Source organism: Lygodium microphyllum, chromosome 24 (assembly GCF_053477565.2).
Source record: "Lygodium microphyllum isolate KBCC chromosome 24, Lygodium_microphyllum_v1.1.10, whole genome shotgun sequence".
Classification (NCBI taxonomy): Eukaryota; Viridiplantae; Streptophyta; class Polypodiopsida; order Schizaeales; family Lygodiaceae; genus Lygodium; species Lygodium microphyllum.
Window position 1 is genome coordinate 92,351,027 of NC_141158.1, and position 72,089 is coordinate 92,423,115.

At 39.7% G+C, this 72,089-nt stretch overlaps 1 protein-coding gene and 1 pseudogene across 2 annotated transcripts; one reads left to right on the top strand and one right to left on the bottom strand.

Moving 5' to 3' along the window:
- Positions 1 to 11,091: 11,091 nt before the first annotated feature.
- Positions 11,092 to 12,959, top strand: LOC148015364 (putative carboxylesterase 18 pseudogene; annotated as a pseudogene).
- An 11,805-nt stretch (positions 12,960 to 24,764) lies between these two features.
- LOC148015365 (beta-1,6-galactosyltransferase GALT31A-like) lies at positions 24,765 to 36,442 on the bottom strand. Of its 2 annotated transcripts, none has more exons than XM_087664923.1 (11): positions 35,444 to 36,442; positions 28,379 to 28,481; positions 28,209 to 28,273; positions 26,765 to 26,964; positions 26,615 to 26,678; positions 26,414 to 26,486; positions 26,210 to 26,330; positions 26,007 to 26,094; positions 25,744 to 25,869; positions 25,530 to 25,639; positions 24,765 to 25,415 (listed from the first exon to the last, which is right to left on the bottom strand). In XM_087664923.1, exons 1-11 carry the CDS (start codon positions 35,533 to 35,535, stop codon positions 25,267 to 25,269), a joined length of 1,191 nt encoding a protein of 396 aa, XP_087521049.1. In that variant the 5' UTR covers positions 35,536 to 36,442; the 3' UTR covers positions 24,765 to 25,266. The 2 variants fall into 2 exon arrangements, with proteins under 2 accessions (XP_087521049.1, XP_087521048.1); XM_087664922.1 differs by having other exon boundaries at positions 28,209 to 28,276.
- Between the last annotated feature and the right edge of the window lie 35,647 nt (positions 36,443 to 72,089).

The following is a 72,089-nucleotide window of genomic DNA, read 5'->3' on the forward strand; positions in this document are numbered from 1 at the left end:
TGGTTTGGCTGAGCGGATGAATAGAACCATCCAGGAGTGTGTACATAGTATGCTTAGCCATGCAGGCCTATCACAGAGCTTTTGGGCTGAGGCAGTTAGTACAATGTGCATGTCATAAATAGATCACCTTCTAGTGGTTTGGATTTTCAGGTTGCAGAGGAGGTATGGATTGGAAAACCTCCCTCTTATGCACATCTCCGTGTCTTTGGATGTGAGGCATTTTGCCATGTGCCCAGGGACAAGAGAAGTAAGCTGGATCCTAAGAGTGTCAAATGTGTTTTCCTTAGTTATGGGGATGCAGGCGAGATGGGTTACCGTCTCTGGGATCCGCAGGCACGGAAAGTCATCCGCAGTCATGATGTAGTCTTTCGTGAAGACAAGATGCATCAGCAGCCTAAGAGAGTTGTTGAGATCCGCACGGTTATATTTCAGGAGGAGCCAAGAGCTCCTGCATAGCCAGTTGGACAGCCTACAGCTGCAGCAGATGCTCATGGTCAGGGTGTTGGACAGGCAACTGGGCAGGCAGCAGAGCCTGCTGTGAGATGGTCTACCAGAGACAGACGTCTACCTGATAGATTTCAACCCTCGATGCATTATGTCTTGGTTACAGATGCAAGAGAGCCTTTCACTTATGATGAGGCTATGCGCAGGGGTGATAATCACTCCTGGGAGAGGGTTATGCAGTCTGAGATAGACTCCTTGCATAAGAATGAGACTTGGGATTTGGTTTCCTTGCCTAAGGGCAAGAAGGCTTTGCCATGCAAGTGGGTGTATAAGTTGAAAAGTACCCTTGGATACCCCAAGCCGGCATACAAGGCTAGATTGGTAGCAAAGGGTTTTAAGCAGGAGCATGGTGTGGACTTTGATGAGGTCTTTTCTCCTATGATTAAGATGACCACCCTGTGCTTAGTCTTGGCTTTGGTTGCTCATCTTGACTTGGATTTATACCAGATGGATATCAAGACGGCTTTCTTACATGGGGACTTGCATGATGAGATTTATATGGAGCAGCCTAAGGGCTTTGCAGAACCTGGCAAGGAGCACCTAGTGTGCAAATTGAAGAAAAGTCTTTATGGCTTGAAACAGGCACCTAGGGAGTGGTATCATAAGTTTGATGCCTTTATGCAGTCACATGGCTATAGCAGGAGTGCTATGGATCTGTGTCTTTACACGAAGAAAGCCCGTGATGATTCTTTATTGATTTTAGTACTCTATGTGGATGATATGCTAATAGCAGGAAAAGCTCATGATGAGCTAGATGCTCTTAAGGCTCAGCTCAAGAAGAGCTTTGAGATAACAGATCTGGGACATGCCACTCACATACTTGGTATGCGCATTAGATGCGACAGGCATCAGGGACTCCTCTACTTGTCACAGAGGGAGTACATTCATAAAGTCCTTGAGTGCTTCCGCATGCAGGACGTAAAGCCTATTGGCTATCCATTGCCTTCTTATGTGAAGGTATCACAAGTTGATTGTCCGCAGACAGATGACCAGAGGGCTGAGATGGCCAAGATTCCCTATGCATCCGCAATGGGCAATCTTATGTATGCCATGATAGCCACTCGTCCATATATTACCTTTGCAGTTGGTGTTGTGGCACGCTATATGGCTACACCTGGCAAGAAGCATTGGGATGCTGTGAAGGGTACCATGAGGTACCTGAAGGGCACTACAGATATGTGCATATGCTATGGCAACTAGGATACAGGAGTCGTGGGGCACACTGACTCTGATTATGTAGGACATGCAGATAGTAGGAAGTCCACTTCTGGCTATGTATTCACATATGCTAGAGGTGCTGTTTCTTGGATGTCCAAGGTGCAAAAATGCACGGCCCTTTCTACTACAGAGGCCGAGTATGTTGCAGCCACTGAGACTTGCAAGGAGGCCATTTGGTTGGGTCGTTTGGTTGCTGACCTTAGTATTGATGCTATCCCTACACTGCATTCGGATTCTATGAGTGCTATTCAGTTAGCCAAGAATCCGGTCTTCCATGCGAAGACGAAACACATTGAGGTGAGGTATCACTTCATACGTGGGGTCGTTGAGGACAAGTCTGTTGATCTTGTCAAGATCTTGACTGACCAGAATCTTGTAGATCTACTCATGAAAAGCCTCTCTACAGAGCGCTTTGCCTTTCTCAGGAGGTTGATGGGTGTGGGATGAGATGATGTCTTTCATCATCCTGTTGTACATGTGTACATGTTGTATTGTCTTTTTCTTTTTCTTTTCACTCCTCACTAGGGCAGATTCGCCTTTAAGTGGGAGGTTGTTGGGGGTAAAGGCGCCTCCGCCTAGCCGCCCGTGTATTACTACACTGACAGTCACCGCCACTGCACACTGTAGGTGGCGGGCGCCCCTCACCGTCACTTTATTCTTTATTCTTTTAGTGACAGTTTGAATAAAGGAAGGCCCGGTCACACATTGTGACTGTTGGAGTTCCCATTTCTTGTCTCTCTCTTTCTTGCTCTTGCTTTCCCGCCATAGCTCTCGAGTACAAGCTTCGATCCTTCTCACATTTCAAATTCCAACTCTCCATCTCTGAGTTCTTCAAATTCATAAATCAAAAAAATCCATGACACACCATTCTCAAACCACTTTTGAACGGGCACACAAAATCATCAACAAATTTCTCTTTGAAATTCTCAAAAGTTTCAAATCCAATTTTCTCAAAACAACTCACATTGTCAAAGCAAAACATCTCATCACCCACAATGACAATCCATATACTCATCCCATCCTCCCATAGGGAAAACATGACAAAGCTAGGGTTTTGAAATAAGGTTTGAACCCTTTCTATATTGCCAATATCAAACTCATCCACAAACATTGCAAAAATCTCAGAAAAATAAATCTCTTCAAAACATCCATCCAAACAACGAGACTTCAAAGAGTCAAATTTTTCTATTTCTTTATCACAAACATTCTCAAAAGACTTTTCACAAATAGGTACTTTAGGCAACACATTAAGGTCATTATCCTCATCCAAACACCCAACTATCCAATTTTCTTCAACCTCACAACTTTCTTCACACTTTTTACCCTTAGTGTTAGATCTCTCTTCCCTCAACTTTTCAATCCTTTCCAAAGCCTTATTCAATTTTTTTCTCTCATCCTCATTAGTTTCACACTTAGGGTCATCAAAACCCTAATCAGAATCTTCACAAATATCATCACAAACTTCAAGAGAACTCAAGGAAACCACAAGACTATCAGATGAAGTTTTCTCTTCGACATTGTTGCCTAAACCAACCAAACAATTATCTACACAACTATCAAGAAGTAAGAGATTAGGTCTACTCAAAACAACATCATCAACATCACAAACAAAAGCCTCTCTAGGGCTTCTCAAACCATCACCAAACAACTCACAAGACTCAACAGAGTCAGCAACACCAACACCAAAATCACAACAAAGGTCAGAACCCAAAACCTCAATACTCTCTTGATCATCAAACTCACAACAAATCTCAACAAACTCATCAGGCAACAAATTCGAACCCTCAACTTCATCTTGAAAACTTATAGTTTCTAAGCCCTCCCCCTCATGGTCTTCTAACCATCCTCTATTCTCTCTTCATCTTTCAAGCAATCAAATCCATCCATACTATCACCAAGGCAAACAAACTCACTCTCTAAATTGTCTTTACTCTCTTCAACACTGCCATGACTATCAGAATTTTCATCACACCTTCCCTCATCAGAAATATCAAAACTTTCTTGACTCTCATCCTCTCCGAAAGAACATGAAAACTCTTGGTCCTTAAAACAATATGGTCTCTCATTTTCTTCTTTATAACTCAAATCTATCTCTAGCTCAAGCTCCAAAGTATCATCAGTCGATGGCTCTTTAGTTGAATCACTAATCATTGAACTAGAAGTATCTGTGGTCAATGGGTATGAATTCACACTCCTAGACTCTTCACTCCAATCAGTCAAACAAGTATTTTTCTCCTCAACCATCCTAGGGAGTTTCTCCTCACAAACTTCAATTGATTTCTCACAAGTCAACTCATCTCTCCTAAATAGAGAATATAGTATACCTCTCTCAGGATAGGCATAACTAACTTTCTTCTCCTCAAAAACTTTTCTCTCAACTCGCCTTGAACTCAACCTTTCCCTTGGTTCATAAAACCCTAACTCTTTTTTTCTTTTGGTCTTCCTCTCTTGATATTGAGCTATCTTCACCGCTTCCTCAAAAGTCTTAGGGTTTTTTACCTCTAATTTCACTCTCCAATCTTCTAATTTCAACCCATTTACAAAATACATTATCTTCAACATAACTGGGGCTATCTCACCTTCTAACAATGTTAAACTCCATTGATTCCACAATCTTTCAAACTCCCTAGCAAAATCCTCAACACACTGATCATCTTTTTGAACACAAGTTTCTATTTTCACCCAAATCTCACTTTGACTTTCTCTTTTTTTTAAACCTAGATAGAAAAGCATTTTTAGTAGTCTCATAGTCCAATTTCTGTCTCTTAAATTTTAGGCTTCTCTCAAAGTCAAGAAACCAATTTCATGCTTCTTCCTGCAATTGATACCTAAGACTCTGGAGGATTGGTCACTCTCCCTATCAAACAACACAGCTCTATTTTTTCTAAAAATCTTTCGGGATCTTCAGTATGATTACCATGGAACTCAGAAAATTCATTAGCCATTTTCAACAAACACAAGAAATCAAAACTAAGCCACATACAAGTAAAACACCAAAACAAAGTCATTTTCAGCACTCCTAAGTGGGGGCACCAAAAAAGAGATATTATGCGAGCGGTGATTGAGAGCAAGCCTCACTCACAACCCGATAACGAGACGTTAAGGAGTGCCGGTTGGAGTAATTGACTTTGTCATATACACAACACAACACAAAAATTCAAATATTCGACAATACACCACAAGTCACACACAAAAACAAGACAACACACAATGCCTCTTGTAGCTCAAAACAACCAAAAACCCAAATTCGGGTAGAGCATCACACAACCACAACACAATGAAAACACCAACAATTCAAAAATAAACCAAGTGAAATATATTCTCATACCTTAATAACCTTGAGCCAACACTCCATGCCACAAATCCAAATTCTTCAACTTCCAAATTGGCATGACAAGAGCTCACTCTAGCATGCGACCCTCCACTCTCCTCTCTCACAAAATACAATTGTAATCAAGGGGAAAGGCCCTTAACACTTCAATCTCCTCTCCTTATATAGTTTTCTATCCACACTCACATACATTAGGCTTTTTGCTTTCAGCTTTTGGCTTTTGCTTTTCTACTGCTTTTCATTATTTTTGTTTTTTCTGCCCTATGCTTGTTTGCAACTTGTTTGGATCATAACTTCGTCATTTGAACTCCAAATATAGTCATTCAAATACTCAAAATGATCGGAATCTGGTCGACAAGCCAACGCGGACAAAATTACGAAAATCCATAAAAAATGGGCAAAAATACTACTTTTCGTAAATCACATAATTTTTCTCCATCTTTTATCTTGGACGATTTATTCCCTTCTCCTTGGCCTATTGTTCTTGTAATTGCACACACTTTCAGCACACATATCCTCTTTTTCTTTAAGAAATACTTGTTGACGATGTAAAACTTACGACCTTTTCCTTTGATCCTTGAGTCTTCAAAATAAATATTCTCTAGATATGAACCTTTTTTTTTTTGCAGTGTGCCCTAGTAGGAATATGGTTTTTTGAAATGAACTCCGTGCCCAATCATTCATGATTTGGAAAAATATGTAATGTTGGAATTCATGCTATGCAACCACTCAAGCAATGCTACACACAAAAATAATGTATGCATTGAAGAAATTGTGCCTAGTCTATCTACATGTGATCGTGCGTCATGCAAAATGCAAACAAAAGTTCATTGATTATTTTAATCCTTAGCCTCTCCTCTCAACTCTTAGCAAGAAAATATCAATCTCCACTCTACCCACCCATAATCTCACAATCACTCAAGAAATGATGGCCCTCAAGATGTTGACCAGATATGAACACCCCATGTTACGATTGGCGGCATCCTTCACGACCCTCTAACTCACCTAACCACCTTACCCTCAACCAAAGGTTCCTAATTTTGTGATGAACATCCCAAATATCGTGTGTGCAAGAAATGTGCGTGCTCAATGACAGGTGCTCTCTCATGTGCGCGTGCAACTAAGATTTACTGCATATAGCTACAGTGAGCCTCATGCCGTGCAAGTGCTCAATGATTGTGCAAAAAGTGCTTTAAACCCAACCCATGGTATGGAAGTATTTGATAAGAACAGGAGATGACCCCTGAGTGCAGTGCATCAACAAGTGTAACGTGAAGTACTCGTGAACCCATAGTCCCCGTGATGTGCAAGAGTCTCAACAAGAAAACAAACCTTGCTCCACAATGTTCGGTAGCTAATAGCAAACTCCAGCTTCAACCTATCCAAAAAAAATACCAAGCTCGACCAAGGCTATCAAGTTTCACACTCAACAAATAAAAAAAATGACAAAAACAAATCCTAAGCTAGACAAACACAAGAAATCCAACTAGGAAACAACAAAACAAACTGTCACGCAAACAACTAAGCTAGCAAAAATCAAATCTAACTATAATTTGACTAGGGCTTTTTAGTTTCAAAAAAACACTTGACACCGTGAAGTGGATGAGATCGAGAGTTATTTAGATGCACTATATGTTTCTGCTTCAGAAGCGTATTGACGAATATATGACTATGCATTGCACAATGAGAAGCCTAATATACATCAATTGCAAGTACACTTGCCTGGTGAGAATTGTGTGGTGTTTCGAGATACAGATAATATATCAGATGTTATGCAAAATGAAGATGTTAAGAAAACAACCACTCTTACTGAGTGGTTTACATGCAATCGTCTCCATCCAGAGGCTCGAGCTATTCGCTATCAAGACTTCCCAGTGTACTAGGTGTGGAATGCACAGTGAAATGTGTGGCCAAAGAGAGCATGGAAATACATGTGGTCGAAAATACTTTGTGCCGCCTACATATGGTGAGTGTTATTACTTGTGAATGCTCTTAATAGTGTCTCGTGAATGTACTTCTTTTGAGGATTTGTGTAATGTTGGCAATGTGATGTACAATACTTTTAAGGAAGCTTGCATTGCAAAGGGCATGTTAGAGGGTGATGATGAGTGTGCAATGTGCTTGGAGGCATCAAACAAGGCTTTATTGCATCTTCAGGACCTTTTGTGGCAGCATGGGTGAAGATTGTCCGACTTTGATGGATTGCCAAAGCCTCATCGAACAGATTCTCAGTTGTGTGCTAACCCTATTTTAGAAGATGAATATGCATATGATATACTAGAGCAACATAGAGTTTATCTTTCTATGGAGGCAATGTTGAATGACGGACAGAGAGTTGCATATACTGCAATTATGGATGCTATTGATACAAACTCTGGGGATGTTTTTTTTATAATGGTCCCGGTGGGTTTGGGAAGACATTTCTTTATAAGTGCTTGCTTGCTAGGCTACGCAGTGATCGTCATATAGCATTGGCAACGGCATCATCTGGCATTGATGTTTTGCTTCTACAGGGTGGTCGTACAGCTCACTCGAGGTTTAAAATTCCATTAGATCTGAGTAATTGATCCACCTATAATGTTCCTGTTCAGAGCGGTCTTGCTCAACTATTGAGATGGTTGAGTCTTATTTTGTGGGATGAGGCTCCCATAATGCATAGGTATGCATTTAAGGCAGTTGATAGAACTTTAAGAGATATTATGAGTTGTGATGAACCATTTAGTGGAAATGTCACTTTACTTGGAGGTGATTTTAGACAAATCCTTACTGTCATGATGAAGGACTCCCGTGAAGATATTGTTAATGAGACACTATGTTACTCTCATTTATGGCAGTGTGTTAAGGTACTAAGGTTGTCTGGGAATATACGGACGTCAACCGTTGGTAATGTAATCGATAATGGATTTATTGGTTAGATTCAAGGGATAGGGGATGGAGTGGGTATTACAGAGAATTGTGATAAGTTATATATTCCATCTGGCATGGTATTAAAAGAACACTCTATTGAAACCTTGGTTGATAGTGTGTACAGTGAAGTATCCATTGTGACAAACTTGGAGCATATTTCAATGAGCGTGCTATACTTGTAGTGGGGAATACGGAGGTGGCCTCTTTGAATCATCATGCATTGCAATTGATGCATGGAGAGGTTATACAGTACTATAGTGCAGATTCGATTGCAGAGACACGTGGTAGCTCATTTTTGTACTATGTAGAGTATCTAAATACACTAGATCTTGGAGGTGGGTTTCCTCCCCATCTATTGCCGCTAAAGATGAATGCACCTATTATTATGCTTAGGAACTTAAATCCGGGAAAAGATTTATATAATGGTACACGGTTGATATGTAAGGCATTCAATAGAAAGGTGATAGATGCTGAGATAATAACATGAACAAATATAGGGGAACAAGTTTTCATTCCTAGGATCACTTTTATTCCTAGCACTTTGCAATTTCCATTTACTATGAGACGGAGGCAGTTTCCTATTTGATTGGTGTTTGCTATGACCATCAATAAGTCACAGGGCTAGACTTTGTCTATTGTTGGTCTTTATTTGAAGACAGCGATATTTACACATGGACAATTGTATATTGCATTTTCAAGGGTGAAATCCTCAAGTGGTGTGAGAGTCTTACTGGATGAAAATGGGAGCATTATGAATGTCACAACAAACATTGTATACAAGGATGTGCTTTAGAAGATGCAATAAGGTGTATTGCTTTTTTGCAAGGATGCATGCAAATTTGTGTTTTTTGGAGGGTACAATGGTATGCTTGATTTTTTGCAGGGATGTATCCATTACAATTTGATAGCTTCGTAGTCATTGCTTGGCTCATATGTGAAATGACCTTTATGCCACGTTCAGTTGGTATATACTTTGTAATAACTAATTATTTCCCGAACCTGCATTATGTTTAAGTGTTTACTCCACTTCTGTAGATGCGTACTCCATGTTGGGGCTATTATCCAGCTTCTGAGTATCAGAAGGAACTACAATGTATCTTGCGCACAGTAACAACGCATGATATTATAAGAAGAATGCTTGCAAGGGTCATTGAGCATTTATATAATGATGTCAATATAGAGATTTTACTCCCATTTTTTATTGAGGTGGTGCATTGTAGATATACTCTGTGTTTTCGAGTGCATATGGGTGAAGCTGAACAGGATAAGAGATTTCGATGATCTCACACTGATAGAATACCAAGGGGGTGACCAACGTATGAATTTAAAGACCTCGATTGCTTTGTGATGCTACATCAAGCTATGGCAATGCCTACTGAGTGGTTTGCAGGTGTTAGGCCAAGTATTGTTATTCTAAAGTTAAGTAATCTTTGTCAATTATTAGATGTGTTTATGTTTACATTGTGGCTTTCTAAAATTTTAGGTGCAAGAAAGAGAGGAAAGACTATCATGTCCCCTATAGCATCGCCAAGGCGAGGAGTGGCAACGGGACTTGCTTCACCTAACCATGTTGTGTTGGAGACTGGAAAATTTCCCCGTGTTTTCTCGGAGAAAAGAAAGCTTTGTTTTGGTTAGGCTCCCTATGAAATTTTTGGTTTTTTTGTTCACATTGGCGCAATCTCTAGAATAAACTTTGCTTTTAGGCTCTACTTCATCTATGTGTATTATTAATACTAAGAGTTTTTTTGTAATGCTTGTATACACTTAAACTTTGTAATTGTGACATCCAAGGATAATATAGAGGTTCTTCTAACTATTGCGCAAAGCAAGTATGGATACAAGTTTACAAGTTTGGTGCATGGTCATTGCACATATATATGAGTGTCTGTACACCTACGTACAAATGTATTTTTAGCCTTTTATACATGCATATAAGAGAGAGAGGGAGAGAGAGAGAGTGTGTGTGTGTGTGTGAAAGGGGGGGAGAGACATAAAAAGGGTGAGAGATGGAGGGGTTGGGGGTAAAGGAGAGGGGTAAGAAAGGGGAGGGAGGGGGAGAGGTGAAGAAGGGATTGAAAGGAAGACACAGAGGTTGTAGAGGAAGAAGAGAGATGAAAAGGGAGGAGGGAGGAAACGAGGAGAAGATATGAGAGAGAGAGAGAGAGAGAGAGAGAGAGAGAGAGAGAGAGAGAGAGAAAGAGAAAGAGAGGTAACAAATATATGAGAGGAGTCACAAAAAGAGAATGGGGGTGAAAAGGGGTAGAGAGAGAGAGAGAGGGAGAGAGCCAAAAAAAAAGAGTAAGAGAGATTCAAGATAGAGAGAATATAAAATATGCATTTCTTATGTCTTTTGTTTGTGGTTAGGTACAATGTTATTTCTTATTGTAAAATGCAAAGCAAGTCTGGGTAAAGTTTATAGGTCTAGTGCATAATAAAAGGCGTTGTATACATATATGAGTCTCTATACACCTAAATGCAAGTACATGCCTATCCTTTTGTGAATGCATATGAGAGAGAGAGAGAGAGAGAGAGAGAGAGAGAGAGAGAGAGTAAAAATAGAGGGGAGAGATGCAAAAGTGGTGTGAGGGGTTACAAATAGAGGAGAGGGATAAATAAGGGGAGGAAGGGAGAGGTGGAAAGGAGGGGAGAGAGGAAGTGATGGGTGTTGTAGAGAGAGGAGAGAAATAAAAAAGGGAGAGGGAGAGAGAAGGGATGTGAGAGAGAGAGAGAGAAAGAGGTAAGAAATATGTGAAACATTTCACAAAGAGGAGAGGTGTGAAAAGGGTGGGGAGAGAGAGAGATTGGCAAATAAATAGTGAGATAGATTCAAAAAAGAGAAAATACTGAGCACACATGTGACCTCTTATGCTTGAGGACACAAAAGAAGAATATGTGTTCATGCTATGGTTGTGCAATTGTACAAATGTTACAACTATATAGATGTTATAGTTGTGCAATGGAAGTGAATTATATAATGTTTTTACACTCAAGGATGACAAAGTTACTATGCGATAAAGCCCTGTTACCCCGCTTTGCAACGGGATAGCGTTCCCGCACAAGGAACGCTAGTCAGCATATAATCAACAATCAAACATCAAGAGACACGTATTTATTGAGGATCCAAGGTCTCCTTTCTTCTTCGATACATGCTCTTTGCTTTGCTCAAGTTACACACACATACACACCCACACTCACTCTCACACACACACACACTCTCTCTCTCTCTGCGTCTGAGTTTCAGTGTGTGTTTGTTTGCAGAGAAGATGGAGGAGTTCGGCGAATACGCGGCAGAGTCGGGGCCGCCCATACCTGCGCGGATCAAGTTCCTGGGCCTGGTCGCCACCACCGTCAACAGCTGGGCGCGCCGCAGCGATGGCACCTTGAATCGCCGCATCAGCAACCTCTTGGAGATCAAGGTCCCGCCTGCATCATCTAACAAGCGTGATGACGATGGAGTCTCTTCCAAGGACCTTCCCATCGATTCCCAACCGCACCCTGACGTCTGGGCCCGCATCTACTCGCCTCCCCCACAACATCATCCCGATCATATGAATCATGATGGCGATGGCAGCACGGTCAATAACCCCAAGGGTACGGCCGCCATGCCTGTCATCTTCCACTACCATGGCGGTGGCTTCGCCCACTTCTCACCCGATTGCCGTGTCTTTGACGCCTTCTGCCGCCGCCTCTGCCTCGCCTGCCATGCTGCCGTTGTCTCTGTCCACTACCGCCGGTCCCCTGAGCACAAGTATCCTGCTGCCTACGACGACTCCTTCTCGGCCCTCACTTGGCTTAGGTCACCGGCTGCTCGGGAGCACCTGCCCCCTTCTGCCAACATCTCCAAATGCATCCTCTTGGGCGACAGTGCAGGGGGCAACATCGTGCACCACGTCGGCTGCAGAGCTGCTGAGGCAGCGGGTGACCTGCATCCGGTTGGGGTCTTGGGGCATGCCCTTCTGTTCCCTTTCTTTGGAGGGGAGGGGCAGACGGCCTCGGAAGTGCGCCTTGCAAACGCGCCTATTGCAAGGCCTAGTGGCTTAGAGTGGTGCTGGAAGGCCTTCCTCCCTCCTGGTGCTGACCGAGATCACCCTGCGTGCAATGTGGTTGGGCCCAACGCACCTCCCATGTCTGGGATGCAGCTTCCCCCCACACTTGTGTTGATTGCGGAGTATGATCCTCTCAAGGACAGACAAATTGAGTATGTGCGGGGATTGAAGAAAGCAGGGAAAGATGTCCAGTTGCTGTACTACAAGGGTGCAGTGCACTCTTTCCACCTATTTGACAATTCCGAGCGAACTTCTGACTTGTTATCAGACTTGCAGTCATGGATTAGCCAGAGATGCGCCTAACTACTGCTATGTATCAAACTGTAGGAGAAATTAAAGTAATGCATTCAAGTAAGGATTCGCTGCTTCTGATTCAGGTCGATGGCCATGTGGTAAACCAGAGGCAACTGGCCAGATGAATTGCTGTTCCATTGTTGTCTATCAGCATAACTGACGCTTGATTGAGGAAAGCAGGGAAGGATGTCCAATTGCTGTACAACAAGGGTGGAGTGCACACTTTCACCTCTCTGACAATTGCCAGTGGACTTCGGACTTTTTATCAGATTAGCAGGCATGGATAAGCCACCAGTGCCACTAAGTAATGCTATATGTGTCAAATTGTTTACAAAGAAGACGCCACGCTACTGCATTCAGAATAGAGATGCTCTGTTTCAGACTCAGGATAATTGCCTATGGTGAATAAATAAATTACCAGTAGCAAGATGAAAGGGCAGCATGGTTGCTAATATTACTCTTTCTGCCCTGAAGCATGCTGCACCCATTATTGACATTATAACATGTGTATATTGTTGGCAAAGATAGATGGTAGATACAAATAATCATCATGTTATCTAAATGCTGCTCCGAGCTTGAGGATGGGTAGGCTCTCTGTGGATAGCTTTATTGTACAACTCATTGGATAATCAGCTCTATTCAAAGTTGTTTCTTGGAAATCTCTGTTCACTATGGATTTGCTGCAGATCTTTTGATGTTAAGTATTTGTATTGGCTGGTAAACTACTGAGAACAAAGATTATATGCTGAAAACCCTTGACACTGATAGCATTTCTTGTATTCAAGCGGGTCATCTCCTGGTTGTGAGCTCCATCAAAGTTTGATGGAGACAGAGGAACTCTGTCAGCCTTTCACGCATGCGCATTTTAGTTTCCAGCTTGATCAGTAAGTTCCTATCCGTGTTCACGCTGTTTGGAGTGGAGTGCATTTCGTTTTTAGCAGGCAGCAGGCTGGTCAGGCATGTACGACACTCACTAGCTGCAAGTCGGAGAGCATTTTTGCCTGTTATGGCAGCTGATTGGCCAGTTTTAGGTGTGCTTAGCTACAAATAGCTGCTGGCCTCAGCCTGCTCTCTCTCAGTTTCAGTCACCTCCACTCTCTGCTTTCAATCTGCTGTTCTAGCATATTTTTGCTCATCTGGCGGTCCCAGTGATGCATACGAGTAGTATGCAGGGGCTGGTCAGTGCAATGCTGTATCCACTTTGTTCCTCAGAGCAGTGCATTTCCATTCTTTCATTTTCTGCATTCACCTATCTCTCTTCTCACATGGTATCATCGCCAAATGAGAGCAACTAGATTAGCCCCCAGGGAGTCGACACTGAATTGGCATTCTAATGTTTGAGTTGCGACCTTTGCAACTTCCTACAGCGCCCTCTTTTCTCAGCCTTTGTAGCAGGCTTCTTCCCATTCCAGAGTCCCTATCATCAAAAGATATCAAATTTTTTGTGTGTTTTTGTGTTTGGGCAGGTTCTTTGAAGGATAATGACTGATCTGTCAAGAAGCGGGATTATGGCTTGAAGAAGAAGTAGAGGGAAGCAATGGCTAACTTATAGATCTCACTAAAGGCGAGTGATAGAGTGTTAAAAGATTTCAATAGGTGTGGTGGACTATTGCAAGCATTGTACATATGGACTTGACAATGAAACAAAGGTACAAGTCTTAACATTTTTCAACATTTGTTTGTGCAAGGTTCATGTATCAAATGTTCGCAAGTGGTAATGAATGCTACAACACCAAATCTTTTAGTAGCATCAAAACTTCTAGGGACACATCAAAGGAACTTTATGTACCTAGAGATAGATTGAAGAGAGATGCTTTGCCACTCCATTTGTGTGAATGTTAACTTTGCATAAAGGATGCACTTAGTGAATGAGGTTTAGGAATTAGTGGTGTCCTTTTGGACAAATTATACCCTTCTCCCCAAATGAAAAGGGCGTGTCTTGAAAGCATATTGGGAGTAAATGTTTTTCAATACACGTGTTTCTTCTTGAGCAACCCCGAGTTAGTGTTATTTTCAGCATAAGGTTTTTGATTCTCTTTGTGGTTGACAATAATAATGGGATAGTTTGCTTGTGCCCAACTTCATGTATACAATCAAGACTCGATTAATGGTGAGCTATAGTGGAATCTACCAATATGGTAACACATAGGTGGTTGCTTGAGTCGTAATACGTGTAGCCACCTATATGGTTACATTTGGGGAACTTTCAATATAGTTGTCACTAGGATGATTGCTACTCGCATAGCTCAGATGATTTTGGTTTGTACTACCATGGTAACCATTAGCTTAGTTACTATTAACATGGATGTTACTAGCTTACTTTCTACTAGCTTGAATGCTACTAGCATGATAACTATTGGCTTGGTTACTACTAGATTCTTAGTTATGGCCTTGGTAGCTAGTAGCTTGATAGATTCATGTGGGTGCCATCATGCTACTATACGCTGTGATAGCTAGGAGCTCAATAGATACTTGTGGATTGCCACCGTGCTACCATACATGTAGGTAACACTATGCTAGCATATGGCTTGGTAGCTAGCAGCTTGAAAGATGCCCAAGTACCCATATGGTATCATATTAGAAGGTAACATTATTCTACCATATAGCTTGGTAGCCAGTAGCTTCATAGATGCTCGGGGACAGTAGTATGTTATCATATTGGTAGGTAACACTACGCTACCATACAACTAGGTGGCTAGTAGCCTCATAGATGCTTAGGGGTACCACTTAGGTAGCTTCCATCAAGCTACCAAGGGATGACAGTCAAAGTGCTAAAGTACTTGTAGGCTTGTGTACAAGCACATTCTATTTTGCTAGCATACCTATGTGATAGCATGCTGGTTAGTTATCTGTGTGGGAGCATAGTGGAAGCTACTTGATTGGCAACATATTGGAAGGTAGTTCTATGGTAGCACAAAAACACTACTTGTATAGTAGTGGCAAGTATCTCTATGGTGCTTAATGCATAATAGATGTGTAAATGTCATGTTGTAAATCAAACAAGGCTAGGCTCTTTTGGTGTACATGCGGGAAGGTGTGGTTACAAGTGTGATATTTGTGGACAAAATGATAGTTGCAATGCATATACACAAACTTTCTCAATAATAATAGTGTTGTGGGAATTTGTTGTAAGTTTGAAGCCTATTGGTGCCCCCTATTCACTAAAGTGCTCGACAAGAGAATACTCTTCTTGTGGGCCTAGGAAGATGTCCCAATGCCCAAGGTAGGAATCATTTACTAAGAAACTAATTACAATAAATATAATTGAGGATGTCGAATTGGAAGCACCAATAGTGGGAGAAGAGGAAAGTTCTTTCATTCAAGCGAATAAATTGCAAGGAAATGCAAATTATGTTTAAGGATGACTTGAGGAGGTTTATACAACATAATTTCATTAATAAATGGCAAGCATAGTAGAGTAGTTCAAGCAGTCTATGCTTTGTTTTCCCAAGGATGTGGTGCTATGTGTAGTGGAATTTGTTGAGAACTACACATTCAAAGAGAGAGAGCATAATGAGATCCAAACCATACATTGGTACTTTGATCATGTTATAATCATTGTTCACATTACTTGTGCGAATTGTTGAGGCGGTCAAGAAAATACTACCACCTATATATTTGATGACAAAACTCACGATACGCTTTTGTTCAACATTGTTTTATGCTAGACCATGGATGGTTGAAAGAGCTTGGCATATCACTTAAGCAGCATTGGGTGTGGTTGGAGGGGGTAGCTTCATAGTTCACAGTAAGAAAACCTTTTGACTTTGTTGCTCAATATGGCTCACTTATAGGCATTAAAATGTGCCATCATTTTTTGGGTTCAAGTCATGAGAAACACAAGCATGATGGGCGCATCGATTGTCATTAAAAGGCATTTCACTAATGAGCAACTAAAGCCCAATGGGATAAAGCTGCAATGGGCAAATGATATTACTTCATTTCTTAGGGATACCATGTCTATAGGAACTTGAGCAATGTTTCCCTCAAAGGCTCAAATAGTATGATGAGTGTTTTGGGAGATCAAAGTAGTTGAACTAGATAGAAGCAATAAATGGGGATCTAAAGCTATGCCTAATGCATGTAGTTTGCATTATGTGTCTGATTACTCACTAATAATGGGAAAGCTCTAAGGTGTAGACCATATCATGTTTTTATAGTACTTGTATGTGAAGTTAGTGGAAGAGGTTCTCCAACTCTATGCATGTGCGCTCGTGGGAATATGTAACCCTCGAACCCTTAGATGATATTGAAGAGGATGAAGAACTTGATGATCTCACTTATAAGGACATCATGATCCTTTAAGTGATGCACTCCATGTGCTTTAAGTAATGCACTCCATGTTGGGGATAGCTTTGTTGTCCTTTATTGAGCGTGTGAATGATGAACTAGTGAATTTCTATGCTCTTAAAGATGTGCAAAAGAAAATCCACATTGATTCTCTAGTCAAATATGTATGGGGGAATGCCATTGCCCAGGGTTTCATTTGTTGCTAAAGGGAGTATGATACAAGAGAATGGATGGAAAGCCTTATTTGTACAAGCTTATGAGTTCTAATCTTGAAGTATACCTCAATTCCACCTTGTACATGCAATCAAATTTAAAATGAAGAGAGAAAAGTATGGGGTATTTTGGATGGCTCATGATGTATATGAAGCGATTTACAGCATCCTCCTCTTTGACATGTAAAACTTATTTACTACATTGATGCAAAGTTCTCGGAGTAATTCTTGCTCATTACTTGATTACTTGTAAGAACTAAACTATGAAGTTGGTAACTACCGATTTTGTGTTGCTATGCATTACTTAAAACATGGAACACTTATCACCTAAGACTCATGTCACAAGTTGGTTGCTACCATGAGTAAGTTGGTAGCTACCATAAGTCAATTGTTAGCTACCACAAGTAAGGTGGTAGCTACCAATTGAATTTTGCTAGACACTACTTAGAACATAGAACACATGTCACTCAAAACCTATGCCTTCTAGTGTTTGTCTCAGTTGGTAGCTACCATGTATAAGGAAGGTGGTATTTATTAAATGTAACTTGGTAGCTATCACAAATAAGGTGGTATATACAAATTGTAGCCTTCCAGTGTGTTGGTGTTTACCAACTGTAAGTTGGTAGTTATTACAAGTACTAATAGTAAGTCGGTAGCTATTGCAAGTAAGTTGGTATCTACCAATTGTAGCCTTCTAGTGTGTTGGTATCTACCAATTGTATGTTGGTAGTTATCATAAGTACCAACTATAAGTTGATAATTATCACATGTAAGGTGGTAGCTACCAACTTCTAATTGGGTGTTGCTAGACACTTCTTATTTGATCATGACTAGAGTGTAATTATATTATCAATAGAAATATTTACATAGCCACAAAACTAGTTGCCTTCAAGACCATCAAGTCTTATGCCTTAGACAAGCCTTTATAGAAAACCTTGAAGATTTTATCATTGTCCTAAAGCCTCAGATAGTAACCAAGACTCCACTTCTTTGTTGAGAACAACCAGCTTAGAATGCATACTTTACTAGATCGTATTAGCTCCTTTCTCTCTTTCCAAAAATCCCTTACCTTGGATTGGCAAGCTATAGAGATGGGTGCCTCTATGCCAACAATTGTCAACAAGTGCTTTATGAATGCTCGTGCAACATTAGCATTATCTTTTAGCACTTTGCCTTGACCATCCTTGATCATCATCTGTAGGGCCATATATAGTGTTATTGCATCTCCTACACCTTTTAATTTAACTTTTGCAGCTTTAACTTGAAGTTTTTGCATATCTTCAAGGTAATGCTCCACCTCTCGAAGAACATAGCACAAAATACTATCACTAGGACAAATGTCAAGAGTCAATGTAATGATTTTTCTAGTATGCTTGCAACCATCAACGAGCACTCATCTCTTACTTAAAGCCTAAGTCGTATCATGGTGCATAGCTAAATCTAGAATGGCTTTGGTGTGTCTAAGCCAATTTTTGACTACATGAAAAGTTTGAACTTCTACTTTCTACCCAATTCTACTTAAGCTATTAGTAAAATGACTCCCTTTGTAGAAACAAGGTATTGATCCTTTTTGAGTAGGAACCCTCTCCTTTGCACTTTCCCTAGCCAATCTCAAAGTTTGTAGGATCAGAAGATAATTTGATTATCATTTGAAGTTGCATACTCAAAAAGAATTATGAATCAAATATCATGGGAGGCCCACCAAGCCCTATGATTGATGTAAATTCATTAAGGCTTAAGGTGTTGGTTTTCATTGAAGTACCTTTCATTTATTTGGAATACGTCTATAACTAATACATTGCATTATATAGCTATCACAAGTAAGGTGGTAGCTACCAATTTGAATCAAACATTACATTATTTGCGAAAAGTATAAATTGTAAGTTGGTAGCTACCACAAGTAATGTGGTAGCTATCAACTAATGCTGCTACTACTACCACTAAGAACAACCGACACACTTTTTGTGAAGAGTACAAACAATAAGTTGATGACCATTGCTTAGTAAGGTGGTAGCTACCAAAATTGAATGCTACTGCCATATACTACTCAAAGCAAAAAACAATAGAGACATTGTCCATATCCATTGACTCATCTATTTTTTGTCATTTTAGAGCCGGGTGCTAATCATGATGCCATGTGCATGCAAGAAGCTAGATGACATGTTAGTTGAGGTATTAGTTGTCTCTAGTGCCCACTTTTTGGACGATTTGTCGATTCTTCACCATTTTTAATAGTGGTTTCTACCAAAAACAGAAAGTTGATAGCCTACCCATTGAATTCTACTAAGCACATTATTCAAAATAGAGAGCACCTATCAATCAAAGCTTTTTCGTTCTGGTGTCTATCTCAGTTGGTAGCTAGCATGTACAATGGTTGCTACCAATAGCTACATGTGGCTAACCATAACTTGAATCATACATTACATTATATAGCTATCACAAGTAAGGTGGTAGCTACCAACGAATCAAACATTACATTATTTGCGAAAAGTACAAATTGTAAGTTGGTAGATACCACAAGTAAGGTGGTAGCTATCAACTAACGCTGCTACTACTACCACTAAGAATAGCCAACACATTATTTGTGAAGAGTACAAACAATAAGTCGATGACCATCGCTTAGTAAGGTGGTAGCTACCAAAATTGAATGCTACTGCCATATGCTACTCAAAGCAAAAAACAATAGAGACATTGTCCATATCCATTGACTCATCTAATTTTTGTTGTTTTAGAGCCGTGTGCTAATCATGATGCCATGTGCATGCAAGAAGCTAGATGACATGTTAGTTGAGGTATTACTTGTCTCTAGTGCCACTTTTTGGACGATTTGTCAATTCTTCACCATTTTTAATAGTGGTTTCTACCAAAAACAGAAAGTTGATAGCCTACCCATTGAATTCTACCAAACACATTATTCAAAATAGAGAGCACCTATCAATCAAAGCTTTTTCATTCTGGTGTCTATCTCAATTGGTAGCTAGCATGTACAATGGTTGCTACCAATAGCTACATGTGGCTAACCATAACTTGAATCATACATTACATTATATAGCTATCACAGGTAAGGTGGTAGCTACCAACTTGATTCAAACATTACATTATTTGCGAAAAGTACAAATTGTAAGTTGGTAGCTACCACAAGTAAGGTGGTAGCTATCAACTAAGGCTACTACTACCACTAAGAATAGCCAACACATTATTTGTGAAGAGTACAAACAATAAGTTGATGACCATTGCTTAGTAAGGTGGTAGCTACCAAAATTGAATGCAACTTCCATACACTACTCAAAGCAAAAAAACACATCATTTGTGAAAAGTACAAAATCTAAGTTGGAGCTACCACAAGTAAGGTGGTACCAATTGAATGCTATTACTACACGTCACTCAAAAAAAACAACACGTTATTTGTGACAATTACAAACTATAAGTTGATAGCCATGACAAATAAACTGGTAGCTACCAACAACTAAATGTTGCTACTACAACAAACAACACATTATTTGTGAAAATTACAAACCGCAAGTTGGTAGCTACCATAAGTAAGATGGCAAATACCCAACTGAATGTTGTTATACTACACACTACTCGATAAGGTGCTAGTTACCATCCAAGCAAGTGATAATATATTAAACATTGATCAATCTATAAACAATCTATGAAGGTGTACAATTTACAAGCAAGTGATAATATATTAAACACTAGAAATAGTCTATTGACAAGTCTAACCATACATCCATAATGTGTTGGTAGCTATCAATACAATTCGTGGCTACTAGTATAATTACTAGCTACTAGTATAAGTGGTGACTATAACTTGTACTGGTAGCTTTTCATTATTAATTTGGGCATTTGCCTTTGTTCCTTGCTTATTAATTAACCTCTAGGATTAAACAAGTCACAAAATATCAAAGATTCATTGTTACATTTTTTTTGTAAAACCCATCAAAGAACAATACAAAAGCATTCTCTATGTTTGGAAGTTTGGGCACATGTTTCTTCACATCCTTTTTCTTTAATCATCTTGAAATTGTATCTATGAGTTAACACATCTACTAAAGTATCTATAATGCTTTCCTCCACAATTAAGAAAATAAAACTTCTCTAATTCCACCACCCACTTGAAAAATCTCCTTGACACCTAAATGTCGTTAATCAATTGGGGTAAGAGCAAATAACATGATCAAAAACACAAAGGGCTTCAACAAGAGTGAAGCCTTAAATGTTTGACATGCAAAAACCACATTTACCATGATTGACATCAAAATACCTCACTTTTTCTTTAGTCATTAACCTACTAACATAATAAAATTGCCACATGTATTGACCATTATTTCCCTTGTATATAAGGACCACTCTAGGTATATTTAATCCCAATGTTGAGTTTTGAGAAAATCTTTACATTCTTCATTTAAACCAAAGAATCCAACCTAATTGCCTATTATAAAGGGAACAAAATTTTTGAAGCCAAACCTACAAACCTACACAGATACTCTACCTTTTAGGTGAAGGTCGATTGCTTTGTATCTTGAGTTAAAGCAAAAGCAAAGCTTCTATTTCATTTGGATCAAGCTCAACTTCATTTTTGAAACCATAAGTCTAAGAAGCTTCATCCTTGCTTGTGCTAAATGGAATTTCACAGGATTCCAATTGAATCTAAACTCATCCAACCTAACAAAAGCTAAACCAAGTTTCTCTCAATGAAGAAGCTTCGAGCTATAAATGCATAAATCATCTATGAACACTCTAATGAATTTTCCGAGGTAAGGGGCAAACCTTATATTCACCCTTTGTCAAAACCATGCAACACCATTACATAATCCAAATGGAATGGCCTTTAAACAAGAAACACCCCCACAAAGTGATAAAGGTTTACCTCTTTTGATCCTTTGGTGCAATTGTAAGCTAAAGATAACCTAAGGATCCATCATGTAAGTTGTATCTTCCATAACATTCTACTTCATCTAGTATTTTATCTATGGAAGGGGATACTAGTCTTAACATCTTCTAAAAATTTTGGATTTTTGGACATAGTTCCATTTGTGGACCCACCATCTTGCTCAAGAGATCTTTAAATCATAGCTCTCTAGTCCCCCCTTCAAGGTGGAGCTACTTCTCAAAACTTCCTCCTTGTGCTTGTTTTTTTATTTGACATGCTACCTTCTTCCTCTTGGACTTGTTTCTCTTTCTTCTATTTGAAGACCTTCCTCCCCTTTGTTGCCTAAAGTTGCTCTCTTACTAGTGTAAATGTTGCTTCTTCCATCGCTCTCTTACTAGTGTAAATGTTGCTTCTTCCATCCCAACCAAGCTAACTACGTTCCCTTCTTCTTCTAATGTCACTCCACTTGGAGTAGTTTCCTTGTTAATCTCCATCACATAGTTTCTCTCTCAACCTGTTCCTAAAAATCCTCAACATAGGATATACTTGTCCACCTATTTCATGATGGGTAAGGGCAGCTTGTACTATCATGGCCGACTTTCCCATACTTATAACATGTAAGCATACCGCTTTGCATTCTTTGTTGGCATTGCTCTTCATTGAAGCCATTATAGCCCCAAGGCATTAACCTTGTCTTCTTTTGCAAGTTCCTCCATTACATGTAACTTCAAATCTTAGAGTTGTTTAGATATCCATAATTTGACCCTCCTAATTTGGGTTCTATAGTAGCTAAAATCAATTACATAATTCCTTGAGTTTCTCTTTCCTTACCTAGTACTATTGCTGGAACTCGAGATGGGTTTCTCCACATTTAATTGGCCCAATCCTAGCATCTTCCACATATTTTCTTTTGCTATTTTCAAAGCCTTTTTATAAGATCCAGATTTCTTCATCTCCACCTTGAATCTAAGAGCTTTGCTTCGATATGAGACAATCCTTCTTCAATATGGTTGGCAATCTCTTCCCCAAGAACCTTCTCCTACCACATCCAAAGCGCTTCAAAGCATTGGGTGAACTACTCCACTATCTGATTCTCCCTTTGAACATATGACCACGACTTCTACCACATTATATTTGTAGCTTCAATTTTGTAAATATGGTCATATCAATGTTGCCTTCACTCCTCCATAATATCGACATCCATCGTCAGGTCACCAAATGAGCCACATAATCTTTAAGCTAATCTTGAGCCACTCCTTAAATCATGTTGTGTAGTATCTGAAGCCAATGCTCTCTTTCCAGTTGACTCATCAAGCAAGCCAATGCAAAGTTCCCCATGCATTGAACCACAACCTCCTTGCTTACAAAAACCATCCAAAGTCCCATAGCCATTGTCACTACTTGAAAACTTGCAGAAATATCCTCATCAAGGAGGACCGAAAGAATGTAAGTTGTTTTTAAGACGGCTAAACCCATGCTACTATGCCTCAAGATACCTACACTCACAATGAAAATACCCAAAGGCCCACCACACATGAATAAGTGGTACTAAACAACTCAATGAATTAATTAAGCTTAGTGTATAGCAACCTTACTAATCCATAAATTAAGGGCCCATTGACTTTCATTGATGACACCTTTTGAAAAAATACACACCTTTCAAGTGACTATCCCAAACAAGCTATATCTTCACTCCCTTATACAAGAAAACTATGAACACCTCATTGCACCTTACAAAATACCCTCCATGAATTGTGTCCTTGCAACTTCTTCGATCCTCACATCCATAGTTCTTGACATTACCAAAACCCTACAAATAGAAGCAAAAACTTGTCAAAGCACTTCTCCTAATTAAAACAAACCCTACACACTTGCCACAAGGGAGGTGGAAATCTAAAGCTAATTCTATTCCAATTCCTTCTTGTATCCCAAAGGCACAAAACCTGGCCCCTCCTTGTTGTGGCATAGCCAACTACCCTTGTATCTATCGTTAACTATTTCCCTAGCTCACAAAAAAAACGTCACACGACATATATTGGTGTATGTATCCCAAAGATATTCAAAGATGGATTAGATTTGTGGCACCATGGAGAAACACAAGAAGCCAATGTCATCTCAAGTGATGTGACTTTACGACCACATCAATGCATATTCAATGTTTAATCTAAGGTTATGAACCAAACAAATATAGTTCCCAAACAATAAGATGTTAGAGTGCTAGCCTATAGGCATCCATGTCACCCTCAAAATGGATGGGAGTAATTTTGGAGAGGCATATGAAATTGGACAAGCATTGGTTTCACACATGTTGTCGAGGATCCGAATAGTACCAAGAGCAAGATAGCTTCTAAGCTCCTCAACTCTTGTTTTGCATGGCAATCACCAAGCATGGTCTACAAGGCAGGGCTTGCAATCCAAGGTGCACTAAGTCTTATATGGTGGTCTTTTCGAACACCATCAATGTCAACATGTCACTCCTAGAGCTTTGAATGGAGCATTGCCACCTCCTTGAAAGAGGCGCATCCCTCCTACGACAAAAGCAACAAGCAGTCGTCTTTCCATACAAGCCGTGCTCCTTCTCAAGCAAGGTGGCGCTCGGCTCCATGCTTATCTACAATGGCATGCCGTTTATCTAGAAGCTTCTGGAAACTATGATCCCCATACCATTAAAGAAATCTTAGGCTACCACCGTCGAAGCTTTACAAGCTCATAATCATGCAGGCATGGATAGCATTGGGATTTTTATAACAAGGACACATGCTCACACATGTTTGCCTCTGCTATCGATCTCTCACGATCCAATCCTGCTACTCCCACACTTCCAGGTAACTCCTACTGTCAAGGTTCAATAGGGACTGCCTCAGTTGTATTGTCTTTGACATGAAAGTACATGTAACTTGCAAGTTGAGGTAAAAGCGGTGACATTATATGTCAAGCAAGTTGTCCTGATGCCACATACAATTGGTAAGCTTGTGACTTACTTTTGCTGCATATCAGACCTTGATAACAGCATCTTTAATGTTAATCAGGCAACAGAAAACTAGAAAGGGTAGAATGTAGCCCCTTTTGAAAGACATCCCACTAAGTAAAACTAAGGTGCAGTCGGTATACAAAACCAGAAAAAAAATGGGTATTGAGATGTACCCTTATCATACAACAGCAAGTAAATAATGCTGTGGAAGGTTATTTGAATTTCCTCAGTACATAGTACAGAGATGGCTTGAATTAGATATATGCCGTAGGTGCCCAACAACTCTACCCCCCTGGTAGTTCTATGAGCAAGAGAACACCCTTGAGAAAGAATCAGTCTCACTTTTGAACTATGTAACTTCCCTCATTACAAAGATGCTGACATTTTATGTCACAGCTTATTGCCTTTGGACTGATGAATGCTTCAGAGTGGATACACCACTCCATATTCGCAAATTTGTTCCATGCATCCTTCATATTCTCCAGTTCTCCTATCACCTTTAATGGCCAGTTACACCATTCGCACCTCAGAACTTGAAGCAACTTTCCAGGGCTTCATTTCAGTTCAGGAACACTGGAGCTGTGTGTGCAAAGAATCTGCAAGACATAAGGCATAGACTAGAACCTTGAACTCCACACAGCATCTTCTCCTTCACTGCAGCGCTCGTGCACGAATTTCAACCTGTCTACAGATTTGCATATCCCACTGCATGACCAATCAAAGGAGGCCACACAAGCACTTCCAGCTTGAGCTTTCCATTCACAATCTGCAAAATAGTGCAGTGTGAAATTGCTGGATGTGCAGGATGTGCAGCTTAGAAGCAGTTGTAAAGTAATAACTTTAAATGCTGCAAGATAACAACATGAGATTTTCAAGTAACCTGGAGGTGTTCCACAGCAAAAGCTGCGGTCATCTATTTGCTCGACATCCAATCCAATAAACCATGACCCCAAAGAAACGTCTTCATTTGCATACTTGTGCAGTATTGGCCTAGCATTGAGTCACAAACTCAACTAATCACAGACTACTGGCAATTTAAGTGAAGCAAAGCAAAAGAACTACTGCAGTTACAGAACTACTGAAAGTAAACTTACTGGTTGATTGAAATGTAGGTGGCAAGATCCTTGGAGATAACATACAGCTGACCAGTTGCATGTCGAAAATACTTGTTTCCTTCCTCCCCAAACTTCCAAAATTCGGGCTCATGATACTTAACCCCTCTATAAAGGTATAAAGGATACATAATGTAATTCAGCAGCCGTTTTACAGCTAAAAGGTGATGCTATAGTTATGAATGTACAGAATAAAGGACAAATGCACTTATCAAGCTTAAAATTTTGCTGTTTCTAAGTCATACTTTTGAGAAAGGACTGGTCCAGATTTCATGCACCCTATGTATACACGAGGCTTTGATTGATGTCTCACCAATGTGGCACCAAGCATTCCTGTTCCCCAGAAAAAGAAAAACACAGACACACACATAAGGGACAGTGGGCCTTACATTGTTTGGCTGCTCCTAGTGAAAAGAAAACCATTACCAGGATCTGTAAAAGGCCTCACCTAAATTCAAGTGTACATCATCATCAACTTTTACATAAAAATCTGCATCCCATTTTGCCACAGCCATCGAAAAAAACATCTTTGTTTTGGCAGACAATTCATGATAGCCTTCAATATGCTCCTAAAAATGAATCAACTACATAAGAAAACCAACAGCAGATAGTGTATAATGAATTTGAAAGGATGATTACTTCCTCAACATACTAATCTCAAAAAATCAGAATGTTGGGCATCTTCCGCATCAATAGCTCTATCCAAAATGCCCCCTGGTGTTGCACTGTCAGCATTATGAAGTTATATATTTGCAGGGATCAGTCAAGGCATTGGACAAAGGTAGTGTTTGAACAAATAAAACAAACGTCTGATTTTATCACAAACTTTTTTCTTTTGGTTTCTGCAACATACCTGTGGCCAATCACAAAACGAACAACAATACCCTTTTCATGCTCAAGCTGCTTCAACTTTTCTCCTGTATGATGTTTTAGGCAAATTTAATGATAAAATTGGAATATATATAATGTTATTATTTAACTGAGCCATACATCAGTTTCTTACCTTGAGGCATCCATGTTTCTCGAACTGAATCTCTTCTTCTGCGGCTGCTGAAAGCAGTATTGATCCCTACCACAATAAAAACCTTTGGTCTTTCTTCAGAAATCTCACCAAGAGGCTTTACAATTGCAGGAGAGCCAGCCTGCACAGTTCTAGCTGCTGCTAATTCCATTTCTAACATTGAAACGGTTTTGTCAAGAGTCCTAACATGTAAAAAAGCAGGTGTAAGATTGGTTTTGCACATACAGATCTAATTGAGATGAACGAAAGCACATCTTACACAGTTCTAGCTGCACTAATTCCATTTCTAACATTGAAACTGTTTTGTCAAGAGTCCTGAATGTAGTAAACAAGCAGGTGGAAGATTGGTTTTGCATATACAGATGCAATGTAGATTGACAAAAGAACAACTTAAATGACTACAAGCTTCAGCCACCATGGACACACACAAGCACAAACTTTTTTTAATTAAGTGAAATCATGCTATTGGATTATCTCACACATTGTTTTCTGTAGAATATCGATTTTCAATGCACATGCATGCACACATGCATACTGAGATAAAATATGACTCAAACACATCTACCTAATCACAAACCAGTTACCAACGCTGAGCACTTAGATTCAAAAGGTGAGTTACCAGCTGAGAATTCCTGATCACAAACCAGTTTCCAATGCCAGGCAGTCTCGTGTCAACATCATGCAGGGGTTTCCTGCTTTATATCATGTGCCGCCGTTGAATATTCTAGAACAAGAACTTTCCTGACTACCTTTGCTAGCTAGCTCTAATACCATATGAAGGCCATCTGTATCTAATGCAGGTAGAACTCACACTAGGGAGCCTCATATGGGACTATGCTCATAGGGGCATACTGTGATCAAGCTAGCTCGTATGGATACTTTCAGGTCACTCTTAAGATATCGTCACTCAATGAAACATTAGGCTGAAGAGATCCATTTGTATCATTTGGAATGGCTATAAATACTTCTCCGAGTTTTCTACTTGGAATAATTAGTACTAAGAAAGTAGAGTAATGAGATCCTTCATGGATGCCTCATGTGACACAAACATCACTCCACAATCACAAATGTTAAGAATGTTAAAGAATAACAAAATCAGAGTGCACAGCTGGATCAACATAAGCATGAAAAAGTGTCCACGACAGTCTACAACATATTCTCTAGTAGCAACAAGAAAGAGTTCTATCCTATAGTTAAACCAGATATATGTCCTTAATAATGCCTTGGAATAAAAGGTTGAAGATTGCACTTTCAAATGGTATGCTCACATTGGTCATGTTCTAAACCCCCCCAACACACCCCCCCCCCCCCCCCCCCCCCCGTACAGCCCCAAAAGAAGGCAAGAAAAGCAATTGACAACCAACATAAATTGTTGTGATAGTAATCGTAGTCAAAGCAAGTTGGTAACTGACAACACATCACTTACTTAATAGCTTCATGCGTCCTGGATACTTCATCTAATAAATCTTTTGCCTGCAGGTGTGCAGCCTTCTGCTGAATGGAGAGCAACATAGAAAACTACTTTACTTAACCAAGGCAAAATGATTGGTACAGATAATAAAAGGAAACCAACAAATGCTACTTATATCAGCATACATTTTTTGATTCACAGTTTTCTGTAGGAAGCTGGAGTTCTTCAAGCTGAACTCTTCTTTCAACATCACCAGATTTTTCACGAGATTCCAAAGTTAACCGATGTCTGCAAGAAGTTAATTATTGAGCTTGCAACTATTAGTTTCAAAGCGTTAAAAAGCAGTGCATATAAAAATTTGGAAAAGAAAGCTGGCTATTTTGGTAGGGCATCACTGTTGTATGTTGAAAATAATTAATTTCCAATCCAAATTTAAAAATTGATCATGCAATTCATGCCATGGCCATATTAGTGACACATCATTTAATCACTAGCCCATGTGACACATCAGTAGCCCATGATCATGTTTCTTATTAGTGGCACCCATGGCACAAGTATTTTATCTCCACAGTTATGAATCAAAGTCCTGAACACTATGCTAACACTTTAGAGCCATAATTGAAGTAACATCCATTCATTCAACTAGCTGGCGTTGTTAGAATTGGAAAACTTTCTTCTAATTAGCATAAGACAAGACTATCTAGTAAACTTTACAAAAAGGCACGAATATATTTGCTAAACCCTAAAGGTAGAATGTTCTAGGGGCCAAAATACTTTCAAAGAAGCCATGTATTTGTAAGGAGGTCTATTTAGTCCCCAATATCCATAATAGAGGAGCACAAACTATATTGTAGGGAGACTCACTCTTCGAACAACTTGCCTATAGGGCACTTGTTGGCATGAAGTTACTTGAGAGGATAAGGTATGGGCAATCACTTTCCTAGACCCAAAATGGAAGCTCAACTTTGACATTCCTCCAAAATATCAAAGGATGGAGATTAAGCTCACCTCCCAACCATAGAGCCAATATGGGCTCACCCCCAAGGCTTGGGCAAGCAATATAAAAGGCCAAGCTACCATCAAAAGGATTGATGTATGTGGATAAGACTACCAACATGCCTAGAGTCCAAGTGTGGTGATGGCAGAAGATATTGCACAATGAGCAATGTAAGTCTTTGTATAAGAATCCTTAACCATCTAGGACTCCATAACTACCCTAGCCTTTAAGGTAAGTATAGATGCATTCACCTAGTGATCCAAGGTCAATGACCGATGTTGCAAATAATTCTTGGATATCCAAAGTATGTAACACTTTTCCCTTATGAATGATTGCTATCCTCAACAATATCCTCAAGGGCGAGGTCTAAAAAAGCAACCCTTAAGTGAGTATATCGGCTACCACATTGCCTCTAACTATGGGCTACATAGTGAGAATAAATAATCTATCAAGTTTGTTTTGTCTACATTCAAAAACAAAGAGGAACGTAACAACTCATGAGCAATGTGCTTCAGATTCGAGACTTCCTTGATGGGGATCATTTGTTCACATTGTTCCAAGCATTCTTTCAAATGAGTTACATGGATCACTAAGCCATATGGATATACAAAAGTAAATCCAACTAGTAAGATTCATGCTACTTCTCTTCCTAGTAAATTGGAATGGTCTGCATTACCTTGAAGACAACCTTTAACACTTGCTGGCGTGCAATTTATTGAAGTCCTTCGGCACCTTCAACAACACTGTACATCCACATGCCTTCATTGGAACTTCCAAGGAGTATGGTACTAGTTAGCATAACATGCAACAAAGGATTGTATCTGAGAGTTGAGTACTTACCTTTACTTAGTTGAGTACTTACCTTTACTTATTAAATTGGAAGGCAATGCTGTGAGAGTGTGCAATGGAAGAGAATCATGAACACGAGAGAAAATAAGGTGAGAAGAGACAGCAAGAAGAGAAGAAAAGCCTGCACTGAACAATGAAGGAAAGCTGAATACAATGAGGAATCCCTGCACACAGCCCAAGGCGTCAGTGAGGGCACCAAACTAGGCTGAAGAATGATGACAGCACCTGTGACAGTGACATTGACAGCAACGGAGACGAAGTGTGCAGTCAGCAGTCCTCGCTGAAGACAAAGAAGAATGCAGCAATCTGAATGTGTGCAAACCTGCCAAAAGGACGAATGAATCTGCCCCACACTGGCTACTAATATATATTGCAAAAAAGGGCCAAAACTGGCCAACCAGCAGCCTGGAGGCCGCATCTGATTGTACAATTGGTCTAATTCCAACCATATCTCCCAAGCAATTGTCAAATGCTCAATGTGAGCTAAAACAGCTAGAGTGCAAGAGAGAAAAAGGAAGGAGCAAATGCGGGCATTCAATTTATCCCAATGTGCATGTACCTTGACCAACTCGGCTTTCTCATCAGCAAAAAGCTTCAAGGCATCACAAGCAATAGGATGGTCTATAGCCTCAATTACAAGCTCCACCAAATCATACGACTCCAGGATGGCAAGCATCATCTCTAATCAAAGGAAGTAACATGGGGACCTTACTATCCATAATAGCCTGAAATTCCACGTCAATCTCAGAAGACATTTGTCACCTGGATAACTTGCACAAAAACAAGGGCAACCCCCTCTAACTCTGCAATTGCTAGGGCTTCCTCCGCTCATCCCGAACCGATTTCAACCACTAGAGGGGATGAAAACTCAAAATATGCTCCAAAAGGCTGAAAATGCAGCCATTTCTCCTTCACAACCAGCAAAAACCTGCAAAAAACAGCAACTTCACTCCTGTTTTGCACTGCACCTGTTTGGAGTTAAGCATGCCCTTGAAAGGACTCAAGCAAAGCAAAAGAAAGCTGTTGATCATCACTGTCGTGAATTGATATTTTCACTTGGTGATTGGGTATTGTTGCGGTTTGAAAACGCACGCTTGAAGAAGCGGAAAGGCAAGGAAAGTCTTTTCACTAAGCTTAGTATGTGATACTATGGGCCTTTTCAAGTAACGGAGAAGATTAGTGACGTCAGTTATAGGCTGAAATTGCCTGACAATTGGAAGATTCATAATGCTTTCCATGTAAGTCTTCTTAGACCTTATGTGGGTGATGTGCCAGAAGATGTGCCAGTTGAGGAACAGCCCGAAGTTGAGGAACTTGATGAAATTCTTGTTCCAGAACAGGTATTGGCACACAAGGAAAGGAAAGTGAAAGGCAAAGTTGCTAGAAGGTATTTGGTTAAGTTCAAGAACTATCCAGCAATAGATGCTAAGTGGATGGACGAAGGTGAACTTGCAGAGTCACCTAATGTGTTGGAACTTTACCTTGAAGCATTTCGCTTGCAACCTACTTTAACCCCTTGTATCTCTAAGCTGAAATAGATTGTCAAAGTGACAATTGCTTAAGAAAGAAATTATGTACAGAAACAGATTTTGTACAGGTTAACACTTATTGTATCCATATGGTTTTCTCAGTGCTAAAGAAGTAAGTATTGCTTGCAAGAATACAGTTTTTACTTCTATTGAATTGAATACATGTTGTAACAATGGTTACTCGATCGGGTGTGTATTTTGTGAATTGACTCAATGGGGATATCATTTTGATGTACCGGCTACTAGATCTCTAGTTAGGGTGATGTGGAGTCATCAAATGAGAATCTGCCACTATGGGGATATCATTGTGGTGTACCGGCCACTATATCTGGAAACAGTGATGTGGAGTCACATGATGATAGTCTGCCACAGTGCCATGTTTCACAGTTAGAACATACATGTGTTAACAGTGTGTTCAGTACAAAATGTTGACTGATAGCATGTATGTGTGCTGCCAAGTGTAAGTTCACTGGGTTAGCTGGAAGCATGTATAACATTCATGCAAACAAGGACGTTTGCGATTTCGAGAGGGAGGTATGTCACGAGACTCTGACAACTATTACCTTTTTGTTGATTTCTTTATTATACATTTTATTTGGTTTTTCTTTTTGGAAGGATCCCTCTTGAAATCTAAACGTCTGAGTTGCATGGCCAGTATGTGAAACGGACAGGAATGTCTAGTGAGTCAAGACTGGACAGTTAAGGTCCAGTATAAGTCTGGAAGAGACTGATGGCACTGTAGATTAACAAGCCTAGAAGAGACTTGTGAAAGTGTATATGGACAAGTGTGTTGAAGAACTAGCCTGGAAGAGACTAGTTCAAAGTGAAGATGGACAAATCTTCAAGAGATTAGTCCATGAGGGGTCATCAGTGGAAATTCACTTTCAGTTGAGCTACATTACAGATTTGGATAGTCTACAAAGATGGTCAGAAGACTAGTGGGGATGCAATGGAAGCAACTCCTAAAATTTAGGGAGTTACTATTTTTGGACCCCAGAATCTGTTCGCGTTATTATCTTCGTTTTTGTACGAGGATTAATCCTTTGTCTGTGCCGAGGTCAAATTTTGAACCGAGGATGGAGAATTTTAGACCGAAAGGTTTAAACAGGAAAATTGTTACATGTATGCCATGTGTCACAATTTGGGCATAAATTCCCAAAAGAGAGAGAGGGGGCAGCACAAAAACGAGTTTCAATGCATGGGGGGCTCATTTTTGTGAAAGGAAGATGGATTGCTACAGATGGAGAGCTCTTGAGAGCTGGTCTACCTTGTCTATGATGCACAGAGGCTTGAGCTTGCTTCCTACTCTCTCTCTTTCTCTCCCTGACAGTACGGTTATGCTGCAGAATCAAGGGCCTTTCTTCTGATACAGGTACAGCTGTGTGGAATATGCTGTTTTTGCATGAGGCAAGAGCCTTTTTTTCTCCAGGAACAGGAGCAATTGTTTGTTGCCCACAAGTAGGAACAGGTGAGGGTGGTAACCTCACCAAGCAAGTGTCTGAAACAGCATTAAATCAGTTCTGATTCTGGACTGTTCAGAGGTTATTTCAGAGCCCAATTGATGTCAAAATCAAGGGGCATTTGGCCCAGATGATGCTGAACAGTACAGGGAACAATATGAGCTGAGAACAAGTGTCAGAACAGGTCTGAACCAGTAATTACAGTGGGCTGAACAGTACAGGGAACAATATGAGTTGTAAACAGGTTTCAGAACAGGTCTGAACCAGTAAATACAGCAGGTTGAAATGGCCAATTCTGCACTCCAACTAGAAGATTCAGACTTGGGCAGAGTTTCCCTTCTGGTCAACTTGATTTGGGTCAGTAATTGTACTGTTATGCTATCAAATTTCACCCAGAATAGGTGAAAGACAGCCCATTGTACTTTCTCTTTTTAAAAATAAAGAAATACCGCAAGGGGCGCCTAACTTAGGGGCCAACAGGGTGTATGTGTTGCAACAGGAGCATTCTAGCTTCCTGTATGTCTTCTTGATTCTGTGTCTTTAAGTTCAGGTAAAGTGGGCGACTGTTAAATTGGGTGAAAGCATTTATTTATTTTGGTTGTACACTACCGCCCTTCCCAATGAACAGGCTGGTTACAGTTAGCCTGTATTTTATCAATTTGTCATCTCCTAGTTGTGAGCTCCGTTAGAGTCTGATGAAGATAGAGGAGCTTTAACTGTTTCAGCCCAATCTAGGTGTATGCATCTCTTTTTCAGTGTGTCTAGAGTGTGTTCACACTGGCTCCAATCATAGTTGTCAAGTGAGAGCAAAATGTATAATACGGTGCAGTACGATAAAATATAGTACTAAATGGTACCTTAAGATTTATAAGGTACATTACAATATTAATACGAAATAAATAACATTAATATTTTTTAAAACTAGAAATAATAGGACGCATGTTTAAAGTCAAAATAGCCATGCCATTACAAAATAAGATGAATAAATGAGCCTTGAGGTTACAAGCTAAAATTGGCATATGCTAGGCCCTAGCGGTCACATGCGGTACAACAACATACATAGATAGATCATAGGTAGAAGTGGATATGATATACCGAAAAGAGAGAGACCTAGAGTGAGGCATCACTTGTTGAGCTAACATAAGCACTACATGCCGAATTAGCCACTTAAACAACCCAAAAATTGCTTATTTGATGAAAATGTGCGGTTTGAGAGAGTTTTAAAATTGTGCACGGTATGAGGTCTCGAAACTTTCCATCAAACGATACATAATGGAGGCTGGAAACAAGCGCTTGATAGATGTTTTTGCAAGTTCCAAGGCCTCTAGCTTTGCTGCCCACACCTCATTCACGGAGGACATCTCAACCAAAGCTACTTGTTGCTGTCTACATCCATCCAGCGCCTGTTTCCAGCCTCCATCAAACAATTTGCATCGATTTCTACTGCGTTTGCTAATCACCCACATCATCTGCAACTGGCAAACTGCTGCATTTGTGATCAAGTGTTTGTTTCTAGCCTCCATCACACAGTCTGCATCGATTTCTACTGCATTTGCTAATCAGTCACATCGTCTATAACTGGCAAACTACTCCATTTGTGATCAGCAGCCGCTGTACAAACTGCCACGTCATCATAACTGCATTTTTACTACCATCAACCTACCACGTCATCATACCTGCACTTTTGCCGCCATCAACTTGTTGCATTTGCAGTTTTCTCTCTCCTTTGCCCGTCCGCCAACACTAATCCAACATCACACACTCCTACCTTGCTGCATTTTGGGATCCGTCATGGGTATGACACACTCTCCTACTCAACACATCTACCTCAATCCTCAAGACACGAGAGTTCAAGGTACAATTTTCATTCCTACATAGTTTGTTTCTTGCATGATCATTGTATATTCAGTATTCAGTCATTCATTCAAATTTCCACTGTGTTCATTGTCTCTGAGTTACCCTAACCCTAGTCGTGCTCTTGTGCGTTTATGCTTTGTTATACCCTATCATTATTCAAATCTATTCAAACTCATTCATCACATCCATTCCTTCATATGCAGCTTTTGCATCACACGTGCTTCTATATGCCTATCGTTGATTCAATAGGGCATGTTAGAAGCCATGTCCATTTTAAGGGTCTTGGGTCGTTTCTTATGAAGCGTCCGAGTTACACCTATATAATAACAGCATTAGCCTTATTGTCCTTTGGCCAATTTGGCCCTCATCCGTGTCTTTGGCAGGCTCCCTGTCTCATTAGAAGATATTGGATCAAATTTATAGCTTCACCCGAACTAGTTCTCTAATGGCAGTCTTTAAGCTCAAGGAAGATTTTCAATCTCAAGCCAATGTTGCTAATGGCCCCAATCTCAATGTTACTTGATGATTGAACAGAAAGCAAAAAGCAGGAGGGCAAACCTGTTAGTGAACAGCATGCCAGTCAAGAAGCATGCGACACAGGCCACAACGAACAACTTTGGAGATATGGTGGTCGGTCCTCTTGAACGCATTGTGATTGGAGCAGTTGATGCGGCAGCAGCCTCTAAGAAGTTAAAGCAGATCCACTCGCACCGATGAGAATTCACGGATCACCAGCTCTTTCATGCTTTACCTGAGCTTAAACCATGTTCTAAATGCAGGATCGGCCATGTTTTATCCCACCCTTAATGCTCTGTCAAAGCTTCGAAACGGCTGCGCAATTAAAATTCTGCCAGCCTGAGAACAAAAACGTACTGCTTCAAAACAGGACCCCTTCTTTCTTCAGGGAAGCAATCTGCTTCCTGTAGTAATGCGCCCTCGTCTTTCTGCCGGGAAGCAAATCTGCTTCCCGTAAAATCGATGTGCTAGAGCATCCTGGAGCTGATCGTGGCTACGACGGCGAGACGAGGCAGAGGGAGGCAATGGCGGCCTGAATCAGGGGAGGAAGAAGGGAGGAATGTGGAGGGGAGGGACCTCGATGGTGATCAAGGATAGGATGGGGAATGGAAGGAGAGGCCTCACAGAGAGAGAGAGAGAGAGAGAGAGAGAGATGGAGAGAGAGAGAGCGAGGGTGTGTGTGTGAGATATATGTATATATATATATGTATGTATGGAAGGATGGAAGGGAAGAGTTCTTCTCCTTCTTCCTTCTTCTGCTACTTCTTCTTCTTTTTCTGATCTTCTTCTCCTCCTCCTCCTCCTCTTCTGCTTCTGCTTCTCCTTCTCCTTCTCCTTCTGCTGATGCTGCTGCTTCTTCTTCTTGTGATTCAGGGCGTTACTGTTGTGCGGCAGAAGAGAGAAGAGCTTGGAATTTTTGAATTGGAATCAGATTCCTGTGTGTATGTATCCCTATAGCCGGCAGCACCATATATAGAAAAAAAAGAAAGAAGAGAGGACACACGCGGACGCAGACACAGAGAGAGAGACAGAGACAGACAGAGAGAGAGAGAGAGAGAGAGAGATCGATTGCCATTTTCTTTCCTTTTTTTAAATCGTCCTTTTCGAAATTCGTTCAATCATTTCCGGTTTTTCTTTTGCCAGGGACGGCAAAACCGTCCCTTTTTCCACGTCGGCTTGTCCAGGTCACCTGCCAGCGTGGCCGGATACCTGTCTCGATGACGTCATCTGCATCTCTCTCGTTTTTCCCCACCACGAAATGCTTCGCATTCATTCGATACAGTGAACTCATGATTTGCAATTTCAATTTTTAATTCATAAGTCCATGAATTTTGTTTAAATACCAGCCTTGTCACGAATGGAAAAGGGTTAATCCAGCCCGGTTTCATCTATTTCGCCTGTCAAACAAACTTTAGAATTTTTATATCTCTACAACAACATACTAGTCGCTCCGCACCTAGACTCGCCCCGACGCTTCGCGCCGAGGCACACACGATTTGTCCCAGGGGCGGGTGTTGGACGCATGGCACCCGCCCCACGTTCTCTTTTTCTTCTTGTGAGGGAGGTGGGGGGCTGCCACGTGGCACCCGTCCCCCATCTCTCCTTAACTAATAGTATAGATGGTATGTCTCCTTAAGGACGTCACATGTCGCTTTTCATTGATATTATATATAACATACTTAAAAGTTTTACATGGTTTGAGGCTTAATCAAGATAAATGAAAGATGCTTCAAAAAACCCAGTTGTCACATGAAATATTAGACATCCAATCGAACCTGGACCTTCTCATTAATAAGTACAAAAAATGAGATGAGATGAAGGGATGCTTCGCAATTGTCCAAATCACGCTTCGTACAAAATTGACCATTTAGTGCATTTCATGCATCCCAATAGAGTGGAAAAAGTGACATTTGAAGGCCAATCTACAACATCTTTAAGCAAGGATTCACTATATTCCATTAGATTATCAAATTCTACAATGCAAGAAAACAATTGTGCACTTATACATGCATTATTGAACAAAAGAATGAAGAAATTGAAGCAAGTTCCTAAGAGCAATCTAACATTGAGCTAAGAAGGATCACTTATGTGATCAAAAGCAAGCTTACATCGCACTTGGTTCAATGAGAGTGAGAGATGAGGGAGGGTAGACATGAACCTTATGTCAGTCACAACACATCAGCCCTAACAACTTGATTCCTAGTCGAGAAGCACCTCACTTATCATGTCCACTCTTGCATATGACACTCCTGTCAAGGAACTAGTCCATCCACTTCCCACACACACACACTCACCCAAGGCATCGTTTAGTTTTTTAATTAACCTAGCATAATTATTTTGTATACTTACAACTAGCTTCCTTAATTAGCCACTTAGGAACTAGGTTCATTCATGTAACTTATTGCACAAACATGAAAACATGAATACCATCATTTGGAAAATAGTTTCTTTATTTCAAACAAGTGAGCAATGCATTTTATTGTCTGGCCATCCACTAATCAATGCCTAATAAACTAGGCACAAAATTGCCCATACCGAGTATTCACCATCCATCCCCTAACTATTATGAGGATCTTTCGGAACCTTCCAGGCTTGCAAGGCACGTATCCCTTCTTTGATGTCGTGGTTGTTATCCCCAAAGCCCCAGTAGTCACCATGATTATGGGAAATAGGTCACAATTGCAAAGAAACCTCTCACCATAGGGCTGGTCTTAGCACCTATGGCACTAATCTTATTGAGGAGCCTAACGAAATGCTTAGGGATAACCATTTCTACCATCTATACAAAACTTTCCAATCGATATTTTGTGTTGGAAAATGAACAAGCAATCAGTATGATTTATATATCCTTTCTAAGGAAAAATCATTGTTTTGAAGAGAATAATCATTTTCGTAAACAAGTCTTTCCGTGAGATTCATCAACTATTGTTGGAAAACAACCAAGATTTTAAGTACGCAATACCATAGCTTTAAGCCAATTGAGTTGCTTCTTATTTGAACTCTAGTTTATAGGAGGCACTTAACTAGCCGATGGAGGAGGAGGAGGTGCCATGCTTATGGTAGCCATGGCTTGCTTCGCTCCAAATGCATGTCTCTTTAGTTCCATATTGCTTACAACTCTTTAAACAAGCTCTAATGTGTGCAAAGTTCTAATGGTCACAAAAGCTCTTACTATCTCCAAGTACAAACATCTTATACTTCTATGGATCTTTTGGCTTATGTAGATAGTATTTCTAGCTTCTAATCAATCAAAAGCGTTCTTAAAACACAACTTCTCTCTCTCAATAAAGGCTAGAGTGGGCTAAATTATGTAGAATATAGGTAGAGTGAATCTATAGGATTAGAGGTTGAAATAGGGATTATTTCTAGCCAATACCATTGTTGGAAGTACATGCAAAACAAGGAATTAAATAGCTAAGGAGAGGGATAACTAGATTCCCTTCTTGTTTGCTCAAGACAACTAGATTAGGGAGTCAATCTGATAGAGTTTTAGCAAGGTACGAGCAAGTAATTGAGCTACGAAAAGGGTGTAACAATAATCGTTTATTCTTAGCTTTTGTGTTTAGGCATGGGGGTTGCCCCTAGCTTTATACGTGGGGCCATGACCTCTTTTTAACCCTATTTCTTAGTGTAGAGGTTGTTTTGGACCAATAAACCACATAGAACTCATCTAAGATTGGTTAACTCCAAATCTAGAGGATAGGGATTTTTTTCCCACTTCACTAATCTACTGTGGATTGCTCATCACTAATGACGTGACAAGCTTTCTTTATCTTCTCTTTTTAGTCCAAAATTGATATGGAAAATTAGGGGCTATTATCTCTAAGTTAACTCAATTAGAAAGAGGTCCAAAGCATGGGGGAGTGGAGTAGAAGAAGATTTGACCTTCTATACATCGTGGCACCAACCCTATGACCCTTCCATGCCAAATTGGTCAAATTCAGGCCCTTTAGAAAATATATAGCATAAATATTGTAGTTAATTCCTTTCTCATGTATTATGTTATTCTCCCTCTCCTACCTAAGGTTTAATGCCTATTTGAGTTTATCTAAAGTTGTTGCAAGCATAATCTAAGGTTTTGCATCAAATAGACATATAGACTAATAAGTAAACCAAATGAGGGCTATATTGACTGAATTTGTGTTTTTTTTTTGGCATAGTTAGTTCCTCATATATTATGTTATTCTCTCTCTCCTATTACTAAGGTTTAATGTTTATGTGAAGTTGCCTATAATTACGAGCATAATCAGACCTTTTCTATAGGAATCTCCAAGATAATTTAATGACGGCATGGTTGCTCAACAATATATAATCGACCCATGAGCCGTGCCAATGGAACAAAACCATGAGATAGATTTATTTGTTGCTATGAGAATATTACATCCTAGTGATGCTAAAGTAAAGATTTTATTTCTTTTGCAAGTACACTATAGTCTTTACCGTTTACAATCTTCATATGTATCTATATCGATATTTGGGAGACTCCTCACTACACTCATTATCAAGGATAGCTTCACATTGATTGATAGAGAGAGAGAGAGAGAGAGAGAGAGAGAGAGAGAGAGAATTAGTTGCCCATTCAAGCCCTCTTTCTTTTGCAATGCAAAACCACATGAATAAGACTAGCAAGTCCTTTATGCCCTATACAATTATTGAACTAACTATATAAGAACCTTTGAATTCCTCTCCACCTCCTATTTGTGCTCTTCATCTTATTACTATATTATTTTAGCTATAGGTTCGGAAAGCCTCGAACATCCAAAGGGCTTCCGAACCTACCCCCTTTTCCAAACCTCCCTTTTTCAATCAAAACCCCCTCCCCTCCTCTCTTTCTCACGTGCAATATCTCATTTTTACTTCCCCTGCCCTTTTTTCATTCAAGCCTTCCTCCCCCTCCTCCCCCCCCCCCCCCCCCCCCCCCCCCCCCTCCCTTTTTAAAATTAAAACCCCTTCCCCTCTTTCTCACTTATAATCTCTCTCTTTCTTTTTCCCATCCCCTTTTTAATTAAATTCTTCCCCCCTCCCCCCTCTCTCTCTCATGTGTAGGGCCTAGGTTCTCTCTCTCTCTCTCTCTCTCTCTCTCTCTCTCTCTCTCTCTCCTTTAATTAAATCCAACTTCTTTTTAAATCAAATTTTCTCTCTCTCTCCCAGTTAGATTCAATTGTTTAATTTAATTTTTTCAATTAAATATTTTAAAAGATTTTTTTAATTTAAAGTTTTTCGAACATAGTTATTCACACACTTTGAGAAGAAGATAGAATGAGAGAGAGAGAGAGAGAGAGAGAGAGAGAGAGAGAGAGAGAGAGAGAGAGAGAAGAAGAAGAAGAAGAAGAAGAAGAAGACGGAGAGAGAAGGGGGAGAAAGAGGAAAGAGAACAACCTTTTTTTAATTAAACATTTTTCTTCTCCCCCTCCCCCCTCTCTCTCATGCGTAGGGCTTAGGTTCTCTCTCTCTCTCTCTCTCTCTCTCTCTCTCTGTTAGATTAAACTTTTTAATGTTAATGTTTTGTTTAATTAAAATAAGGAGAGAGAGAGAGCAAAAAAAAGGAGAGAAGAGAGAGGGCGGGAGAGAGAGGGGGAACAGAGAGAAAGTGAATTATAGAGAGAGGAAATATAAAATTTGAGAGAGAGAGAGGAAAAGAAAAAAGGAAAAGAGAGGAGAGAGACAGAGAGAAGAAAATGAGAGAGAGAAAATAAGATGTAGTGAAAGAATTTGAACATAGTGAGAGAATTATAGAGAGAGGAAAGATAAACTTTAAAAGAAAGAAATAGAATTATAGAGAGAGAAAATATAAAATTTAAGAGAGAGAAAGAGAGAAGAAAAGAAAAAAGGAAAAGAGAGGAGAGAGAGGGGAGAGAGACAGAGAGAAGAAAATGAGAGAGAGAAAATAAGAAGAAGAATTATAGAGAGATAATTATAGAGAAATAATTTGAACATAGAGAGAGAATTATAGAGAAAGGAAAGATAAAATTTAAAAGAAAGAGAAAAGAAAAAGAAAAGAAAAAAAGAGAAACTTTCTTTTTAATTAAAATAAGAAGAGAGAGAGAGAGAGATAAATATACAAAGGGCAAAAAATAAAGAAGAGGAGAGGGAGGGAGAGAGAGGGGGAATAGAGAGAAAGAGAATTATAGAGAGAGGAAATATAAAATTTAAGAGAGAGAGAAAGAAAAAAGGAAAAGAGAGGAGAGAGGAGAGAGGGGGGACATAGACAGAGAGAAGAAAATGAGAGGGAGAAAATAAGAAGAGAGAGAATTTGAACACATAGAGAATTATAGAGAGAGGAAAGATAAAATTTAAAAGAAAGAGAAAATAAAAAAATTAAAGAGAAGAAAAAAAGAAAAAAAGAGGAGAGAGAAGGAAAGAAGAAGAGAGGGAGAGAGAGAGAGAGAGAGAGAAGAAGAAGAATAAGAAGAAGAAAGAGGAAAAGAGGAAGAAAGATGGGGAAAAAGAGAAAAGAGAAAATTATTTTTAAAATTTAAATATTTTTTGAGAGAGAGAGAAAGAAAGAGAGAGAGAGAGAGGAGAAGAAGAGAGAGAATATAAATGTAAAGAGTGAATTATATATAGGAAAAAGATAAAATTTACATACTTTAAGAGAGACTGGGGGGGAGAAAGTGAAAGAAGAAGAAGAAGAGAGAGAGAACATGTAGAGAGAATTATAGAGAGAGAAAATATAAAATTTAAAAAGAGAGAATAAAAAATAGAGGAGAAAGAGAGAAGGAAAAGAGGAGAGAGAGAGAGAGAGAGAGAAGAAAAGAAGAGAGAGAGAGAGAAAAGAAAATTTTTAAAAAGAGAATGAAGAGAGAGAGAGAGAAGAAGAAAAAAAGGAAAAAAAAGGAGAGGGAGAGAGAAGGAAAAGAGAGGAGAGAGGGGGGAGAATAAAGGGAGAGAGAGAGAGAGAGAAGAAAAGTGCAAAGAGAAGAAAAGAGAGAGACAGAGAAGAAAATTTTTAAAAAGAGAATGAAGAGAGAGAGAGAGAGAAGAAGAAGAAAAAAAAGGAAAAAAGAGGAGAGGGAGAGAGAAGGAAAAGAGAGGGGAGAATAAAAGGGGAGAGAGAGAGAGAGAGAGAGAGAGAGAGAGAGAGAGAGAACCAGGAGAAAAGAAGAAATAAACTAAAATAGAAGGCAAAGAAAGAGAGAGAGAGAGAGAGAGAGAGAGAGAGAGAGAAGAAAAATTAGACATAGGGAATTTGGGGGAGAGAGAGAGAGGAAAAAGATGAGAAATGGATTGTTGAGCGAAGTTGCCGTGCAATAGCACGGCAATATCTCATGGCAACTTCGCTTGTCGCTTAAGCGGCCTAGCGTTCTGTGTGCGCCCGAAGTGTGCGCGGAATGCTAGTCTTTTATTATTGTAGCTACCAATGCATCCAACTTAGCAAACATGTCTTCTTTGTCTTCTACACAAGTTTATGAACTATCCTTGATATGACATAATAGCAATCAATGTTGAATCATTAACACCTACAACTCATAATGATGTGTTTGTTCTTCCTAAGCCATTGTTATGATTGGATTACACCTACCAATTGGAATATATATTCATAAATTTACGTAAATCATGTTTTTAATGAGAATCAAAATTAACATTACTGATAAATGTGCATAATCACATCTAAGTGATGCTACAAGGACCAAGTCCCAAAAAGTAGTCAATTATATATCTTCCTAAGTAGCGTGTAACTAACTAATTTGTACCTATATAACTTTTTTTCCTAAAAGGATGCAAGATTGCAAGAATCTCCTTCACACAACATCTGAAGACCCTATGGAAGAATAGAATTAGAAGCCTGTGGAAGAACAAGAAGGAAGAGTAAAAAATGTATGTAAATAATGTTGCATAAACTAGATTGCTATCTTCTACCTATGAATGAAAGAAGATCAAAGGAAACACTAAAATCATATTTTCTCTCTCTCTAAAAATGAAGAGTGGGATGGATTATTGTTTTCACCCAAATTTGGCTCTTTTACATGCACATTGCCATATTCCATAGTGGGGTATCATAAATTTTTATGTGGCTTAAGAATTATTGACACTATTATTTTTCAAATAATTATGATAGTTTAAAGCCATTGAAAGTATACCATTAGTAAGATTTGTACTATTTTTGTAAAGTTCGCGGGATACTTTGAATATAATTTCTAGTTAGCTAGCCTCACTTAGGTCTACAAACACTAATAACCTTGCAAATGAGAATAACAAATCTTGATCACCATAATTAATTGGTGAAAGATGATAGAAAGTCATTTGGAGTAGAAACCACTTGTATCCAATGCTTGCCTCAACAATTAGATCAATTATGCCTTACAAATCAACTATATCTATTACAAATTCACATTAGTATGAGAATCAATAACAAATAGGTCCATTTCAACATGCTAAAAAATATAAATGTAAAGTAGAAATCAAATTAAGTATAAACTAAATAACTAAACAAGTATACATAAAACTATGAAATGTATGTAGATGTATCTTCTTCCTAATTTGTATTACTATAGAATCACCCACTATCACCCATGTACACATTACTGATTGTCAACAACCAAAAATGACATAGGTCTCCAATAACTCTCCACTCAAAGGAGAACCATCTAAGGCTTAAGCCCATCATCCTCTTGAGAATGTCCTTGATGGCTAGGGAGAACAATTTAAGGTCGTCCATCCATTAACAATGTGCATAGGAGAGGACCATTTAAGGCCACCATCCTTTTGTGCACACATGCCTAAATCTAACTTATGTAGGTCATATGGTAGGGATGTATGTGTGTGTACATACATACATATGTGTGTGTGTAAAGAGAGAGAAAGAGGTGTACATACATGTACATGTATACGTGTGTGTGTGTGTGTGTGTGTGTGTGTGTGTGCGTGTGTGTGCACATAGATGGGTAGCTAGAGAGAGAGAGCATAGGGTAACAAGAGACAAAGTTCCACAAATACCACATTTATGTTTGCATTGATGCACATGTTCAAATACTTTCATGTGTGGGTATTATTAGTAAATTGCGTATATATGTTCATTTCATTAATTATTGTCCATACATGTTCATTTGAGATTTAGTATTTTTTCATAGTAAATCTCTGTATAGTAGATAATTTAGAGATAGTCTAGGACTTATTGACAATACACTTGCTTATGCTCATGTAAATACCACACACATGCATTCACACAATGATTTAATTAGACACCTAGACATGTGCACCCTTATAATGACATAGTTAAGCACAAGTAGTCACATTAATTGAAATAGGACTCATGTACATAAATTTAGGTTTAGTCTCATAGTCATTTACACTATGGTGAATAGAAAATAAAATGCTCAAACATAATTTCTAGTTGGCATGAAGTGGTTCCAACCAAACTAGTTAGCTCTATAATATTGGAGATTTAAGACATAAACAATATGGTGGATAAAAAATGAAACACACAAACATAATTGCCATCTACTAATAATGAATTTCTTTTGGTCCAAGTAAAGACTGTGGTGGATAAAAAAATAAAAACACAAACATACAGACTATGGTGGATGAAAAATTGAAACACACAAACCTAATTGCTACCTACTAACCGAAGTGCTTTTGGTCAAAGTAATAGCTTTAGAACATTAAAGAGTCGATACATAAAGAAGCTTGATGACATTACTTTGTTCGGTTTAACTTTTGAGAAAAGTCTATGAATGTTTATAGCTTTTTGAGTCTTCTCTCCTTCCCTCTTTGCATAGAGATTTCCTTCTATTATTTGCAAACACTTCCTCCAACATTCTACATTTCCAACCAAGAGTACAATGAAGGACATATTTTGAAGAGGGTTGAGATTACAAGAGGGGGTGACGGAGAAAGGGAAAACTGGCCCCACTAAGTGAAAAAATATATAGAAAATAGAAGGGGGAAGAGGGTTATGTATGTTGGGGAGGATATAGCAATAGTCTATGGAGCTTTTGTGGCTTGAGTGACACATGTTTAGTGTACAAGTTATTGTCAAATAATTCAAGTCCACTAGTGTTCACTAAAGTCACACATAGCATGCAACTTAAACTCACTCAAACACCCACTTGAATACATATGCATTCTAGTACACTCCCATTTGCATGCATTTACAAATTTGCACACACCCACTTGAGCAAGACACACACACATACACACTCATGGAATTCAATCTTTTCAATCTATAGGTAAGTTCCCACGGAATTTGATCTAAGGGACAACTCCTTTGCCTTCCTTGACACTTGTCTTCCTTGTTCCTTGACACTTGTCACTTTGTTTCACAATCTAGTACCTTCCTTAAATATGGAATTTCTTTACAATAATCACCACTTCATCATTCAATTATTTGATAAAAGGGAACTCCTTCTCTTCAAATGCATTAATTACATCCATCCTTATGGCAATCACCCAAGCTCTTAGACACACAAGGTCATACTATCCCTAGAAGGACCTATCCTCTATTCCAATAATGATGTAGCTTGTGTTACTTCTTAAATTCGAAAAGGTTCGAATGTGGAGACTCATCCATGCTTACCTTACGCAGGAGCATCAACTCTTGAAAATGGATTTACATCTACTACATTCATTGCTTCATATGTAGGATTGTTGTATACCTCAGGCCCCCATCCTTAAATGGGTGGTAGTCCCTTGGATACTACCACCCATTCAACTTCCTTGGCAGGTATGGGTTTAGTAGCAGGTATACACTCTTTAGCTTATGAAATGCTATTAATATTTTTTTAAATGTATAGGATTCCCTTCTCATCATCCCTACATGACCTTTTGATTTCCCTATTATAATGTGGGAGTCCTTTCTAAAGGACACTATGCTTAAAAGAAAAACATTGTAAAAGGTGCTAGAGCATGCCTTGGATTCCTCCCTTTTTCTAACATGCCACTAGGGTTTAGGTCCGTATAAAATGAGCTTACTTCTTGCTTCAACCCCTTTTCTCCACAAACATGTGCATAGCCTCTTAACTATGCTATGACTTTTGAAATGGATGTATTTTCAACCTCTTTGTTGTATATCCACCTTTCACCCTCATATTGGATACTCCATGCTCTGTAAGGCCTCCTTCCATAGGCCATGGGCATACCTAACTACCCCATCGGGAGTCTCCCACCAATTCTATGTTGTCGTACTCAAGGGCTCTTCATGAGCCCCATGATGAGTATGATGGGCTTCCCTTACTCCATTGATTAAGCTCTATTAAGTTATCTATTTCACATCATCAACCACACAATTTGTGATGATCATGGCATACTATTGCACACTTCTAAATGGTATCTTGCTTGTTCTTATTACATTATCGTCTGAAATTAATCTATATTTCTCCAAAACTTATCATTCTCTATTTTGAAATCCTTGGTTCTTATCCCTAGTACACACCGTGTTACTATTTGTTTTGCCCTTAAATACACACACTCTCCCTCTTTTTTCAAACCCAACTACACTCTACACTCTTCATTCGCCCTCAATCACTCTAATGTATGTAGTTTTCTATCTACTCAAATATATCTTAGCTACAATCCAATATGATACATGCTCCATTTGCCACATTTAATAAGTAACTAACTACAATATAGTTATATCTCCAACCTAGCATTTATGTGGTTAGTGCTGGCAAGTCCGATCACACAAGTGTATCATCTTTTGGAATATGCTAGCTTGTACGACTGCCTATGTGTGGTGGTCCATGTTTTTGGACTACAGAAGATGGGTCTTAATTCCTTCTTGCTTGAAATTTGGACTTGAAGGCACCTCAATCCTTGGCATTCACACTTGAATGGACTTGTTGTATTTGGTCTATTTTTATACAACTTATCTTTTTCTTGAATTTACTATTGCTTTTATAGTAGATAATGCCTTGCTTTTCTTCACTCTCCTAGAATATTTTTCTCTCTACTTTCCTTGTACAATGTAATGATGTAATATTTTTAAAATATTGGAAGCACTAATCATGCATTAGGACCACTTAACTCCCTCTCTCTTCTCTTCTACTATAGAATTATTCCTCCACCTTCCTTGCTTTCACCTTTCCATCCTAGGCTTGGATAGTGACTTTGCCCCTCATTCCCTTGCCTTATAATGACTAAGTGTTTAAAAGCCTTTTTAGTCAAGCTATCTTGACTTTACTACTTGGCTATGTACCCTATATTGGGTGACTCCCCCTCCATAACTTTTGAGGCACTTCCTTATGCTACTGCATCCTATAAATACAAATGCTTGCCCTCCTATTTGTTCCTACACACTAGTTTCATAGTTGAAAGCTATCAAAGTGCTACATACCTTTCATCTCCTCCCTTGATTAACATCTTCTCAATGGAATCCAATATGGTAACTCTGTAAGGGTTAGTGACATTGATAGCAATTGGGTCTATCCTTTGACAAAATTGCACCATAGGAACTCCATTTTAGTTCTCACTTACTAGGTTCCTAGTCAACTATGCATGAACATGATGGACCCTTCCAACTCTTGCATTTTTATCTTCATGGATTTCATTTATCAGTTTCTATGATGTTAATAGTTTGTATCTACTTGTAATCATGCAATTTATTTATATTCAAATTGTTGTAATGGTTACATTCTAATGTTCATAATTTACCTTGCAAGAATTCCCTTAAAGTGTCTGTAGTGTTGCAAGTTTCTTGTAATGGTTACATTCTAATGTTCATAAGTTACCTTGCGAGTATTTCCTTAAAGTGTGTTACTAAGATAAATAATCTAGAGGGAGTCTCACAATCATCAACAAGCACTTGCTCACCCTCATATAAATGTGCATGCATTGACATGTTGGTACCATCACATGGACATGTGCCTATGCAGAACCGTAGTCATGCACATGCAATCACTAAATGAAACACAAGAAAATCACATGTGTACAAAAAATTACCTTGCTCAATTAGATTGCTACTGTGCACAATAAATGGAAAAAAAATCTAAGAACACACAAAATAGTCATTTTCTCACTTCTCTTTATCAAAATACAAAAATAGACTAAACACTCAAAAGAGAGAAGTTTGCACAACACAAGATTGGATATAATCTCATCCCACGAATAACAATGGGCTTTTACCCAAATTTGCATTGTTTAATGATATTAGCATTTTTAACCCAAAATTGGTTCTTTTACATGTGTGAGAAAATATTCCATAAAATGGAGATTGCTAATATCTTATGTGACTTGAGATTTCTTGGTCATGCTAATTTCAAATAGTACAAATAATTGCATACCATTGAAATTTTATACTATTTGCTAACATATTATTATTCTAAGTTAGAAGGGCCTTTTTATAGATAATTTCTAGTTGGTTTGCCTTATTTCAATGTAGGTGAGGCCAATAACCTTGGAAATGAAAACAATAATGCTAAAACTCCATCATAGATTACCAAAATATAATAGTAAATCCCCTTGAAGGTATTGATTAAATGAGTACATGTTAAACTCCTAAATATATGCAAACAACTCAATCAATTAATGGTATTATCATGGGATCACTCAAGTACTCACTAACAAGTGTCAATACCTTTAGATGGGGTGGTGGCTCAATTTGATCTATCTGCATGCAAGACATAGTGGTTTGAGCAAGTGCTAAAGAGATTGTGGAAAGCATCCCTCTCCTTTAGGCTCAAATTTCTATGATGGAGGCCCCTCACAAAAGAAGCTCCTACTCATGTCCGAGTTGGCCAAAAGAATCCATGCATGTGCATGTTTTATAAAAGAGCTGAAGTGGGATTGTCCTCACTCTGCTCTCCAATGTGGACCAAGGGCCAAGGTTAACCAATGGCTTGGGAAAGCTTATCTTAGGTCTGATTTTGGTTTTATTTATTGTAGCCCTCTTTGGTGATCAACACACTCTGGAGACTTCATCTTGGAAGCTTATTAGTTTGCTCTCAAAAATGGCTTAAGAAAGCCCCCTATTGAATCTATGGAGGACTTAAAAACAAAAAACATTGACTATTTTGATGAACTTGAAATCCAAGCATTGGATCTTCATATTGTTTTGCAAGAAGCTCAAATCCATGGCCTAGGCCTTTTGCATCTTTGATGATGTTATACTTACTTTACTTTTGATTTTAATACAAAGAAAATTGCATTAAAACTCTCCACTCATCATCCCCAAGGTCATTGTCCCCTTGACAATAAACATAAGTAAGAATAGTTTAAGGCCATCATCCTCTTGTGATAATAAAATATGCCACCTCTCAACAGGTTTAGGTCTAGTCTCATGGTTGTTCATGTTGATACAAACACACATATTTATTCTTAGGCACTTTTAGATCTAGTGAGAGGGTGATAGAGTATGAGTAAATGAGTGAGAGTAGGACTAATAAGTTGGCAATTAATTTTTTGGATTAATGAAAAATTCAAAGAAATTTGGTTGGCAAGTAACTTTTTAGATTAATGAAAAATTTAAAGAAAATTATGTGTTTTTTTCACTTGTCTAAACACTAAAGCCATATAATGTTCAAATATGCCCCAATTAGATGTATTAAAATGCTTGAACAACCATGCTATGAAAATAGTTTTTTTGATAACCATGAAAACTCACAAAATAGCAGGAGAGAGAGAGAGAGAGAGAGAGAGAGAGAGAGAGAGAGAGAGAGAGAGAGAGAGAGAGAGAGAGAGTATGTGCTTTATTATATAGTAATAAGTAAAAAAATATTACTCACTTTATTAGTTTAAAACATTGTAATTTAAATAGTGGAAGGATGATGCGTTCATGAGAGCATAAGACAATTGATGAATGCCACAATGGAGTAGATAAGATCACATCCATGAATCATGCTGTTCTAGCAACATATATATGATGAGTTACAGTTATTGCTAAATAGAAATGATTGTTTCTAACATAACATGAGAATCTTCATACAACTTCTACACAAGTTAGAAGAACAACATTTGATGAAGGGTTGAACCAGGAGCAAGTGTCTCAATGAGTGTGAGATTGTTATTGATCACCTATCTTCAGGAGATTTCCTATATGAACAAATAAACACATATACACAGATGAAAGCATGTGAAACATGTCAATCAAATAAAACCTAAGAGCCTAGTCACACTCAAGTGGAGTGGGGTTAAGGAGACCCCACTTCCCCTTGCTCCTCACATAGGCACACTTAGTGCAAGCAGGAGGAGTGGGGTTTATTTACACCTCTAATTTCCTTGTCAATCCTTGTGAAAAAGGGAATATTAACATAGGCCTTAGAGGATTAATGTTTCCCATTCACTGATGGATGACCTTTTGCATTCAACAACTAATTAGATTTGGTTCTTGGACATATAAGTTAAGATTTTTTCTTCCACCCATTGGAAAATCATATCTAGAGCAAATGGGTGTGACCATAGTATTACTACACTAACATTACCCGCACCTGCACACTGCAGGCAGGCGGGCGCCAGTCACCATCACTTTATTCTTTATTCTTTTAGTGGCAGATGAATAAAGGGAAGGCCAGTCACACATTAACTGTTGGAGTTCCCACATTGTGAGTCTCTCTCTCTCTCTCTCTCTCTCTCTCTCTCTCTCTCTCTCTCTCTCTCTCTCTCTCTCTCTCTCTCTCTCTCTCTTCTCTCTCTCTCTCTCTTGCTCTTGCTCTCCCACCATAGCTCTCATGTGCAAGCTTCAATCCTTCTCACCTTTTAACTGGTATCAAAGCATGGTTGCTTGAGCATTCGAGCTTGGTTTGTGACTCCTTCAGCATTTGTCGAATCCCTACACCATTGGTTCTCACTCTTGGTAGCCATATATTTGACTTCTTTGAGCTCTGATCACTCCTTGGCTTCCCGAGCACCTACGTGGCCCATTTGGGCACCCTCAGGGCATTCCTTTATAGGTATTGGAGCTCTCTTTTGCTATTTTACTTCAGTCCACAGGTTTTGTGAAGCAAGGCAGCCATGTCCTCTTGCTTCTTGTGATGCCTACACTCTACTGGCGACTTTGCCCTTTAAGAGGGAGCTCCTAGGAGTCCTTTACTCCTTGCCTAGCCCTTCCACATGCCTTAGATCAATTTGGGCCAACTTGAAGACCTGCAAAAAAAAATCATTTTTTACTTCATCCCTCCCTTGGCACTCATTGGCAGCTTGAAAATGCTTCATTTGGCACTTGGGAACACCCCCTTGATGCTTGGCATTGATGGTTTATCATTGGTATAGATTTAGGTCTGATTAAGCACTGTTTTGGGACTATCATAACAATCCACATGCTGTTATAAATAGTGTTACACTAACATTTGATGCTACAGCTTGGTTGGCATTGACATTTGATGCTCGATTGGTCATGAATGGTCCTCGAATGTTTGGGGAATGCATGCCTATTGATTGGCCATTATTTGGAGTTGATTTAGTACCTAAAATACTTAGTTTTACATAGTAAATCACTGCTATACACTCTAGGGTTGAAGCTTATTTACTCACTTTATGCTTTGCCTATTGGTCATGGGTGCTTCTCGAGTGTTTCGTATGACTATTAAGATGCAAATGAAAGTTGGTAAATGCTTTGGATGGTTCCAAAATATATTTTGAGCCTTGTTTGAGCTCCATATTGGTTGGCATTTACTTGACATTGGTCTACACTAGCATGCTTTGTGACAGAGGTTATACCTATAGTCTATGTATGACCTGTTGGTACATGCTTGATGCTTATGTTACCTACACATGCTAGTTACATTGTTTGGACTTGAATTCTACTAGAGCTTTGTTTGGGCTTGACTTTGGGTATTCTGGAGCTTATTTTGGTCTTGCTTTGGCTCGTTAGAGATTGATTGGGATTGTCTTCATGACATTGGATGCTATCAACGTGACATGAGTGAGCGATAGGATGGAAGGTGCTTAGGTTGCAAGGGTGAGACAGACTTTGAAAGCTTCAGATGAGAAGACCATATATTGCTAGTGAATTGCTCTTTGATTGCATTCTTCTAAAATGATAATACAAAAGGGGGTATTTATAGGCTATTGGAAAAAGTTACATTTATCTGTGTCAAGGGATAAGGAAGCAACCCCCCCTCCCCAGTACCCGAGCATCCTCCTACGAACATATGTTTCTATGGAGAGACCTCTCACGATGGGTTCGGTCACATTCCTGACGTGGCTATCAAAAACCCCCTTGGATAGGGTTGGCGGCTAGCTGGGGGTGCTCAACACCCCTTTCCCTATGTTTCAACCTGAATCCAATTTGAAAGATTTTCTTCTTATCAATTCCTTTGTTTGATGACTCATTTTCCAAACATGTGTTCCTAAGTACAAACACAAGCAGAAGTGTACAATATGTACCAGACAATTCTTTGTTCTCTCTGCCCAAGGAAATTCCAATTTGATGCGATAGCATCTAGTTTCGGATTTATCCCTGTTATCATCCGAGATGTCTCGAGATAACCTAATTTAAATTCCTCATTCTTTTGAATGAAGGAGTATCCTTGCAATTTTGATTGCAATTTGGGACATTGGCTTCCCTACAACAAAACCCTACGTATTCATTTGAACTAGGGTTTGTTGCGTAATTGAAGGGAGCTTCAAGCTCAACCCCCAAGACCTACAGACCGCTTATTGATCAAGCATTTCAAGCCTAGCGGCCATGGCTACATCTCACATAGTCGACCCACCCTCCCTACCTATGGGGTGTAGTGAGCTTACCTTGATGCCCGATAGAGTACCCTCCTCTCCTGCATACCGGTAGCTCCACGATCCTTGAGGCAAGCTCAATCCCTCTCCAATGAGCTCCATCCTCTATAGCCGCACGAGACAAGAGAAGAATAGAGAAGAGAAGAAGATAAAGAGAGGAGATGGGGAGCTTCTTCTCCTCGATCCCTCACTCTCACACACTCACTCCCTCACACTCACTCCCTCTCTCAAGCACAAGCAAGAAGGAAAGAAGAAGAAGAAGAAGCTTTTTGTCACACACAAGAATCAGGTTCTCATTCACTTTTCAACTTTATATACAAAACCCTAAATCCCTTTTGGGCGGTCATCCCCTTATCCCCTTTTTTTACATGGCCAGTCTGTCAAGATTGTGGGAGAGAAGGAAGGAGTCTCACTTGTAGCTTTCTTGCTTGCACAATGGGGGAATACACACAGAGGTGGAGGCTGAAAACAGTTTTCCTCTTCTTAGTTGTGTAAGCCAAAAAGAACTCTAATACAAAGAAATAGAAGAACCCTATATATGGGTCTCAAACCAAACTCAACTAACTAAGGTGGCATACTGACTGAGCCACGAACTAGAGTAGATAAGGATAGCTGTCATGTAGCTATTATTCATGGGCGGTGTACCAACCGCATCTGCAACTAACACGTCAGTGACATAAATGCACAACGGTCACCCTGGCATATCACGAGTGGAGCTTGATATCTCAATACTCCCCCTCGAGCTCAATCCCAATTCCTGCACACCAAGCAGGTCTCTGAACTTGCGCAGCTTCTTTGCGCCCAATGCGTTCATAAATATGTCAGCTACCTGATCCTCTGTGCTGACATAAACTAGATCAATAAGACCTAGTAAAACCCTCTCCCGCACATAGTGATAATGCACCTCAATGTGCTTTGTTCCGGCATGATAGACTGGGTTATTTGCCAAGTGTATACTACTCATGTTGTCACAGTAAATGACAACTGGCCCATCTGTAGGCTGATGCATATCATAAAGTAGCTTATGTAACCAAGCTACCTCACATGCAGCCATTGCTGCACCCCTGTACTCGGCCTCTGTGCTCGACAAGGCAACTGTAGGCTGTTTCTTGCTGCTCCAAGTGACTGCAGCACTCCCAAAAGAGAACACATATCCACTGGTAGATCGTCTATCAGAAATACTACCAGCCTAATCAACATCAGTGTATCCATGCAGCTGTATCTGAACCCCAGTCTCATAAAATAGTCCATACTGCAATGTGGACTTCACATACCTGAGTATGTGTCTAGCCGCATCCAAATGCGATTTCCTTGGAGCCTGCATAAACTGACTTACTAATCCAACAGCATAGCTCAAATCTGGCCTGGTAATAGTCATATAAATCAAACTTCCTACTATGCATCTGTACATAGTAGGGTCTTCCAGAAGCTCACTTGCATCTGTGCTCAGCTTCACATTTTGCTCCAAAGGAAGTGAAATAGGCTTATAGCCTGTCATCCCATATTTGGACAGCATGTCCGATCCATACTGCCTCTGCAGGAGCTGTATCCCACTTGGTGATATAATCACCTCAATGCCCAAGAAATAACGCAGCTCTCCCAAATCCTTCATCTCAAACTTCTGCTTCAATAGCATTTTCACATGAAGGATATCTTCATCACTGTTACTTGTCATAATTAAATCATCAACATAAATGACAAGTAGCATAATACCTTTCTCTGTTTTTCTCACATAAAGTGAGAAATCTGCCTTGGAAATCTGAAAGCCAATAGTGACAAGATACTGTCCTATCTTGTCAGACCATGCTCTAGGTGCTTGCTTCAAGCCATACAAGGCTTTCTTCAACCTGCAAACAAACTCAGGATGAACAGCATGCACATAACCTGGTGGCTGCTCCATATAGACCTCTTCTTGCAAATCACCATGCAAGAAGGCATTCTTTACATCCATCTGATGTAAATACCATCCCTTTGATGCAGCCATAGCAATGACTGCTCTTATCGTTGCCATCCTTGCAACCGGACTGAATGTTTCTTCATAATCAATGCCATATGTTTGTGCATACCCCTTGACTACTAATCTTGCCTTGTATCTGTTCACAGAACCATCTGCATTGTGCTTCACCTTATAAACCCACTTACAGCCAATTGCATTCTTACCTTTAGGCAAAGGTACTAACTCCCATGTAGCATTTGCTTCCAAGGCATCCATTTCTTCATCCATGGCTTTCTCCCATTTTTCTTTTCCCATGGCTTTCTCAAAAGAAGTGGGTTCTGGTTCCTGTATCACTTTGACCATATATGCATAGTGAATGGCTGTAAATCCATCATATTTCAGCCTATCCACAGGATACCTAGCTCTCGTAGACCTGTGCAAAGTAGGTTCACTCCCAGGTGCTCTCAAAACATCCCTAGTCTTCCTTACTCCAGGTGTAACAATAGAAGGAATACCCAACTCATCATCAATGCTCTGTTCTGAGCCACTGGATTCACCATCCACATAAGAGTGACCTGCATTCACATCAAACATGGGCTGATCAACCTTCTCTTTTCCTTTTCGTGATACCTGCATACCACTATCTGCATTGCTTTGAGAAGATTCTCCTGATCTCAATCTGCCTGTCCATGGCGAAGAATGTGAACCACTGCTAGAGGATGCTCCATGTCCACTAATATTTTGTGACTACTGCTGTGAATTCTGTGAAGCATTACCATTTTGTGCATCTACATCATCAATCACATTTACTGGTTTATACCAGCTACTCATCTCATAAAAAACAACATCTCTGCTCACTATAAACTTACGAGTAGAAGGGTTATAGCATCTATACCCTTTTTGCTACAGAGAGTAACCAATAAAGATGCACTTCTCAGCTTTTGGATCCAACTTGGATCTCAGCTCATCTGGCACATGTACATAGGCAATGCAACCAAAAATTTTCAAATGAGAAATATCTGGTTTCCTACCAGTATACCTCTCCTCTGGAGTCATCCCATGTATTGCTGCAGTGGGAGTCCTGTTCATTATATAGACTGCTGTAGCAACTGCTTCAGCCCAATAAAAATCTGGCAGGTGTTTTTCATTGAGCATGGCACGAGATACCTCTCCAATATGCCTGTTTTTTCTTTCTGCAATTCCATTTTGTTGTGGGGTATGATTACATGAATATTGCTGCTTTATGCCATGCTCCTGCAGGAACCTTGCAAACTCATTTGAGAGGTACTCTCCCCCTCCATCTGACCTTAGGCATTTTATTTGCAGGCCTGTTTCTTTTTCAACCATAGCTTTAAGAGTTTTGAAATGCCCAAAAACCTCACTTTTCTTTTTCATAAAATACACCCAAACTTTTATGCTATAGTCATCAATAAAAGTGACAAAATAATGACAGCCTCCAAGAGATGCAGCTTTAGTAGTCCACACATCAGAGTGGATTAATTCCAATGGCTTCTCACTCTCTTGAACATGTCTAGGAAATGGTTTCCTTGCCTGTTTTCCAAATTGGCAGGCTTCACATACCTTATGCATTTCTGCAACCTTGAATTTAGGCAATCCTGCAACAATATTTTGGGCTTGCATTGATTTAAGTCGCTGTACATTAACATGACCAATGCGTTTATGCCAGATATCAATATCTGCAACTACACCCATCCCATGTGCAAACATTGCTGCACTCAATTCAGGCATGTCTGCATCCAACGTAAACATTTTGCCCTTCTTATTTCCTTTTGCTATCAAGCGACCTTTATTTTTCATATCCTCAACAAAGCATCCATGAGGATTAAATCTGACCTGCAAGCCCTGCTCAACCATTTGACCAACAGAAACCAGATTCTTGGTGATATTGGGGACATGAAATACATCGGACATGTATTTCTTTTTCCCATCCTGCATAGACAAAGGAAATTTTCCAATCTGCACAATAGGATGTGCAGTATCATCACTAGTCTCCACAAATCCTAGTTTTTTCATTTTCCTTGCATCCTCCATCCATTCTGCATGACCTGTCATGTGGTTTGATGCACTTGAGTCAACATACCATACATCATTGCTTTCTTCTGTACTTGTCACAGAATTGTTCATGTGTTGCACCATAAACAAATGCTCATTTCTGTCATCACCCTGTCTACTAGAAGATGCATAATTCCCTTGTTGCAGTTTTCCATTCATGATGTCATTCTGCTTTTTATAGCAGTCTTTAGCCATATGACCCATTTTACCACAGTAGTAGCATTCAACATTACTGTTTGCATTTTGGCCTCTTTGCCATCCACCACGACCTCTTTGGCTCCCCCTGCCTCTAGAGTTACCATGTCCTCCTCTATAGGACTGGTTTTCTTGAGTTTGCTACATATTCTGATTTCTACCACGGCCTCCAAATCGGCCTCCTCTACCTCTGCCTCTACCTCTTCCAGCATTTGAGTAGAAGACAGCTTCTTTTGAAGTTCCTCTTGAAGAAGATGCACCACCATTTCTCTGCTCCTCAGAAATTAGAAGAGAAATCAACTCCTCAAAATCAGGAAATCTTTCACGGACGGAAATGGATGTTCGGAACTGTGCATAATCCTTTCCTAGACCATTCAAGGTCACAAAAACTAAATCATCATCTTTCACTGGCGACCCAATGGAAGCAAGTGCATCTGCAATCTTCTTCACCTTCATGTGGTAGTCATTGATGCTCATATTTTCTCTTTGCACATTATGCAACTCTTGCTTGAGCTGCATTTTCCTGGCTTGCGTATTTGTGCTATACATTTTTGACAAAGTATCCCATGTCTCCTTTGGCGTACTTGCATCCTGAATATGCACAATCATAGAGTCTGAAATGCTGATAGACAGCCAATACATAACTTTTCTGGCTCTCTCATGCCATGCTTTAAATGCCTGCATTTGCTGTTGATTGGGAACATCAGGAAGAACTGGTTCTTCTTCATTTCCTGCAACAAATTCCCAATATCCTTTTCCCATAAGGAAATTCGTCATTCTAAACATCCATGCTTGGAAGTTGTTCTTGTTAAGCTTTTCAGTGACAATATGTGAAAGAGAATCAGACGCCATTACAGAATAATGCAAAAAATTCTGTCACTGCAAAGAACACAACTTCAGCCTCACAAGGGCAAATCTGCAAAACTGACGAAAGTGGTATTTGACCACACAGTCACTTCCTAGTGACGATTTTGCATCAACAGGCAATAGGGATGATTCTGTAACTCCCAATGTCTCTGCGCACAGGCATACGATGCAATTTCTACAGTAACTTTTCACCGACCTGTAGAACAGTGGCTGCACAGCACAAAACTGGGCCTTTTCCTGAGTGCGTGCAGAAAACTTATGCCTCCAAAACAGGCCCCGCCCTATCCCGCAGCATATACTGCCCTCTTGCTTCACTGCGAAGGGCGTCTCAACCTGAGACAATGCACTCTTGCAATTTTCGGCTGTGCTACCTGCTGCAGAGATCTGCTCCCAAAACAGAAAATGAAAGCAACACTGCTCCTCTTACCAGAACACCGCGAGCTTGGCTTGCTTTCTTGAGCTCCTTACCACGAACAAGGCTCTGATACCATGTCAAGATTGTGGGAGAGAAGGAAGGAGTCTCACTTGTAGGTTTCTTGCTTGCACAATGGGGGAATACACACAGAGGTGAAGGTTGAAAACAGTTTTCCTCTTCTTAGTTGTGTAAGCCAAAAAGAACTCTAATACAAAGAAATAGAAGAACCCTATATATGGGTCTCAAACCAAACTCAACTAACTAAGGTGGCATACTGACTGAGCCACGAACTAGAGTAGATAAGGATAGCTGTCATGTAGCTATTATTCATGGGCGGTGTACCAACCGCATCTGCAACTAACACGTTGGTGACATAAATGCACAATGGTCACCCTGGCATATCACGAGTGGAGCTCGATATCTCAACACGGTCGTTGCCTAAGCCCTTTGTCCCATTGTTCTTCTATCTTCCTAGCTTCCTTCCTACCACCCATCTACCTTCACAAATTGCACGGATGAGAGCCCGACACTCTTAAAATAAATCATGGTGCGGCCTGTGCCTTTTTTACAAAAGTATTGACTTGCACTTTTTCTCGTGCGCCTTTCTCCCTGCTTTAGGACTTTTTTGTACTTCTTATGTTTCCACATTCTTCTTGGCGCGCCTTTGTCTTTTGTTTCACTTTTGCCTTGGCCTTGTCTTCTACTTTAGATTTTTTGACTTTTTCACCTTGTTCGTTTTAGGGTTAACATTACCCCCCTCCTAGACAAGTGCCAGTCCCATGGCACTCACTTGCATAGGTAGCAGGCTTTGGCATGCATCGAAGATGTGGGTGGAAGAGACATCTGTGGTTTGCCGTGGAGGAGTTTTAGTGGTGGTGCAGATGAAGGTGGTTGGTGGTACTTTGTTGGCCTGCTTGGTAGGTAATAGGGTGTTGAAGTTGGGGATAGGACCGGGTTTTATTGGGAGTTGCATTCATGGGTTGGCATAGGTGTTGATGTTTGGGGGATGTTGGGGCGGGTGACGATTCGTTGGTGGGCTTGCAGGATGATGAAGGATACGAATTCAGAGTGGATTGTTGATGAAGAGTTGACGGTACTTCCGTTGGAGTCTGCAATACCTGCAATTGAAAAGCTTTATATGTGGTCTCTCCCTAGGGTTAGTGCTAGTCTTCTTATCGTGCACAAGATGTAGTGCTGATTAGTTTGGGAGACAAGTCGAACTCTTCTTTTCCCTAATATAATAGGGTGCACCTGATTCATAAAAGATGTGTTTCCTATAGTTGCGGTCCCTTGGTTTGCAATCCCATTGGTTGTGGTGGGAGTTTCAGCATTTGGAGAGATCTTTCGCTTGGGGGCCATCGTCCACAAGTAGATTTAATAGATAAAGAAGGAGGAATGGATTTGAGATGGGAGAGCGTAAGAGAAGATGTCTTAGAAGAAAGACCAAGTTAGGGGGAATTGAGCTAACTCTCTCCCTTGTAGCCTCTCAGGGTAACTTCTCTCTCTCTCTCTCTCTCTCTCAAGCTCCTTCTTACAATCTTTTGGAGGGGCATCCTTCTATCTCCCTCTCTCTATCTCTCTCTCGCAACCTCTCGGGGTTTCCTTGTGCCTCTCTAATTGCTCCCCATTTCTCATATTTATAGCTAAACAAGAGAAGAGGGGTTGTGACTGAGAATAAGAGCTCTTTATGGAGGGAATCTTGGAAAAATTAGCAATCTAATGCTCAAATCACAATATTGATAGTTCCGTTGACTCCGAAAGGGGGGTAAAACTCCAAGACACTTGATTAGAAATCTTCCAGATCACTCCTTTTTTTCCCTGTTTGAAGTGCTACTTACTGCTTGCAAACTGTGATCACGGTATGCGTGATTTCGCCAATCCTTCATTTTTTGTATTAAATCTCCAAGACAAGCTAAAAAGATCACTTGCTTTTTTTTAATGGCATCATGTTCTAGAAATCTCCATAGCTTTTTAGGATATTTATAATAAGTAATATAAAAAATATGCTAGTTTTGCCCAAAAATCTAATATTTTTGGACTATCCATACTATACACATTAACACTAGTGATTAATATGGATCATAACTCTCGTTCACGTTGTAACTTCTGTGAAGAGTGGCTACAATCCTTGTCAATCTGGAAAAAATATCGGATTATGACTCTCTATTTTTTAAATATTTTGAATTAAATAAAAATTATTAATTATTAATTTTAGTTATTTTTACTTTAGTTAGTAACCTTACTAACTTATTAATTGACTAACTAACTTTCGAACTAACTAACTAAATTTTAATTGTGTGGAAGTATTATAGCAATCAACTTCTTTAATTCTTCACCTTCCAACGCCACCTTTAGTTCGTGGAATGACTAATCGGTGATGGAGCCACATTTCTAGTCTTTCTCTCTCCTCCCTCCTCTCTCCTCTTGGAAGTTGTTCACACATATGGATTTATGCAAGAAAGGAAAGGAGGTGGATGCGAGATTTTGATGAAATAATGGTCTTGAAGTGAAGGAGATCATAGATTAGAGTATCAGTGGTGGCAGAAATTAAGCGTCAGCGGCCTCCCAACCATTAATTGTGCTCCTCCAAGACCGGGTTTTTATGCGTGTAAGCACTCATTTTACTCATTTTATGAAAGATGTTTGATGAAATTGTTTGTAAATGGATCCCTTTGATTGAAAATGCTGAAATTTATTAAAAATCTTGAAGAAAACCAAAAAATTTAGTCATTTAACAATTTAAAACAAAACACACAAAACCCTCAATTAAGCGATTTTTATGAAAATGATAAATTTTAAGGGTTTTGTTGTGATTTTGGGGATCATATGGAGTAGAAATGAAGATAAAATCGATGTTCAATAATTGTGTTCAGTCTCAATCCATAAATCATAAATATCAAAATTTTCATTTAAATAAATAAAGAAAAATAATGAAAAAATAAAAAAAAAGTTTTTTACGTTAGAAAATTAAAAAAAATATTTTATGTCCGTGAATGTATGGCATGGTTGTAACATGAGGGATAAGACTCAATTCAATTGCTTCTTCATGTTAAAGTCTATTTTTATTGTTTTTTACAAGAAAAACACATGGAAAAATTGCTTTTTACACCTATCAATGATGCACAACCTAAATAGTAGGGGGAAGAGGGGTTTTGATGCTAATTAGTTACTGGAACCATATGGAATTTGAATCTATTTGTTTGTGCATACCATATAATACAATTTATAAATTAAGTTTAAAGGCGTTAAGCAGCACGAGGATGCTCGGGACTGGCCCTTAGCAATGAAGCATGATGTATAGATTGGAATCATTAAAAAAAATGTTTGTTGCTTTGCACAATGTTGATTTATAAATTGTTTGAGCACTATGGCATTCACACTTGCATTGTGCATATCACATGGTAACTCCTAGATGCATTGCAATTAGTTTCCTATATACATGATCCACACTGAGTTGTGAGACACCTAAGCTATAGGTCTAGGCATTAGGGTTCCTTGGAAAACTGTTAAGTAAGTAAATATCTTATCTCTTGGAACGTTTTAAATAAGAGTGGAGCTTGTTACATTTGCGCATTGAGAGTGGCCAATCCCATCGGTGTAGGAGAGCTGCAGTGGGGCCATAGAATTCACTCAGAGGGGTGCCTCCTTTTGTTTGTGATTACAATGTATTTTATACCAATCTATGTGTAGGGACTCCCTTTGAGGAGTGTGGGGCTTAATCATTGGACTACAATTCAAACCAAACGCAAGATTCACAATAACAGTTAGGGCAATGTGTACCTTATATGCTCCTAATCGCGAGGATGAGGGGGTGTGATTTCTTGAGTATAGAGAGGCTCGATTAGTGCTTATAGCCAATGTCAGGCCCATTTTAGGTCTCGACACTTGTCCATAGGTTCTTCTATTCATTATGATTGATGAATCAATAGATCTTGAATTGATGAAGTTGGGAAGACTTGTCACATTGCTAAAGGAGAGTGTAATTATTGAGGAAGAGCATGGAAAAAAAATAAAAGTAGGATGGACAAAAGCTAGAGTCCAAGCCAATCAACTCTTGAAGAACATGGTTTTCATGACCATATATAATAGCTTATGTAATTTCTATCAATACATTAGTACCTTTTTTCTATTGATACATTAGTACCTTTCCACCTTACTTTAAGGGTGATTTGTAACACATGAAAAGTCAAATGAGAAAGTGAACAATGCATGTGACTCTTGACCAAAGTGAGTGGAGACTCCCTAAGTATGTACTGGCCTTGATAGAACTAAATGTGAGGGAAAATGGATGGAGCTGACTGAGTATGGTTAGTGGACATATGTAACTTGAGGATCCCTCAGTCTAATGTAGTGCTTGTGATTACTTTTTTTTCTTTTTTCTTTTATTTTATGTTTTTTCTTAAATAAATATCATGCCATGCTAAGCTAAGAGTCTTATGAAGTTCAAAAATGAAGAAATTGGAAGGTTGATGTGTAGATAGTAAACTTAGCTTTAAAAATCAAACTATGTATTAGAGTGGGCACAATGAAGATTACATATTGAGCCTTTTTATTTGAAGCCTAATGCATTGTTGTTGAAGAAAAACCTTACTATTAATGAAGACTTGTGTATGCATTGATGAAGCAATTTGCAACTTCTACTCGAGAAGTAGATGTCCATGAAGTCAAGGTATGCCATGGTTGAAGAAATTGGGACCTTGATATTGATCATGTCCTTGAGTCTTTATCTTCTCTTTAAGGCTCGAGGGTTCTCTTATTGTCTTGACGTGTTGATAGCTTAAGATCTTCAAGGGAAAATTATATTGTTAATGATATTATCTACAAGTCTTGAGTTTTCTATGTTTTTCTTTGTCACATATTGTTATCAATTGTTATCCTACATTGACTTCATGAAACTTTGGGAATACAATGTAGAAAATTTTGATTCCAATGATAGAAAGAATTGATAATAACTTTGTTGTGCTTTTCCAATTGTATCTCTAATATTTCTTTGAGCTCATACCTCTTATCTCCCTCTAACAAGATATAGCATTGTTCTATAAGTTTAGGTGTTTTAGCTTGGCTAGTGCAAACTTTGAACTAAAGAAAAACAAAACAACAATGTACATAAGTGAGTTAGGTATATACTTGTGGGGGGAGGGGAGGTCACTCATAAGTTATAAATTGGGTGGGGACCCTTGTACCTCCCCTTCTTGAGAGAACACCCATCCCATTATTTTTCATGCTAGTGCACACTTACCTGGAAATTTCCCACATCTCACAACTTGATGGATTGTGCCTCAAGTTTCTACTAGCATAACTACTCTATCTAACCCAAATGTTCAAAGGTTGTTGAGAAACATAGATCCTTGAGCAAGGTCTAGCTATGGAGGATGGAAGCCAATGAGAAGAAGCATAATGACTGAGACTAGACACATTGACTATTAGTCAAGTGAATTAGGTTCCAATATAGATTTTCTTGGACTCATAAACACAATCTTGAGTAGAGAGAGATAGGACTAAAAGTACAAAGTACAATAGCATTCATCATTTAACTCAATGTCAAGTACATGCTTTTATAGTTGTAGGATGGTTCCCCTTTTCTCATTGTGCCTACAGGATTTAGGAAACTTTTTTTAGGCTGTTGCATATCTTCTACCCTGCTACTCCATACAAAGAGGCTCTCTTAGGAGTGTGATTGCATAAATCTCAACACCCTTCCTCAATCATAGCCATAAAAAACACTTAGTATATAGAGACTATCATGAGTAGAACCTTGCTAAGTGTAGACATGGAAAAAACCAACCATATAAACCTAGAGGCTATCGCAAGGCCTCAGTAAGTGTGTAGAGGCTATAGTGCATAGGTTATATGAGGATTAAAAAGCTTATGATTGGAGCATGCAAGTATATACAAGGCTTAAAAAGTTGATTTGAATAGTGGGAATAGAAGGATTGATGAGGCATGTAGTTTTGTTCTTTAGTGTTTTCTTCTTCTTCTTCTTCTTCTTCATGGTCTTCTTCTTCTTTGGCAGCTGTCATGTAGACCTTCTGAGATCTTTTCCTAGCATAACAAATTCAATGTGTCCCATTCTTTTGTAGAAGTCACAAACAATGTCTTTCTTCCCTTTGTACTTGTTGTTGACATAGAGAACATGTCCTTCCTTTGAAGTACTTGCCTCTTCTTTTCATTTGAGCCTTTTCTCTTTTTCTAGGAGTAATGCTTTAATGCCCACCAAATTTTTATTTGGCATATTAATTGGTGTGTTGGAGACATTACCAAATTCTGGAGGAAGACTATGTGGTAGAACTCCAATGCATACATCTCCATCCATTTTTAAAATTAATCCCTGCAAGTTGAGTTAGTAGACTTTCCACATAATTAATATGGATTGTAAGGGATGTATTAACATTCATATCCAACTTGAAAAATTCAATCAACAATCCATATTTTAAAGATTTAGATTGGGCACCAAACAATGTGTCCAACTGTTCCCAAGTGGCATAAGATATATCACATGTGTCTAAATGGTGGATATAATTCTTTTGCCATACTAATGCAAAAGAAATATCTCTAGGTTTCTTTTCTTGGCCACTAGTTACTGATCAAAGGCCTTGCTTCATCAAGATTAACTTGATCCTTATCTGCCAAGTGTGGAAGTACGTTCCTTTGAAGCAACATGACAATGAATCTTTCCCCATATTATAGCAGGAGCACTAAAAAATCATCTTTAACAACTGAGGTAAATCCAACAAGAGAGTTGGAAAAGAAAAAATTATGCCAAAATACACAATAATTATTAGGGTTTAAATAACAGTATTTAGTATCAAGAGATACTATTGTGAAGGTTAATGTTGAATGTTGATGCTTGATATTCTTGAACCTTTTTCTTGTTGAGTTTGAGGATTACACTTACTGAAACTTCAATGGTATAGTGGATTAGAGTTGCAGTGGGTTGTTTGAGCCAAGGGAGTGACAAAATAGCTATGGCTGTCCTATCAAAACAGGTATCGACAACTAGTAAATCAACTCCCGTGAGCTCCACAAGTCAAATATGCTCAAACCCTTTGAGATCCAGGACCCTTACTAATGGATCTAAGTCTCCTTAAGAGGGTTTGTACTCACTTTGCTCGAGTTGAGAGATCTAAGACATCAAAATGGTCATTGTCAAAACTGTACCTAGATTTGGGAAAATGTGAATGCCAGGCATGATGCGCATCACTGTCCTCAACTTTTGTGCCAAGAAGTTGTGCTTGACATGAAGAAAAAATCTTTAGAAGAAATCTTGAAGAGATATGGCATGGTTGAAGAGACATAGCTGCTCCAAAAGAGGTAGATGCTATTGGCTATGGAGATCAAGAATGATAGAGTGAAAATGAAGTGAGTAATGAAAGATTCTTGTGGAGCTGAGCTAACTAGAAGTTGTGGGGAGCTAGAGGAGCAATGAGCTAAGCTAAACCAATGTTATCATGACTTCGATACCATGTTGAGAAATATGGATCCTTGAGCAAGGTCCTAACTATGGAGGACCTGAGTCAATGACAAGAAGCATGATGACACTGAGACTAGACACACTAATTGTTACTCAAGTGAATTAGGTTTCAAGATAGATTAGCTTGGACTCATAAACACGATCTTGAGTAGAGAGAGACAATACTAAAAGTATAAAGTACAAGAGTATTTAACTCAATGTCAAGTACATGATTTTATAGTTGTAGGATGGTTCCCCTTTTCTCATGTGCCTATGGGATTCATGCAACTTCTCTTAGGCTATTACATGTCCCTTACCCTACTATTCCATACAAAGAGGCCGTCTTCGGAGTGTGATTGCATAAATCTTAACAAAGTCACATTTTTGCCATTCGATCATATAGATTTCATATGACATACAAGTCAAGACCCAATCAATGATTGTACTCAAAAGACCTAACACATGACTTCTCCTCATGATGGGGATCTTACAGCTTAGAGCACCATGGATCATTGGTCGCACATTATGAACTATAATCTCGGCTAAATGCTAAGTCTTTGAAAATGAACTCAAAGTAGATCCTTCATAAGGGCTTTGGTGAAGATATTTGCTCCATTCTCCTTTGATACAAGCTCTACTATCCCATCCTTAATCAAGTCACGCACATAGTAGACAATCTCTACTATCCCATCCTTAATCAAGTCACACACATAGTGATATTGGATCTCAATGCGTTTGGTGTATGCATGAAAATTTGGATTTTTGGTAATGGTGATGCAAATCAAATTGTCACATCTTATTACTATTGGATCTTCATCCCATACTCCCATATTCCATAGGACCCTCCTTAACCATACTACGTCATATGCAATAAAATAAGATGCTTTGTGCTTTACTTTAGTAGAAGACAATGCCATAGTTGGTTACTTCTTATTGATCTAAGAGAATAATCTTGAACCTAAAGATAAATAATGTTTAGAAATTGATTTTTTGGAATCATTGTCACCTATCCAATATGAGTCACAGTTCCCCATAGGAGCACTTTTAGAACTGTATGTGATACCATAGTCAAGAGTTCCCTTCAAATATCTAAGCACTCACATCCCAGTTTTCCAATGACTTTCTCATGGTTTGTTTGAGAAATTGCACAAAATACCAACAACAAAAATGATATATAGTTGGTGTTAAATAAGTAGATAAGGTTGCCAACCAATCTCATATACCTCCCAATGTTTGCTAGTGCTTATGTATGCTCAATGGATAGCTTCACATTGACCTCCACAAGTGAAGATGTTGCCTTATGTAAAATATTACACGGCGCAGCGAACAGAATCTGAGAAAGAGATAGAGAGTACACAACAGATAAGAGGAGAATCAGTAAAATTCTTTAACTCCAAACAACTGATACAAAGATGGCTCTGTCCACCCGTGCGCTTCCACTGTGTGAAGCTTAGATGGCGATCTAGACAGAAGATAGGTGAAGAGCTTAAGGCTAGCTGGAACAACAACTCTGACTGGGTGAAAGATGAGTGTAAGATGGCTGCGAAGGGGTTTAGCTTTTATAGCCCGCGAAGGTCGTTAGGTCGGCCTGCTGACCGACCTACCATATGAGCCTCCACTAGTCGGCCAGGGAATATTCCAGGGAATATTCCCTTTACCATCGGGCCGGGGGCGCTGCCCCCGGACCCCCGCCAGGGGGGCCGCTGGCCCCCCTGGGACCCCCCAGCCAGGGGCCGCTTCCGCGGCCCCCGGACCCCACAATAGGGGCCCCTTTTAACTCCCTTACCACGCAACTCAATGCAATGTGCCTCGAGTTGCTACCAGCTTAACCACTCCGTCTAACCCAAAGATTAGACTCACAACAGTCACCTTTTTGCCATCCGGTCACATAGACCTCATCTGATATACACGTCAGGACTCAACCAATGTCCGGGCTCACATTTGGCTTCTCCTCATAATGGGGGCCTTACAACTTTGAGCACCATGGATCATTGGTAGCACCTAATGAGGGTGGGGCATTGATCATATCTAACACCCCCCCTCAATGTCCACCCATAGGTGAACTATCTCCTCGGCCCAATGCCGAGTCTCTGAAGATGAACTTGAAGCAGATCCTTCGTAAGTGCTTTGGTGAAGATATCTGCTCCATTCTCCTCTGTTGGACAGTAGACCAATTCCACTATCCCATCCTCCATCAAATCACGCACATAGTGATACTGGATCTCTATATGTTTGGTGCGTGCATGAAACACTGGATTTTTGGCAATGGCGATGCAACTCTGATTGTCACATCTCAGCACAGTTGGTTCTTCATCCTGCACTCCCATATGCCATAGAATCCTTCTCAACCATACGGCCTCACATGCAGCAAAACAAGCTGCCTTGTACTCTGCTTCGGTAGAAGACAATGCCACTGTTGGTTGCTTCTTACTAATCCAAGAGAAAATTCCTGAACCCAAAGAGAAACAATAACCAGAAACTGACTTCCTGGAATCAATGTCTCCTGCCCAATCTGAGTCACAGTTCCCCACAAGAGAAGTTCCGAAACTGTATGTGATACCATAGTCAAGAGTTTTCTTCAAGTATCTGAGCACCCGCATCCCAGCCTTCCAATGACTCTCATGAGGTTTGTTTGAGAACCTGCTCAAAACACCAACAGCAAAACTGATATCTGGTCTGGTGTTACACAAGTAGATTAGACTGCCGACCAACCTCCTATACCTCCCAATGTCTGCTAGTGCTGATGTATCCTCAACGGATAACTTTACATTCACCTCCATAGGTGTAGCTATCTCCTTGCACTCGGTCATGCCAAATGCCTTCAAGATCTCCCATGCATACTTCTTCTGAGAGATGAAGATCTTTCCTGGCTCTTGCCAGACTTCAATCCCCAAACAATAGTGCAGCAAGCCCAAGTCTGTCATTTCAAACTCAAAACTCAAAGCCTTTCGAGTTTGGTTGATCATATCTTCATAGTCACCTGTAATAAGAAGGTCGTCCACATATAGGACAATCACTACAGACTTTTTACCATCCCTGTAAACATACAAGTTAGCATCTGAGGCACATCTTTTGAAGTTTAGGTTTAAAAAGAACCTATCTATCCGCTGGTACCATGCTCTGGGGGCTTGTTTCAGCCCATACAATGCCTTCTTCAGTTTACACACTTTGTTCTCAGAATGGGGGGCCTCAAACCCTGGTGGCTGAGCCACGTACACCTCCTCCTTGAGGTCACCATTTAAGAACGCTGACTTAACATCCATTTGGTACACTGGCCACTTCTTGTGGGCAGCCACTGCAAGTACCGTGCGAATAGTGGTCATTCTGGCAGTTGGGGCAAATGACTCTTGAAAATCAAACCCTTCAACTTGTGAAAATCCTTGGGCAACCAGTCTAGCTTTGTACTTTTCTAAGGTACCATCAGCCTTGTACTTTACCTTCCAGATCCACTTGGTGCCAATAATCTTCCGCTTTGCTGGCCGATCCACTAGCACCCAAGTGTCATTCTTCATTATGCTGTCATACTCCGCCTGCATAGCAGCCTTCCATGATGGATCTGCAAGTGCTTCTTCTAAGTCAGTTGGCTCCTTTACTTCTCTCATAATCTCAACCATCAAGGCCATGTTGACTATGTGAGCAGAAGCCCTCCTTTGCTCCTCTATTCTCTGAGACCTCCTTGGTCCGTCTGCCTTCTCCTCAACAGATGCAGGCATAGGATTATTGTGGTCATAGAGCTGCTTCACCCAGCGCGGCAATGGCTTTTCCGGTGGGGTGATGTCAGTTTGGTGAACTTTTTCCTCATCATCTGAAGATGATGCTTCCTCCTCCTTAAGGATAGGGATAGCTCTCGGGACAGGTTCATAGTGGACTACTTCTTCGCTTGATGATAAAGTGGAAGACCTTGCCTTCTCCTCCTCCACTGTATGCGGCTCCTCCTTGAACACCACATCACGGCTCGCGATGATCTTCTTTGCCTCTTGGTCATATAACTTGTAAGCCTTCTGCTCATCACTATAACCCAAGAAGATACATTTTCTGCTTTTTGGTTGTAACTTGTTTCTCTTCTCATCTGGAACATGTGCATAACATTCACATCCAAAAATTCTGAAATGTGAAACAGATGGTTTCTTACCAGTGTAAGCCTCATGAGGTGTTTTTCCCTTGAGAGCCTTTGTGTAGCTCCGATTTAGAATGTAGACTGCAGTATTAACAGCTTCAGCCCAAAAATGGTTAGGCAATCCCTTGCCCTTTAGCATGCATCTTGCCATCTCCACAATGGTACGATTCCTGCGTTCCACAACACCATTCTGCTGAGGTGTGTGAGGCGTCGTCAATTGACGCTTGATCCCTTTGCTCTTGCAAAAGCCTTCAAACTCCTTTGAGTTGAACTCACCACCACCATCTGTTCTAAATTTCTTCACACTTTTCCCTGTTTCATTCTCAACAAGTATTAGCCATTCTTTAAACTTACCAAAAGCTTGAGCCTTATCACGAAGGAAGTACACCCACATCTTCCTACTGTAGTCGTCGACAATCAACATAAAATAAGAAGATCCCCCCAAGGCCTGTGTAGGCATCTTACCACACAAGTCAGCATGCACCAACTCTAGAGGAGCATGTGCTCTATTCTTGCTTTCTTGTGGAAATGCCTTTCTCTGTTGCTTGCCCATCATACAAGCTTCACATGGTTCCTTCAATTCAGTTATTGTAGGTAGGTGAGCAACCATACCTTGCTTTTGCATCTCCTTCAATACTGCAAATCCGATGTGTCCAAACCTTTCATGCCAAAGCTTACTTGTGCCCACTCCAGCGGTGGCTGTAAGAGCACTTAGCTCATACAGGTTGTTCCTCCTTTCTCCTTTGCCAACAATTGTGCCAGCACTATCAATAATTTCTGCACCTGTCTTCTTGAACCTCACTTCATGACCAAGATCAGTTATGGCAGCAACTGATAAGAGATTTCTTCTGATTTCGGGAACATACAACACATTTGAAAGCTTTTTGACTTCACCATTTGCAGCAACAAAAGAAATAGTACCTGTGCCCGCAGCAGGGCATTTAGCATCATTTCCAACCGTCACCGTGATGGATTCTTGTAGAGGCTGCATAGAACTGTATAGACCTTTCTTGTTGGTCATGTGACGGGAGGCCCCACTATCCAACACCCAAGAGTCAGTGGTAGATTCTTCTTGCGCCGAGGAGCACACTTCCTCAATGGTCGCCATGAATAATTCCAACTCTGCTTCAGCCGTATTGGCTGTCTCTTTCCCTTTAGTTTTAAGGGTACCATTCTTTTCATCTGCCTTCTTGACACGACAATCTGCAATTGCATGTCCTTTCTTCTTACAGTAGAAGCACTCTCCTTGAAACTTCTTCTTGCCGCCCTTTTTCTTTTTGTCACCATCATTTTTGGTGGAGGAAACACCTTTGCCTTTTGCATTGGCAGAGAATGCAGCATCTCCATTGTTGCTTCCTTCTCGGGCTTTCAGCCTCAACTCCTCCTCCATTAATAATGCACAAAACTCCTCAAAAGTCAAAGCTTGAGGTCTCACCTGAGTATTAAGGGCAGTTACTAGTCCATCAAACTTTTGTGGACAAATCCGAAGACACCTCCGAGCTAGCTCTTCGCTAGTCTTTTGTATCCCAGCGCCAGCCATCTGGTCGCGCAGATTCTTAATCCGAGTGATGAATGCTTCAACCGTCTCTCCTTCAGCAAACTTCTCCGCTGCTAGTTGATTCTCCAAGTTTTGAATCCTTGTTTGGTTTCGTGTTTCATACTGACTCCTTAGTACATTCCAAGCCTCTGACGCTTTGGTTGTATGCTGAATCAGAGTCAAAACACTGTCAGAACAGCTTGTAACTAAGGCACACAATGCATCTGCATTCCTTCGTTTCCAAGCTCGTAGAAGATCTGCATTCGGAGGAATCATCACACTAGGATTTGATGGGTCGGGGGTAGGCTGTGGTTCTGCGTCAGTCCCCAGCACAGTCTCCAGAAGCTCATAAGAATCAAGGATAGTAGTAATTTTGAACTTCCACAAGGTGTAGTTTGTACCATCTAACTTGCCTTCGCTGAAGGTTGGTGGACGAATCCTCAGTGTTTGAATAGCCGGTACAGCAGCACCACCTCCTGCACCGCTTCCTGATG

Excerpts from the sequence above, each read along its gene's own strand:
- LOC148015365 (XM_087664922.1), bottom strand. The coding sequence starts at position 35,535 with ATGCGTTCAAGAGGACCGACCACCATATCTCCAAAGTTGTTCGTTGTG. Across the intron at positions 26,965-28,208 it reads AGGACGCATGAAGCTATTAA|GACTCTTGACAAAACCGTTT; the intron begins GTAAGTGATGTG and ends TTTACATGTTAG. Across the intron at positions 26,679-26,764 it reads AGAAACATGGATGCCTCAAG|GAGAAAAGTTGAAGCAGCTT; the intron begins GTAAGAAACTGA and ends AACATCATACAG.